The sequence below is a fragment of the Capsicum annuum genome, chromosome 10, assembly GCF_002878395.1.
Source record: "Capsicum annuum cultivar UCD-10X-F1 chromosome 10, UCD10Xv1.1, whole genome shotgun sequence".
In the NCBI taxonomy this organism is placed as follows: domain Eukaryota; kingdom Viridiplantae; phylum Streptophyta; class Magnoliopsida; order Solanales; family Solanaceae; genus Capsicum; species Capsicum annuum.
This window is the reverse complement of record NC_061120.1, coordinates 67356431-67428519: the sequence shown is the minus strand read 5'-3', so window position 1 is coordinate 67428519 and position 72089 is coordinate 67356431.

Genomic DNA, 72089 nt, shown 5'->3' with positions numbered 1-72089 from the left:
CCCTAGAAGCTCTAAATATGAATTGGAGTTGTGGGTCTAGGATACTTCTTAACCATAACAACTTTCTGAGGATCCACCATAATCCCTTCACTAGACACGACATGACCCAGAAAAGTTATGACATTCAACCAAAATTCACATTTAGAGAACTTAGCATACAACTGTTGATCTTTCAAAGTCTGTAACACAAGGCGGAGGTGATTGGCATGATACTCCTTATTCTTAGAGTACACTAAAATGTCATCAATAAAGACAATCACAAATAGATCTACAAACTGATGGAAGACCCTATTCATCAAATCCATGAATGCCACAAGTGCATTGGTCAGGACAAATAACATCGCCAAGAACTCGAAATGCCCATACCAGGTATGAAAAGTTGTCTTAGGGATTACACTTCCCTAATCTTTAACTGATGATACCCAAATAGAGGATCTACCTTAGAGATGAATTTGGCACCTTGAAACTGATAAAAGTGATAATCAATTCTCAGAAGAGGGTACTTATTCTTTACCATCACCTTATTTAATTGTCAGTAATCAATACACATCTGAAGAGAACCATCCTTCTTTTACACGAACAAGACAGGTACAGCCTATGGGGATATACTAGGAAGGATGAAACCCTTGTCTAAAAGATCTTTCAATTACTCCTTAAGCTCCTTCAATTCAGTTGGAGCCATTCTATATGGGAGAATAGAAGTTTGTTGAGTGTTCGAAACAAGATTAATACAAAAATCAATCTTCATATTATGAGGGACACCAAGAAGGTCATCGGGGAAGACCTCAGGAAATTCATTCACCACCGGGACAGAATGCAAAGAAGGACCCTTCGAGTTATATTCTTTAACCCAGACTAGATGATAGAGACACCCCTTAAAGATTAATCTTTGATCTCTAAGATACTAAATAAACTTATCTTTAGGAGCTAGGGAACCACCTTTTCGCTCGACCATTAGCTCATTAAGAAATTTAAACAAGACCTTACGGTTCTGTCAATCTAAGAAAGCATGGCACGAGTGCAACCAGTCCATTCCCAGAATAACATCAAAATCATTAATGTCTAACTCTATTAAGTCCACCAGAGTTTCTCTATTTCCAACAGCTACCACACACACCCTATAAACTCTTCTGACAACCACAGAGTCTCCTATCGGGGTAGAAATAGAAAAAGGGTCCGACAGACACTCATGACAAAAATCAAAATGCACAACCACAAATGGGGTCACATAAGATAGAGGGGACCTCAAATTAAGTAAAAAGTACACATCATGGGAAAGGATTTTTAACATACCAGTAGCAACATCTGGAGATGCCTCGAACACCTGACGTGTAGTGAGAGAATAAAGATGGTTCTGACCAGTACCAGAGCAAAAAATGGCACCCTTTGGTATAGGAGCGAAAGAAGAGGCAATATGAACCTTATTTTCCTAGAAACAACTCTAGAAGGACAATCTCCCTGCATATGCCCAATTTGACCACACATAAAATATTGGTTACTCCTCTTCTCACACTGAGCACGATAATGCTGACCATAAAATCTGTAAGGAGGGTAGGACGGTGTTGATTGGGCCCTACTGGCCTGAGATTGGGCACTCTATGCCGTCGAAGTATCACCACTATAAAAACATCTATCTCTCGATAGCTTCGGGTAAGGAGTACTAGCCGTCAAATAAGAGTTAGGACTCCCCCAACTCTTTTTATCACACCACTTTCCACTCTGCTATTGGCCCTACTCTGCTCTAAAAATCAAGATCTCTTACTTTACCTCTCACCAATTTTAGCCTGCTTCTTTTTCTCCTCTTCGACTTGCTGTATATACATAACTAATCTAGAGATGTACATGTCCTTGATTAACAAGGAAACCTTTCTCTCCAGAATCAAATCACAAGAAAATCATAAAGAAAACTTTCTCATCCGCTCTCTCATATTAGATGCCAATTTCAAAGCATACTGTGACAATTAATGAAATTTCAAAGCATACTCCTTGACTACCATCCTTTTTTGCTTTAAGTGAACAAATTATTTTGCCTTAGCTTTCCTCAACTTCTGAGGAAAGAAGCGATATAGAAATGTACTAGAGAAACTATCCCATAAGGCAGAACCAGCATCTTTACCTATCGATTATTCCCACTCTTTATACCATTGGTACGCCACATCTTTCAATTGGTAGGCAACAGACTCCCCATCTTCAACCTTCAAAGCATGCATAACCTATAATATCTTCTCCATATCATCAATGAATCTTTGAGAATCCTCCTCAACCTTTGTACTAGTAAACATTGGAGGATGCAACCTCATAAATTGGCAAACTCTAGTGGCCTCAAATGAAACCATAGCAGTAGTGGAAGAACCCAATGTTGGGATTGATTTGTAAGAAACTTAATAGGGTAATAGAGCGATGGAACTCAGTATTAGTAACCTCTCCGGAAGGCGACTGAGTATTAGTATTACCCTCAGGAGTAGGATCATCAGGGACATATTGGACCCCACAAGGATAGCAGAAATAGAGACCCTTGACCAAGTCTGGACCCCAGATATTGGAGGATCTCCGTCCATATTATCTCCAGATGGGATAGAAGAGTTTATATAAATGTTAGATCTTCTTGGAGGCATGATCTAAAAGACAAACAAATGCAAATCAGAAACCTTAGACTCTATAGCTAGAAATTAATACTATAAGAAAGAGAAAAATTCCCAAATGTCTCATGGCTTCTCTCTTATAAGTGTGGCATGTTACAAACTCGTAAAAGAGACTCTACTTGACACAAATTTTCCAGACACCTAATGTCACCAAAGGTAGGCTCTAATACCAACTTTGTAATGACCCAAACCAGGGCTTGGACGTGATAGGCATCCCAAGTCCCACGTGGATCAAAGATCACCCCCTCTACCTAACCTAGCTAATAAGACAACCTCGAAGTCGAATGAATTCCAAATGCATAAAATGATATGAATCAAGTTATATAAATACATCAAAGTATAAGCATAACAAGTACTATCGGGTATCGATGTTAATGCCGATACCAATATCAAATTTGATACCACTACCGACACCACCCATATCAATAGTAATCTGATAAAGCCTCTAATTAAATCCAAAGAGTATTTGGTCGGGACATGCCCCCGACCATAGACAAAACTAAGTAAATAAAGTCTAAAACATAGAATATAAAGACTATGAAATGAGGCATTCCAAAGTATGGAAGCTCACCACTTTAATGTCAACTCATGAACCAACTCAAATATTTAACTACTGTGCAAGAAAGGAAGAAGAAGCTCTGGCCTCTGTATCTCATAGAGATACAACATCTAAAGACGATTAGTGGTTGGAATACTAGCATGTAACTTAGGGATAGAGGAATAAAATAATACAAATCATTTAAAACCAAGTCATATCATCATATGCAATCACATGTATACATATATATAGTGTCGGGATAGTGAACAATGCTTAGTATGAACTTTTAAAACCTTAAACTTGGCTATGTAGCATAAACGTCATATAACAAGGCACCCATGGGCTATATGGGCCCAGCTCTCCCATAGCTGGAAGGGCCCCAGTACGTGTAGTCTCATGAACTAGAGAATATCAATTACTTTATATGCCATTACGAGGGACTCAAACCTTCTAACATAATCAAAGTCACTTAAGCACCAATGTATATAATATGGGGGACTCAAACCTCCCATTCATATATCCATTCTGGGGACTCAAACGTCTCGTTCATATACATACCCTCATCAACTAACGCAATTTCTAGTGTTAGTCCTTCAGGCTCTACTTTCACGACCCGGCTAAAAATCCCACTTTAAAGACCAATTTAAAACATTCATACACACATACATTACCATTAATCCAATTACTTTCACATTGGAATCATTATACCAACCCACTGGCAAACGTACAATATGCCATAACCATTTTAACCAACTTTGGGTCTTAAACCCATTGTCTAAACCAAAACACCAATTTAATTCAACATTTAGGGACTCAAACCCATTTAGCCAATTAAATCACCAAGGTTATAATTTAAATTAATTTATGGTCATCAAGACCTTCATAAACCATTTACCTATCATAAACATTCATAGGCCAATGCCATAGCTTAAAACACAATTCGTATGTGACAAAATTCTTCTCATTGACATTTTCAGAAATAGGTTAAGGGAATACCGAAATCAAATCATTATTCATGAAAAAAACTATTAAGTTAGGGTTAACCATGACCCCTTAGTTTAAATCACAATTTCCACGCACCTATATGTGCAAAACCATTATTAAAACATGCATAAACACAAGTTAAATCATGAGAGAACAATACTCAAAAATATGCACTCAAACCTTAACCATATATTGCAAAACCACCAGTAATAAAACATGAACTATGTTTAAAACATATGATTTTTATGAACAAACAATGAAGGAAGAGGCACATACCTTAGTTTTTAGATGACAACCTTGATGAAACCGTATTCCAATATTCTTGAGAGGTTTTTAGAGAGTTTTGATCTTCTAAAGTAAGAAATAAAAGGCCAAAAAGTGCTATAAGATGTGAGGTCTTAAGGGGTTGGAGTGGAAAATATTTAAAATACCCTCAGCTAGGAGACTCGCAAGAGGGTACCATTGGACCCCTTCGCTCATACCCACATCATACGAGTGGTACCTTATACTCGTATCTTGATCAAAAAGTTGGAAACCATGTTTTGTCAAACTTATAACTCCCTCACCTAACTCATACCATCAACATAAAACTAGTAACCTTTAAGTCGTACCCTAAGCAGAAACATCTAGGATAGACACTAGACAATATACGGTTGGAACCCTACTTCTCATATCAAGTACATACAACTCATATGAATTCTTTTCATACTAAGAGTTAAACTTGGCCAAAGTGACACTGACCAATATATGACTAGGGTCCTAGACCTGTAACCATATCATATGAGTGGTATGGTGTAAGTCATATAATGCATAGAAGGTTTAAGACTCAGGAAATTTTCCGAAAGCTAAAGTTTGGGGTGTTTCACAAGTTCAAATCGGTGAAACCCTAGCTTGATTTATTTGAGTGGATTTAGAGAGAGTGTGTAATCTGTTAAAGTATTGAATGAATGCCCAAAAAGTGTTTTATGGATGTGGGTATAAAGGGTTATAAGTGGAAAATGTCTAAAGTGCCCCCAACTATAAAAGCTGGAAAAGGATTGCCTTTGGTTATGAGTCAACCTCTTGACTCGTATCCATACTTTACTACTCGTGGTGTCATAACAAGGATAGTCTCTAGGACCCCCAACACTGTTGTCCTTGTGACTCAACCCACCAATTTATTACATGACCCTACACTCGTAGGGTTCTACTCATGAGCAACAAAGAACCAAAAGAATTTAATACCGGACATTTTATGATTTGAACCTATGACTAGTGACATATCCTTACGGCTCATAGTGAGACACTCGCACTCAGAGAAGAATCAACTCTCAAACTCTATGGTTTGGTTACCACTCAACCCAATGAGTCGTTAGGACACCCTATGACTTCGCGGGTCCAATCGTAACCAAAGCAGTTAGCCTAAAGCTCAAGAAATTTTCAAGGGACAAAATCTTGGGGTGATTCAATTCTCCCTAACTTGGATCATTCATCCTCGAATGACAGGACAAGTCAATTTCTAGCACGATTTGACTCTATATTCCCCTACTCTTACCTTTAACAAACTCAAAAAATAAAGATGTTAAGGAAATCAATCTTTCCTTTAAAAAGGTCATAAAACAAAGATGTTAAGATTAACACATACCTTATACACAGTTATCTGGAGCGGAAAACAAAAATGGATACTTGGACTTCATGTCCTCTCCAGCTTCCCAAGTAGTCTCTTCAATCTTGTGGTTCCTCTGTAGAACCTTTACCAAAGCTACATCTTTCGTCCGCAACCGACGAACTTGCCGATATAAAATTTCAATCATGACTTTCTCATACGATAAGGATTCCAAAATACCAATATCCTTCATAGGCACAGTCAACGATGGATCTCCTACATACTTTCTAAACATTGACACGTGGACTTAGATGAATGGAGCTCAAACTAGGAGGCAACTCCAATTCATACGCAATATTACCAACCCTCTTCAAAAACAAGTACGAGATAATATAACAGGGACTAAGCTTGCCCTTCTTCCTAAACAACATTAATCCCTACATGGGAGATACCTTCAATAACACCAATCGCTAACTTCAAACTCTAACTCCCTACGCCTCACATCTGCATAGGACTTTTGGCAAGTTTGGGCTGCTTTAAGTCTATCGCGAATAACCTTCACCTTCTCCATTACTTGGTGAACCAAATTCAGGCCAAATATCTCAACCTCACCAACGTCGAACTATCCAATAGGAGTCCTCCACCTCCTACCATACAATGCCTCAAACAGAGACACCCCAATACTATAGTGGTAGCTATTATTATACATAAACTCTATAAGATGCAAATGATACCCAACTACCACATAGTCAATCATATAAGCCCAAAGAATATCTTCCAATATCTTAATAGTCCTTTTTGCTTGTCCATCTGACTACGGGTGGAAAGCAGTATTAAGGCTCACCTTGGTTCCCAAACCTCTCTAAAACAAATTCTAAAAATGCGATGAGAATTGAGCACCACGATCTGATATAATAAAAACAGCTGCCCCATACAACTTCATGATCTCTTGTAGGAAAACTTCTCAGAATCCTTTGCTGAATAATTAGTCCTCACTGGTAAGAAATGAACAGACTTGGTCATCCTATCCATGATGACCCATATCAAATCAAACTAATTCTGAGATAGAGGAAGACTTGTAAAGAAATTGATATTAATCACTTCTCACTTCCATATAAGCAACTCAATCTCTTGGGTTAACCCACGAGCCTCAAGTGTTTAATCTTCACTTGTTGACACACCATGCATTTAGCCACAATATTAGCCATATCTCGCTTCATATTGTTCTACCAATAAATCTCCTTAAGATCATGATATGTCTTCATCGAACTGAGATAAATAACAAAACACAACTCATGAGCCTTATCCAAAATCCTCTCTCTAAACCTATTTACATCGAGAACACATAATCTGCCTTGGTACCTCAAGATACCATCACCACTGCTCTCAAATGCTACAACCTTTTACTGACCCACATCTCCCTTAATCTTTATTAAGACTGAATCTAGTACTTGCTTCTCCTTTATTTCAGCAACAAAAGACGACTTTGCCACCTCTTACACAAATGTACCACATAAAATAGACTTACCGTGCATAACCTGCTAAGAGTATCTTGAACAACATTAGCTTTGCCTAGGTGATAGTGGAGACTCATATCGTAGTCTTTCAGCAACTCAAGCCACCTCCTCTTCCTGAGATTCAACTCCTTCTAGGTAAACACATATTGCAGACTCATATGATCGAAAAAGGCATCTGCATAGAATCCATGCAAATAGTGACGCCAGATCTTCAATGCAAACACCACATCCAAGAACTCTAAGTCATGAGTCAGGTAATTCTTCTCATAAGCTTTTAACTGCCTAGAAGCATAGGCCACCACCCTACTATGTTGCATTAACACACAACCAAACCACACCCGAAGCATATCATAATAAATAAAAAAACCATCTGTACCTTTAGGTAGAGTCAAAACTGGAGCTGAAGTCAATTTATCTTTCAATTTCTCAAAGATACCCTCACAGGTATCAAACTATAAGAACTTCACCTTATTCTGGGTCAACTTAGTCAATGGGGCAGCTATAGTAAAGAAACTCACCACAAACCTCCTATATTGATTGGCTAAAGCCAAGAAGCTCCGAATATCAGTTGGATTCGTGGGCCTAGACCACATCTTAACCACTATAACTTTTTGTGAATCCACCATGATCCCTTTACTAGAAATGATATGACCCAAAAAAGTAACAGCTTCCAACCAAAATTCATACTTCAAAAATTTAGCATACAAATGTTAATCTCTCAAGGTTTACAATACAATACAGAGGTGATCCATATGATCCACCTCACTCTTGGAATACACCAAAATATTATCTATAAACATAATGATGAATAAATCCAAAAACTAATTTATGACACTCTTCATCAAGTCTATGAATATCATCGGGGCATTATTCAAACGAAAAGACATGACTAAGAACTCATGATGACCATACACACCCAGAAGGTACTCTCAGGGATATCCACTTTCCTAATCTTTAGTTGATGATAACCTAAATGCACAGCCACAAATGAGGTTACAAAAAGAAGAGTAGACCCTAGATTAAGCAAGAAACACGCATCATAAGAAAAGAGTCATTACATACCAGTAACAAAACTAAGAGATGATTTAAAGTCCTGGTGGGTAGCTAGGGCATACAAGCGATTTCGGCTAGTACTGGTACTAGAAGTAGAAGCAGCACCCTTTGGTGCAGAAGCTGATAAGTGGTAACTGGAATCTTAATTTCCCTCGAAGAAACCTTAGAAGGACAATCCCTCTGTAAGTTGCCACCTGACTATATTTGAAACACTTGTTCCTCTCTTCTTCACAAAACCCATAGTGCACCTGCCCGCAAAATCTACAAAGAGGATATGATGGAGTGGACTGAGCCCCACCAACCTGAAATTAGGCACCCTAAATCTATGATCATGCTGAGAACGATGGTGACCCAGTGGCTTCGGATAAAGAGAACTAGCCGTAGAGTAGGAATCACAACTCCCCCACTTCTTCTATGACCACTTTCTACCATCTCTACCACTCTGTTGCTGACTTCTATCATGATCATAAAATCTAAACTTCTTATTCTGCCTCTTCCCAATTTTAGCCTATTTTTTCTTCTCTTCATCAACTCGCTGCATATACATAACCAAACTGGAGATGCCAATGTTATTGTTCAAGAAGGTAGCCTTGCTTTCTAGAATCAAGTCATCGGATAGCCTAGAAATGAAATTCCTTATACTAGCCCTTATGCTTGACACTAACTCGGGAGCATATCGAGATAACTGATGGAATTTCAAGGAATACTTCTTGGCCGTCATTCTGCCTTGCTTTAGATTATCAAACTCTTCCACTTTTACCTCTCTCAACTCTTGAGGAAAGAAGCGGTCCAGAAAGGCAGTAGAGAAATTATCCCATAATATGGATTCGGCATCATCACACCTCGACTATTCCCATTCCTCATACCATTTGTATGCTACATCCTTTAGTTGATAGGTAGTGAATTCTACACCTTCCATATAAGTAGCATGCATAATGTGGAAGATCATCTCTATCTCATCAATAAAACCTTGAGGATCCTCCTAAACCTTAACACTAGCGAACACAAAAGGGCTTAACTTATAAACTAGCCAACCTCTGTAGCCTCAAGAGATAGAGTAACAGAAGTTACATGCTCAGACTCTAAAGCTACCAACTGAGCCAACATATGAATAGACTAACAAAATTCTGCATTCGACATATTAGTCTGTGGAGATCGGGAGGACTAAAAGGGATCGGTGAAACTCCAAGAAGGCAATCAGGACCTGGACCCCTATATTGGGTCTATACCCCATAAGTAGGATGTGTCATATTAGCATTGTCCTCAAGTAGGATAGAGGATTTTCCATGAGCTTTAGATCGTCTGAGAGGCATGATCTAAAAAGTGAACAAACAAAAATAAGAGAGACTCAAGACCTTAGACTCTATGGCTTGAAATAGAACAACAAGAAAGGAAAACATTCCTAAATGTCCCGTAGACTCTCCCTTATAAGTGTGGCGCACTACACATCCATAAGAACACCTCATGACACCAAACCTAGGCTTTGATACCACCATTGTCACGACCGAACAAGGGCCTAGCCGTGATGGGTATCTTAAGTCCCACGTGGATCGAAGATCACCCCCTTCACCTAATCAAACTAAACACACTACATCCTAAGGTAAGCTAAATTTTGAACATATAACAAGATACGATAATATTAATTTAAAGACATTCAAATACGCCTACAACCAAAACCAACTAATACCGATATTAATGCCAATATCAATACCAATAACAACATTGATAACAATACCAATACCAATACCGCTCATGTCAATGATAGTCTAACAAACCCTCTAATCAAAACCAAAAAGTATCCAGTCAGGACATACCTCTGATCATAGCCAAATACCAAATCTAAGGAATAGTCAAACTGTAAATGAAACCATGAATATGAAATGGGGTCTTCAAAAGTATGAAAGCTCACCACTTCAATTTGTCTCACTAGTTAATCCCAAATCCAAGTAGGATGAGTAGAAGTATGACTAGTTTTTACATTGCATGGGGATACAACATCCGAAGTCGGCTAGCCGGGTGAATGCTAGCATATAACTCAGGGATAAGGATAACATAATGCTATGATCAATAGTTTAAAATATTCAAAGCTAGTGCACATAATCAAATGCATAAACATATTTATATATGGCATATCGGGATAGAGAACAAGGCTTAACCTTTTTTTAAAAATTTTAGCCTGGATTGTGTAGCTCAACAGTCATATAGAATACCCATGGTCTATACGGGCCCCAGCTCTCACCCCATGGTTGGGCCCCAGTGCATATAGCCATACGAACAGAAGAATAATTGCATATATATGCACATGGGGAACTCGAACCCTCTAACATATATCAAAAGTAACTTAAGCACCCGATCATATAATAATTTATAGGGGAATGAAACCTCCTAAATAATGAAATAATAATAAGGGGGACTCGAACCTCCCTGGTCACTTTGACCATTGTATCAGCAAATGCGGTTTCCAGTATTGATCGCTCGGACCTCCACTTTCATGGCTCAGCTACACAACCCTTATTAAAGCCCAATTAAAATAATTTTCACACATTTATATTCATTTTTATACATTCCACATCAAGGAATACAATGTTGGTATTGTCATACCAACTACACTTGCAAACTAACACATCACACCAAAATAGTTTCCATTAACTTGGGGAAAACAACTCCCTTTGTTCATTAATATACATTGGGGAAATACCGACTCCCTTTGTTCATTAAATTATTCCTTTGTATTCCAAATACTTTTAATGTCATGCAATAGTTCAAGACTAATTCAATTTTACAAATTCCCATAGTTCTCATAACTAAAACCAATTTCACATCATATGGTTGGGGTTATAACCACTTTAAAGCCACAAGTTTGGGAAAATTACAATTTCCTAGTTCATTCACCATACTCATTCACCCACAAGTTCAAAACCATATTAAAAGCATGAAAATCATATGTATAAACCACTAGAAATATTATTCAATTCATAACATTCAACTACCCCAACCTTTGTTTCCAAAACCAAACAATAATCTTAGGAACAATACTTTAAATCACTCTTCTTGGAAAAATTTAACAATGAGGAAAAAGTAACATAACTGAAACATGAAGATTTACCGAGAGAAATCGACCCTTGAGCCCTTAGATAACCAAATTGGTGAAACCCTCGTTTGATTTTTTTTAGAGGATTTAGATAAAGTTTTTAATCTGTTAAAGTGTTGAACGAATACCCCAAAAGTATTTTATGGACTTGGGGTTTAAAGGGTTTTAAGTGGGAAATGTCTAAAGTACCCCCAACTTAAAAGCTGAAAAAGCATCGCCTTTGGTTACGAGTCAACCCCTTAACTCATAACCACACCTTACGACTTGTGACCACGAGTCATAACTAGGACATTCTCCAGGACCCCCAACACTATTGTCCTTACAACTCAATCCACCAATTCATAATTAGCCCCTACGACTCATAGGGTTTTACTCGTAAGCAACACAGAACCCAAATAAATTGAACACTGGATATTCTATAATTTGAACCTATGACTCGTGACATACCATTACGACTCATAGTGAGTGACTCATACTCAAAGCAGAATCAACCCTTAAACTCACTAGTTTGGGTACGACTCAACCCAATGAGTCATCAGGACACCCTACGACTTTGGGGGTCCAGTCGTAACCAATTCAGTAAGTCCAAAGCTCAAGAAATTTTTAAGTGCCAAAATTTGGGGTGTTTCAATTCTTCAGTAGATCATGTTTTATCCTATTCATACATGGAGGCTGTGTCTCAAGTCATTCCTTTATTTGTTTAGTAATCTTGTATTAATTTGGACTTGAAATGGGTGAGTTGTTTAGTAGAATTCTGCAATGTACTTTGTGTTTAATTTATTTTGAATAGAAAATTTGTTTAATTATTAAAATTGAGGCTATTTCAAATGTCTTCTACAATGGTTGAAGGGTTGGGTGGAAAGGGTTATCCTATCGAAGATAGAGTTGGGTAGGTGTCCACATGATCCATAAGTTGGATCGTGACATTATTACACTCAAAGGTGACCTATCTCCTTCATTCACTGTGGGATCAACCCCAACTCTATATTTGAGTAAATGTATTTCATAATGGCCGCGTACAATTCATTTTAGAGTATATTTGAGTGTTATCATTCAACTATTCATAGTGGGTAAGTCTGTGCGTTAAGACTTGAAAGAAATAGATTTTCACCAAGGACTACCTAAAAAGTCAAATTCAAAATCTAAAGTCACCTAATTCATGTTGAATATGATCATATTATAATTTTACATTTTTTGCTTATCTATAATCTATAATCTATAACAGATTAAAAGTGTGAAGACCCTTAGAAAAGTGATTTGAACTTTTTTTCCTTTATTAAAAGATTCCACAATAGACAAAATCGTCTTTTAACTATTTCGCTCAAATTATTGTTTACTTGGTGGGGGTATTATTCTTGTTATGATACCTTGTTTCATGCTTTAGTACGAATCTGTTTATTTTTCTCTGTTTTCTATTACTTGTGGGTGTCGTATTTATGTTATGCCATCTTGTTCCATGCTTTACTATGTATTTGTGTAGTATTCCATTTCTCGAGCCGGGGGTCTATCGGAAACAGCCTTTCTACTTCTTTAGAGGTAGAGGTATGGACTGCGTACATCTTACCCTCCCCAGACCTCACTATGTGGGAATACACTGAGTTTGTTGTTGTTGTTGTTATTGCTCAAATTATTGTTTATTTATTTAAATAATATTAACAAAAATATTGAATCACAAAATAAGAAAAAAATAAGAGTCCTAAAATATATGGTAACAAACAAATATTATGGTAAGAAGAATTAGAAAAAACATCTACTAAACTCCTAAGTTTTAGGAACCATACTTGGGTATGGTTTTTAATTATTTTTTTTAAATAAGACAATGAAACCTATTTTGTATGAAACAAAAAGCAAGACAAAAGTTTAAAAGAACTATAAAAAAAACGTACTGTAAATGTCTATTGTTTATTGTTTTTGGGTTAATTTTAACAAGACAATGTTATTTTTAACTTTTGATTTCCTGTCTTTTTTCAATGAAACGTCATCCTTAAAAAAAAAAAAATTGACAACTAATTATTATTTAACTATTATTTAATATTTAGGATCTTAGAGTTTTACTATAAATATACCACTTTAATACATACCCCAAATACTTTAGGACTTGACTTGGTAATCTTTTCCTGCTAGACTACGTTAGTTGGGAAAACTTCACAATCCTAATTGCTACGGACGTGTAGACACTCTGAGGTAATTTAATACTTTAGGATGACTAAATAGTTAATTGGAGTTGAATACAACATTCAATCCACAATTAGTTTAAAGGATATAAATTTCAATTAAAATATATCGTCTGATTCACTATTTTGTCCTTCGTTAAAGACTTTGATTTAGATAAAATTATTTTTTCAACTTTATTTTTTTTTTGCAATTTTTAGTGTTTACCTTTGTCATGTCAGAGGGCATTAAATATGATCCTGGTGGTGTTGAAAGATCGATTAAAAAAAAGGTGAAGGTTGAGTGCAACAAAAATGACACCATTCATCACTTGGAGATGTTATTTGCTGCATAGACTTGAATAGGCAATAGATAATTTTTGGATTCTTATAATTTTTGTTGCAATTTGAGGTTTCTTTTTGTTGTTAATTAGTGAGTTTGATGTGATTGGTTGATTTCATAATGTTGTGTCAGAGTTTAAAAAATCAATATTGAATTTATTTTGGATGCTTTAGTTACATTGGAATTGAATGATTAATTTGTATATGTCCTCAATTCACTTCATGTGGGTATATATGTTGGCCAGTGGGAACTCGTGTTCCTCGAAAGAATGTTAAGACTTCGGAGAAGACTATCGAAGCATTCTGGGAATGGTTAAAATATTGAAGAGGGGTGATAGTTGATAGGGATTAGCTTGAGTTGTTTCTTTAGGGATGTGTTTTTTCTAACTATAAAATAAACAAATCAATCATTTACTATTTTTTTCTCAAATAATTATCCTTAGTGTGACATAAAATATGTTTTACTATTTTTTATATGAATTCTTTACTATTATATTTGTTTTATACACTTTTTTGATATGTTTTATTTAAGTGTGGAAAGTCTATTAAAAATAATATTTCCATCTTTATAAGATAAGAGTAAAATTTTGTACACACCACCCTTATCACATATTGAGATAAAAGTATTTAATTATGCTCCTAACCGCATTAATTTTTGATTGTTTTTTGTAAACTATGTAACATTGTCTCTAGGAAGAAAATTTTATCATCACTATTGACATGACTGCAGTTTGTCAGTTTTTACATCAATTGAAACATTTCATAGTTATCACAGGAAGAAGAAAACAAACATAAAATTTAATGAAATCGGAGATGCTTTAAAGACTAGCTGGATCTGCAGGAATTGTTACCCTACTCTCATAACACAACTTACTGTTTCTCTTTCGCATTATTTTGTTGTTGTTATTATTTTCATTTTGTATTTCTTTTCTCAAACTACTTTGAAGATTTTTTTTTTCTAAGCCGAGGATGTATTGGAAGCAGGGGCGGACCCATATAGGTTCAAGTGGGGTCATATGAACCCACTTTGTCAAAAAATTACACTGTATATACTCTTATATATAAGCAGTTTTTATAAATTTAAAACCCACTATAATCAAGAGAGGTGCCTAGCTTGGTGGTTGTTGGTTCAATTGTTAACACATATGTCCTATCTCCGAGCCCCGGTAGGAGCATCTTTTTTTTTTTAATTATTTTATGCAGCAGTTTTGAACCCACTTAGTGAAAAGTCTGGGTCCGCCACTGAATTTGAAAGCATTCTCTTTACACGGGATAGTAAGGATTTCATACAATCTATTCTTCCCAAAATTCACTTGTGAAATTGCACTAGGGAAGTTTGTTATTGCATCGTTGCACTTCTATGAATTCACATTAGCAGCGGATTTGTACTACTATGAAACTGTGATAACAAATTGACTTGTTATACAGGGATGTTCTAGCAATCATGAATTCATAAAGGGGGAGATGCTACTTGATTTTACCAAGTCTTGTGACGCCAATGCGGGGATCCAAGTAAACAGGGATGCGGGCTACTTAACATGGTATTTTCCATTGATTTTGCAAAGAAGTTGACTAAGAAGATAGACAAACTTCACTTTGAAATCATGCATTTTAAAAGCCAAATCGGCATGTGAAGATGGTAGAAAAAGAATGGGTTGATGTCATACCCTCCTCACCCAACTCATATGAGTTTCATTCTTTAATTCATAGTTGCTTGAATACTTATCCTCCTAGCAAGGTTTGTCTGGTAGACATTACTGTATATAGTAATTTAATCTGATTGATTACAATGTTGCTATGCTACAGTTGTATATTCAATGAAACTCGAAAAAAAGAGAGAACGATAAACTACCTAATCAATTAATTACTATATTTCAAGATAATAAAATTACGTACAATATTTACTTTTGTAAGCAATAAATTTGGTTTAACTTTAAGATCATTAGTCCTTTACAATATACATTTTTGTCTTCATCTTAGTAGTTGTTTGGCCATGAAAACTAAAATTTTTCGGAGTTGGAGTTGAAATTGGAGTTGAAGTTATGTTTGACCATGTCTTTTTTGAAATTATTTTTTTGACTTTTGAACAAAAAAAATTTAAATATGATTTTATGCTCTAACTTTTACAAACTATCAGAATCACCCAACTAAAATTTACCTACTAATGGAAAAAAGAACACAATTAGCCACTATTATAAAAATAATTACATATACATGGTCATATTTAATGAATTTCAATTATTACATATATAATATTTACATTAATAGCCGTTTTCTCATATTTGAAAATTTTAAATATGGATGTTATATTAACAGATCACTACTTCCTGTTTTTTAGGTAACAAATATTATCTTTCAAATAAATTTATTTTTTTAGGAATTTATTTAATTTATTTCCTTCATTTTCGGTTCCTAAAAAATAGGAAATGATGAGTTGTTATTAAATTTTAGGGTGCCGCTAATTTATTTCTTTAATTTTCTTATACATGAAAGAATTTACTGTGTGTGAATAAATTATTTCTATGTACAACATGCTTTGCATATTTATGGTATATTATATCATATACCATAAGTATATAAATATGCTTAGTATGTTTCTTTATACTTTGTATTTTTTATATGTGTGTGTATATGGTATTACATGGTATAAACTTCATATATAACATACTTTGTACATTTATATTATAAATATGCTTAGTATGCTTCTTAATACTTTGTATATTTATATATGTGTGTATATGGTATATACATGGTATAAACTTTATATATAACATACTTTGTATATTTTTATTATAAATATAATGCTTTATATATTTATGGGTATAAATATAATACTTTATATATTTATGGGTATAAATATAAATTAGCAGTAAAATAATATCTTAAATAAGGGAGAAAATTAAATAAGGGATAAAAATAATGATGAGAAAGAAAAAGAGATATATATTAGTTAGGATAGCATTAAGTTTGAAATTATAATTATCTTATTCTTTAAAACTGCTATATACGTAATATTGAAAAAGTAATGTTATAAGGAGAGTTTTATGTAAAAATTTAAAAGATTGGGGTTATATGTAATAATAATAAAAGTTGGAATTAGAGTTGGAAAATTGTGAAAACAACAAAAACCTGTTTTCCTTTTTAGAAAAAAATTTTGGAATTATTTTCAGAATTTTCATGGCCAAACACCACAATTTTCAACTCCGAAAAAAATTTTCGAAAAAAAGAAAAAAATTTCCATGGTCAAACGGACCCTTAATTTTTACAGCAACATAAGTATAATATCATAAGTAGGGTTTAAAGAGGATAAATTTGTGTAGACTAAAAGGATCCGAGGAGGGTGAAATGTACGTAACTAAAGTTACGGATCTTAGATTTTATTTATCTTAGATTTTATTTATTTATAAGATGTAAGAAGAATTAAAGACCGCATATTTGAATGAAGATTACCGCCACCCCGAAATAGGAGCATTCCTATAAATGGCCTACAGTCCAATACATAGTAACCTAAAAATCATGACACATAATGTATGCATGCTCATTTTTTCTTCTTTAAAATTTTAAAATATCTAACTTGAGAAAATTGAAGGAAAGGTGCCAATTAATCCTTGAATGAAGGATTGGTGATATTGACCAACTTAAAGGGTCAAATATAATTAGGAAACTTGATTAAATCAATTGTGGAATTGATTAATATTTTTAAAACCTTTTAATCTTTTCAAAAATAGAAATTAACCCACACCCCTCTCTTCTCTAAATCAATCATCTCTTCTCCCTCTCTCTCGACAGTTTCTCCCAACAAACAGTTCTATAAATTTCTCCTTTCAATCCCCGACAACTTCAACCTTCGATGATAAATAGTGGGCTATGAGTTCCTTTTCGATTTTCAACCATCAATCGATGTAATAGCTTTGCTCTCCGACCACAACAACTTTGAGTTCTTCATCATCCCTTTTCTTCTTTCACAGGTAAAAAATTATGGTCTTTTTAGTTTTGAAGAAAAAAAGGAACTTCAGCCATCTTCTCTTCTAGTATTGGTGAGCAATTTTAATATTTGTTGCATTGATTTGAAATGCGGTCTGAATAAAATTCTAATATTTGATATTTCTTCTCTTTTTTGTTTGGAGTGAAATATGATTTACTATTGTTTGTTGAATTTTTTTAAGTTTGATTTTTGCTGTTTGTGTTTGTATAAACAAAACAACGATGTTGGTGTTTTTGGTGTTGTGCCCGTTGCTGGGTTAATTGTTCTTGTTCTTGGTAAAAATGGTGATATTGTTGTTGTTCTATTGAACAAAATCGTGCTACTATTTTTTTTTGCAAGCAATAAATTAACTTTCAAATGCAACAGATTAACTTTCGGATGCAACAGGTTATCCATCTGATGCAATAGATTTACTATCTAATGAAATATATTAACTATCTGATATAGCATATTTACCGTATGATGCAATAGAGGAACTATTAGAAAAAAATCTGATACAATAGATTAAACATTGGATAAAAAATTTGATATAACAGATTAACCATATGATGCAACAGATTTAACATCAGATGCAACAGAGGAACCATACGATTAAAAATTAGATGCAACAGATTAACCGTCTGATGCAATAGATTTACCATCCGATGCGATGGATAAACCAACATATTAAAAATCTAATGTAATAGATTAACCATCTGATGCAATAGATGAACCTTCTGTTGGATAAAATCTTATCAATTATTCCAACAGGGCATGCCCAAGATTTGATTTTCCAATTGATCATTCATCTGTCATGATAGGTGACCTTTCTATTGGAAGAAATCTAAACAATATTGACCGTTGATAACTGTTCCAACAGGTTACTCATATGTTGCAACATATGTGTGATCTGTTGCACGGACCACTCATCTATTTTAATAGATGAGTGAACTATTTTTATTGTTGCAATAGATTACTCATCTATTGCAACAGGTTACTTAACTGTTGAAATAAATCACTCATATGTTGCAACAGATGTGTGATCTGTTGCATAGACCATTCATTTATTTCAAAAAATAAGTGATCTATTTTTATTATTGCAACAGATTACTCATCTGTTGTAATAGGTTAGTTAACTGTTCCAACAGATCACTCATATGTTGCAATAGATGTGTGATCTGTTGCACAGACTAGTAATTTGTTTCAACAGATAATTGATCTATTTTTATTGTTGCAACAGATTACTCATTCATTTTAATAGGTTAGTTATATATTACAATAGATAACCTACCTAGTGCAACAGATGTGTGATCTATTGGAACTGTTATTTTACTATTGTGCATGTTAGATTTACCATTATCCTCTTTTAATGATGCATTAATCAATTATAATCTATTTTATGTTCTTTCTAATTTTAGGTAATATGGCTCCTAAAAGAAAAGAAACCAAATCAAGTCCAAGTAAGAGAACTAGTGAAGTAACTAGGCTACATCCACTATTCTATGAGCTTGCTTTAAAAGCGCTATCTCAATCAGGAGCAGAAGATGATGAACATGGGGAGGAGGAATATTTCAAAAGAGATAATCCAAATGTTAATATCCCTTTCACCAAAGATTTGGTCAAAATCTTCAGCATTGATAGTTATCTTGTGAGAATGTAGTGCAATGGTGCCACAGATTTAACGGGTGATTTCGTGGTTAAGTCAGCCATGGACAAATCTTTTGATGCCTTTAGAAAAATACTTCGAGAATAAAATTTGGATGCTTATTTCAGGGATAGTTTCTTTAGGCAATATCTTGATTTGTTGGAGGACAACAATGCTCGTTTCCAAATAAAAATAGTATATAATCTTCTAAAGCGTAGGTTTATGTATGAAAATAAAGATAAGTGGATTTGGTGTGGATAAATTTTTGTGGCATGTCTGTTTGTTTTGGTTGGAAGGATTTTGCCATAGTTACTAGATTAAAATATTATCCTCCCTCTTCTTCTTAAGTTATACCTATTTTAACTTAAAAAAGCACCCGTACACACAAAAAGACAAAGGCAAGTTGAGTGGCCGTGATGACCTGGTGTCCTTGTTGGTCCAAGCTTCAAAAATAAAAATTTGATAGAAGGGTTAATGGTAAAAGACTTTCAAAGAAGCACAAGCAATCATTGTGCTTAGTTTGGTTTGTACATAATATTCTTTGGGCGAGAGACATTATCAACAACATACCACTTGGTTTAATAAGGCTCCCCGAGGATCTTGAGGCATTTAACAGCTATCCTTGGGGTTATGAAAGCTTAAAAATGACTGTCAAATATTTGTTGACTCTATTATTGCCAAAGAAAGTCAACTTATATGGCTTTCCATGGGCTTTCATGGTAAATATTTCTTTTATTATGATATGATTTATTTTTTTATTCAAGAATGCTTTTGATTTATTGACGTTATTTTATAAGCTTGGGCGTTTGAATCCATTCCTTTTCTGAGACAACAAGTGAACTACTAGGAAGAAGTTTTCTGTCCAAGAATCTTGAGATGATTGTTGGCCAAAATTGATAAAAATGCAAAATTTCTTGATCTTTTCAACCCCCGAAGGATGCAGTAAGTATAATTCTAATTAAGATTTTGTTTTAATTAATGATATTTTTGAATGACCTAATCATCATTCTAATATATGTACTGCTTTATATTAGATTATGTATCTGTCATTTGTTCCGACCAATCGAGAGTTGAACATGCCATTTTTTCTTACTTTATGATCTCTGCAAATTTTATCGGACCCTAAGGTCATTGACAGAATAAAAATAGAATTTTTTGGAGCAACAACCATCACAAAAAAAATAATTTTAGAGAGTGGGCTTGATGTTGTTGATGGTGGTAGTAGTAGTGGAGCTGTTGGTGGTGGTAGTTGTGCTGCTGTTGGAGCTAATGATACTTCTCTTATAGTTTTTAAAACAAAGTATTATGAGTATGATCATATTGGTTATAAAGATTTTGCCCCTCCTAATGAATGTTCTTTATATAAATGTCAAGACTACAAGGCAAAACATAATGTACTGATTAACGCTATTAATGCATTAACTACTTCTGTAAAGGAATTGACATCTAAGAGGGGTATTATTCCATCAAAGAGGATTAGATATCCATCTACTCCATTAGAGATTAAGGCTAAGATGAGAAGGAAAGTAATTTCCAATGCATTACCAAGCATCCACAAAAGCGAAATTACAACTTTGTTGTATTTGTGTTGCACTATTGAGCAATGTACAAGGCCCACATAAGACCAACATCAGCTGAGATGATCCATATATTTCACTATTCAAGACTTCCTACTATTTCAAACACCTAAAATAGACATCAAATGTGTCAGTTTCACACTTTTTGCCCTGTTAGCGGCTTGCGTGTAGTTCACGCAGCCAAGGCATGTTGAACCCCTATTTTGCTGACTTGGCATCTGAGTTGGCCCCCAACGGTCATTTTTCCCCCATTGTCTTATATATTTATCTTCTTTCTAAAATTTAATCGTAAATTCTCAAATATTTTTATTCATCATCTTTTTCTCTATCCAAATTCTTTAAATTATTTGTATTTGGTTTTTCTTCATTTTTTTTATTTTTCCAGCTAAGCTTGACAATGTCGAGCTCATCTTACACTATTTTATGTGATAAATATTTTTGATATTGTAAGTTTGGTCATGAAGCTCTATTGAAGACTTCTTAGACTCAATAAAATTCAGGTCGTAGGTTTTTTACTTGTAAGATTTCAAAGGTAATATTTTTTATATTTAATTAGTTGATTAATTATTGACTTGTAATTGTGTTGTAATTGTGGTCTTGTTTTTATAGAAATTGGGTGAATATCATTACTTTGATTGGTATGAAGAACGACACCCTTCACAAGAAAATTATGTGATCTGGGGTTTGTTGAAGAAAGTCAAGACTTTTGAAGAGAAACAAAATCGGGCAAGAAAATACTACATTGTTGGCATTATTGCTACTGGTTTGGTGTTGTTGGACACATGAATATTCAATCCTAATTTTTGAAATTTTCATGATGGTGTATTTGCTACAGGTTTGGTGTTGTTGAGAACATTGATATTCAAGCTTAATTGATAAACTTTTAATGGTTTAATTGCTACTGGTGTGATGTACCAAAATTATTAGTTTTCATGATGGTTTAATTGTACTATTTTGATGATGGTTTATTTTATTTTGTCTATGAATTTTATTTTATCCTTATATTTGAACTTATTAATTGAAATGGAATACTAAATTCAAATATTGCAATAGATAAGGTATATGTTGCAACAGACAAAATATTTGTTAGAAAATATCAAATAAATTTAGACATATGTTACAACATGTAGGTCATATGTTGGAAATTATCAAATAGTTCTTCCCACTATTGCAATAGATAAACTATCTTTCAGAACAGATAGAATATCTGTTACAATAAATAGACAATCTGTTGCATTATAAAAAATTCAACTTTCATCAGACAAAAAATATTGTGAATACATGTAAAGTGAAGTGACTTGAAATAAAAAATTATTATGGTGTTTGTGTTTCTATATCTTATTCTTTATACACAAGCTCCTGTAACACCCCGGGAATATACCCTGGACACCACATGATGCTTACAGTCTAGAGAGACCACAAGCCAACCCATGAGTTGGTACCTGTTGTGAGCATTGAATAGTATACTGATAATGAACATGTGCTGAAATAACAAAATATGCCATAAGGTTTCAATATTAAAAACAATACAACTGAAATCTACAAGTTTGAAATATAAGCAAAAATGCTAAAAACTGACTGATAATACTGAAAACTAACTGATTGTCTGAAATGTCTGAAAGCCTCTAAGACTGACTGAATGAGAGTAGATGGGATAGGCCCCAACTAACTGCAACTGACTACTGGACTGAAATACTAAAATAACATAAACGGTTCTCAAAATATGAGGACTCACCACTGCTACTATTACTGATGCTCTGGGAGATGTAGGTGCAGTCAGGAACCTGAGCATTTGAACCTATGATATGATATATCATATCACAAGAAATAAGTATTCGGTCAATACTTTGAATGTACTGGTATGCTAGATGGGGTCAGACTGATATGTATGGGCTCATGTACATGAATAATAACTAAATGAATAAATAGCATAAGATAATTGATACATGGTATACATGAAAGCTTTAGAATCTGAGGATGCATAACCAAGAATATAACATAATGCTGAAATTGCCTGTAAACTAAAGTAATAAAATACTGATACTAAATGACTGATAATTATTCTCTATGGTCGAACAAGCCTGAAATTGAGCTCTGTACTGAATACTGAACTGAGACTGTGTGAGCTAGCTATAACCGACATGCCCCATTGTAATATCAGGGTCCAACCTGTAACCCTAGTTTGAAGGGTGCCATTACCATGCCATGGGTACTAATAATGGCTATGTGAATCCACTAATCTAATATCCCGAAGGACGAGGATGTCATGCCTAACTAATGGGGGACCCCTCTAAGTCTACCTTGGTGCCAGAGGTGTAGAACATAGGGACTGCTACTAACATTTTATTTCTACTGAAAGGGAAGAAAAATGCCTCAGGCCTACTGAAGGGGGAGGTGTCATCCCTACATTCACTCGGTGCTACGTTTATACTACCAGTTGAAGGACACTGATTACTGGACTAAACTAAGTTTGACTGATATGATAACTGACTGAATTGATGATACTATAATATATATAAAACCATTTTGAAAATATTGATACTAAGTAAACAACTAAGTTTTTGGGTATTCATAACCCCCAGGACCTGATAATATTACCAGTAGAAACATACTAAAGTTTCAAAAGCATGATAAGTAGTCATTGTTCAAAATTCATCTCTTAGGCATTTCATCAAACACATGGGGGTCATAAAGTTAAAGAATGGAAATAGTTAAATAATGACATAATAACATAATTTCAATACAAAAAATCATGGATTAAGGATTTAACATGCAAATATCATCCTTCAAATGGGTCAAAGTCTAATTCCAACATAAACACATGTAAACATGATAGAAAAATCGAAATTCATGGAAGTTCATGGATAAAATTCATGAAAACATGTAGAGGTCATGATTTTAAACTTTAAAATGGATTCTTGGAATCCATGGGTGAAAAGGACCCATTAATGAACATCTAACATACCTTAACTGGTGAATTTTCATGAGTTCTTGGTGATTTATTGAAGCTTGAACTTGGATTTGAAGAAGCTAGGGTTTTGTTCTTGAGAGAGTTTGTGAAAAGATGAGTGATTTTGCCCTTATGGGACCTTAATCTCATGTTATGGGTGAGGCAAGGTAAGGGAAAAATAACTCAAATACCCCACATACCCGAAATTAATTAAACTGAATTTGCCCAGTGACGCGGTAAGCATCACATTGCATTACTCAGTCGACGAGTCAGATGATACACCTTGTTGAACCTTACCAATGCGATAAGCGACACACCATGGCCATATCGCACTGACTCGCTAGTTTGAACATCCAAACAAGCCTCAAAACTTATCTGAAAAATTTAAAACTTATCTGAGACATGCTATCGACCATCCCAATCGTGAATCAACTTAAAAAAATTAACATTCTAATTCCAAGAAGGTCGGAGTTAAAATCATCAAAGTTTAAGAGGTTTTGGAAATGACTAAGTCTTAACACTTAGTGAAATTTTCTACGTCTTGGACCCCTTTGGCATGAAAGAGTGAGCTGAAATGAGTTAGGATCTTATGGTATCTTACAACTCCAAGCGTCCAGTTAGTACCCTATAAGCCGAGACCTCTTGTATGTTTGCCACAACATTGTTGCATAGAAGGGTCATTGACTCAGATATTTTTGTGTCGGTCAACAAATATTCGGTATGTGCAAGTGTGTACGATCCGCGCGCAACACCAGTTTAATTTTTTGGAAGGTCTATGTCTTTGTTTTGACCATCAAAATACCATATTTCCTTCCTCAATACTTCCACTGGAAAATCATCCATCAGTTTATTCTGCCTCAATAAGTTGGGGAACAAATCCAACAGTGGCTGCGTGTGGCTAAAAAAATCAATTTTGTTGAGGGCAGGTAAGTTGCAGTCATAAACCTTGATCTTTCCCTCCTCGAGTAGTATCTCAACAGCCAGATAATATATGACGTACATGTTAATGATTGCAAGAATTTTCTTTGCCTTGGTCCATCTCTAGCCATATGGATATGGCCTCTCCCCATAATATATTTAATCATTTCTTTATCCCATTGGAACCCACAAACTAACGAATCAAATCCTGGGCCATCGGGAGTTGATTCTAGCTTAGTGAGATAATCGTACCTATCCTTGAAATTCTTGTCGAAGTTGAGGTCTATTATCCTATCGACAACATCATAAGTTTTCGGGTATGCTGATTGCCTGCCACCTACGAGGCAGAGAATTTCTTCAACATATTATGATATAAAAAGTCAATTTTTAAATAGGTTAGTAATTATAAAGAAGGAAAACATAATGGAAAAGTGTAACAGATAGTCCATCTATTGTAGAGGGTTCTCTGAGTCTATTCACATATTACCCATCTAACATAACTTATGCAACAGATAGGTAATATTTTACAATAGAACCACCACTAGTTGCACCAGAAAACCCAGTTGTTGAAATAGATGAAACATATGTTATGTAGCTTCTTCTTTATGGAGTATATTCGACGGCTAGGTTAGGAAAAGTAAACTTACCTTGTCCACATACTGCATATGCATATCTTTCATCTGTCACACTCTTGAAGTCTTGGGCGGAAAAGGTATGCATGGGGTAATATTGTGCGACTTTCTTGGCATTCTTGGCCCGTTGCAGATCCCTCTTCTCTTTGGTGCCAAGTTTCACGTATATATCCACCTTCTTCAATGATCCCTAAATTTTAACAACTTTTTGAGAAGAAGGAGTTATAATTTGTTTTATTTCTGATTGGAAAGTACTTAGATAATTTCTCTTTTTTTCCTCCTAATCGGCATTATAGGAGTGTATGGCTCCCTCACTTTCTTGGATGATATGACACCCTTCTTCGATTTAAATTCCTCGACAACATTAGTGATAGACTCTAATTTTTCAAAGAGTTTATCCTATCTGTCCTTGCACACTTTGCATTTTCAACGAGAACATGAGGGTGAAGAGGGGTGAGAGGGACTACTGTAACAGTGGGAGGGACCTGTGTAAGGGTAAAAAGGACCTGTGAAAGGGGTGTTTTCAAACATATTTAATTTTCCTTAAGCATCAACATGCTCATCATCATGACTTGTAGCAGCATCAGCATCAGCCTACCTACCACCAACATAAACAACTCCACCAGAAACACCCCCAGAAGAAGCACGTAGATCTGTTGCAGTAGGTTGGTCATGAAGAGCCTCAACATTAGGCTAACCTTGCCTAACTGCTCTTCTTATGGATGTGGCTCCAGCCAATTCCTTCTTTATTAACTCCACCATTGGGTCTGCTATTGAATCAATAAGACCTAGAGTAATAAAAGAAGTCATCCCTAACTCCTTCTCAGTAGACACGATCCATGGATTCACAACCTATAAAAAAAGACAGATACGTTTAAATCAGTAATAATTTGCAGTCAGTTGGGTTATATGTTAACAAAAATAACTTATGCAATAGATGATCGTTCTGTTACAACTGCTGATCTGTTTGTCGCAATAGATTAACAATATGTTCCATCAGATCACCCATCTGTTGTATAATTTGCAGTAGATGGGTAATCTATTGAGTCAGGTTCAGAGAACCAAAGTAACAGGTGGATAATCTGATGTGAAATATAAATCATCTGTCACAATAGATTTCAGAGAACCAAAGTAATAGGTGGATAATCTGATGTGAAATATAAATTATCTGTCGCAATAGATTACCCATCTATTACACCAATTGCAGTAGACGGGTAATTTGTTACAATAGAAGACCCATCTGCCGCAATAGATGGCACATCTATTTCAATAACTTTATCTGAGTCAAATTATTTTACTTAAAAGACGACGTACTACATCATCTGGAGGGTTAAAGATATCAGACTCCTTAATTCTTTTGCTGCTCTTTGCAGCCAACCTCCTATGGATCCTTAGATGAGAAACCTCATCCGGGTAATCCTTGACCTGCTTTCGGAGGGGGGGAATGTTTTCAAATACCCAAGCCTAAAATATGTAACTAGGAAGCAAGAAAAAATAAGTCATAATAATTATTCAATATAAATTAAAGGATGAGCAAACAAATAGTGATTAAATTTACCATGAAAGACCAAGGAAAGTCGTATAATGTGATCGTCTTTATGGATAACTTTCTCAGTAAATATTTGATAGTCAAGTTGTAACTGTCATATACCCTGGAATAATTGTTGAATTTCTCAAAATCCTCAGCAAGCACCAACAAATTATCTTCTATGACTTTGTTGACATCTCTTGGCAATATAATGGAATAGACAAACCAAACAAAGCACAATTTCTTTCTCTACTGCTTTGGTATGGTTTTATCATTGAGAACTTCTATCAAATCTGTCGTTTTGTAGCTACGTCCCTTAATGTCGAACAACCCATCTATTTTTTCTTGTATTTGTTGGGTGTTAGATTAGACAATGCCATTCCTTTATTTGATAGTGGTGGTTTAGCTGTCCTGCTTGCCTTGGACTTTTTGTGGGGTGTTTCCTTGATGAGAGATTCTTTTAGATGATCGCATCTCAAGACTATCACTATGGCAAACTCTTTCATGCCAAAACAAACCGGCATACCATAGTATTTGATCCAGATTTTATCTATATTTTTTTCCCATGTCCATCAAATATTTATCATCCCCCATATACTTGATCATGCGCATGAGAAGACCATATACCATGTTCATTACGAAACAGGAAGTTTGGTCCTCAGGCAGCTTAAGAAAGCATCAAAAGTAACTCTTCTTAAAAAGTTCATCTATGTTTTCATTCTTCATAATATTCCTAAATTCATCAAAAAGTTTCCTCAACTGACATTTAAGTACAAGATCACCAATTAGTTCTGCAGCGTCATCTATTGCCATATAAACTTGAAATCTATCAATACTAATAGATTTAATAGGAACATATTGTGATTTCGATCTTAATTCACGCCCCATTGGTGATGTATTATCATCATGAAGGCCATCATCCTCTTTTTCACTTTCTACTTCTTTTTCTTCTTGTTTATCGTCATGTTGATCAGCATCCTCTTTCTCACTTTCTACTTCTTTCTCTTTTGTTTATCTTCTTCTCACTCTTCACTTTTATTTTCCTCACCAGAATCTATATACCCTTCTCCACCCCTTTTTCATAACTTTTCTCCACTTCATTTTTCCCTGACTGAAATTGTTCAGGATGTTCATCTGAATCCATCTGTACTCTAGCCTTTTTTGTTAGGTGGTCAAAAGTTGATCCACTTTCAGTTTCATTTCTTTTAGGAGAAATCTTTTAAAAACAAACAATAGAAAAAATAAAAAAATACATTACATTTGATGTATACAAAATTTTTAAAAAAAGGTAAGACAAATTTTTATAAACTATTGTATCCCATATTACAAAAAAATATTCCAATGAATAATCCATCAGTTAGTAAAGATGGAGAATCTGGTTGATGACCTATTTAATATCTCCCAACAAATGTTACACCTTTTGCAACAAATAGACCACCACCAACACTACCAAGACCACCACCAATGCCATAAAAACTACCAGCAATGCCACCAATACCACCAATACCACCAATACCACCACCAAGAGCACCAAGACCACCACCACCAAGACCACCAATACCACCACCAATGCCACCAGTAACCGCACCAAGACCACCAAGACTGCTAACATCACCACCAATGCCACCAATACCAATACCAAGACCTCCAATACCATCACCAAGATCACCAATACCGACACCAACAACAATACCACAAATACCATCCAATAATACCACGAGACTTAACGCAACACCGCGACAAAACTAAGATTTTCTCAAGTTCTTCCGGCATTTTTTAGCATCAAAACTCAAAATTATTAACCACTTCTCAAAAGTAATACAACTAAAAGTATTCTTTTTCATCATTAACTAAAAAGCCCTAATTTTTAGAATAAAGAACAAATGTAGAACTCTTCTCAAACTTAGCTACCTGAGAAGTTAGAGGAAATGACAGATACAAGTAAGAATGAAGTCAAAAATAACACCTATGTGATTGGAAATGGGAAGAAAATCGATTTATTTTGAAGGGTTAAACAAAATGTTGAGTAGTTGTTGTTTGTATTGTTGAGAGAGAAAGAAAAAAATGATAACTCAAGATTTGAAATAATAAAATATTTTTTCCGCAAATGGATGATTTGTATTTTTGGAAAAGAATGACAAGTTTGAAATTGTTAATTTGGTCCGAATAGATCTTAATTATTTTATAAAATTTTAAAAGACATAATTTTTAAAAATATCATCATAATAAGTTTATTAAGTGGGACACAGATGAAATTTAGGCATTAGCTTAGTGGTAAGTTAATAAGAATCGTTTCAACTCAAAGTGATTGATTGATGACTCGGGTCAGGAGGAACACAATACTAACATCATATAATTGCAAAGACTCAATTGAAGTTATAGTTTACCCTATCAACTTATCCCTAGTTCTATCTAAATAAATTTAGGTATTATCTTAATAATATGTTTATAAGAATGATTTCAACTCAGAGTAATCGATTGATGACTCGGGTGAGAGGAATCTAATACAACATCCTGCAATTGCAAAGACTCAATTATTCTTATAGTTGAACCTATTAACTCATACCTAGTTTTAGATAAATCAATTTAGGTATTAGCTTAGTAATACTTTAATAAGAATCATTTTGACTTAGAGTGATCGACTGATGACTCGGGTCGGGAGGAAAGTAATACCAATATCATGTAATTGTAAAGACTCAATTGAAGTTGTAGTCAACCCTATCAACTCATCCGTAGTTCTAGATAAATCAATTTAGGTATTATCTTAGTAATAAGTTAATAAGAATTATTTCAACTCAGAGTATTTGATTGACGACTCGGGCAAGAGGAACGCAATACCAATATTATGTAATTGCAAAGACTCAATTAAAGTTGTAGTTGACCTTATCAACTCACCCCTAGTTCTACATAAATCAATTAAGGTATTAGCTTAATATAAGTTAATAAGAATTATTTCAACTCAGAGTGATTGATTGATGACTCGGGTTAGGAGAAACACAATACCAATATTATGCAATTGGAAAGACTCAATTGAAGTTTTAGTTGACCTTATAAACTCTTCCCTAGTTCTAGCTAAATTAATTTATGTATTAGCTTAATAATAGGTCAATAAGAATCATTTCAACTCTGTGATTGATTGATGACTTAGGTCGGGAGGAACGCAATACCAACGCAAACCAAACCAAGCATAATTGCTCCCCATACTGCTTTAGTATGGTTTTATCCTTGAGATCTTATATCAAATCCGCTGCTTTGTAGATGTGTCCCTTAATTTCAAACAACCCATCTATTTTTTCTTGTGTTTGTTGGGTGGACGCTTGGACAATGCCATCCCTTTATTTGATGGTGGCGGTTTGGTTGTCCTATTTGCCTTGGACCTTTTTGCGGGGTGTTTCCTTGATGAAAGGTTCTTTTGGACGATCACATCTCAATCCTGTCACTATCAAACACTCTTTCATGTCAAAACAAATCAGCATAGCACAGTAGTTGATATAGATTTCATCCATCTTTTGCCCCCATCTGTCGAATCTTTTCCATCCTCCACATACTTGATCCTGTGCTTGAGAAGACCATATCCTATTCTCATTTAGAAACGGACAGTTTGGTCCTCAAGCAGCTCAAAAAAGCATCCAAATCAACTTTTATTAAAAAGTTCATCTATGGTTTCATTCTTCATAATATTCCTAAATTCATCAAAAAGTTTCCCCAACTGACATTTAAGTACAAGATCAGCTGTTAGTTCTGCAGGGTCATCTATCGCCATAGAAACTGGAAACCTATGGATACTAATAGATTTGGTAGGAACATGCTGGGATTTCGATATTAATTCATGCCCCATTGGTGATGGATTATCATTATGATGGTCATCATCCTTTTTTTCACTTTCTACTTCTTTCTCTTCTTGTTTATCATCATGTTGATCAACATCCTCTTTCTCACTTTCTACTTCTTCCTCTTCTTGTTTATCTTCTTACTCCTCCTTACTTTTATTTTCCTCACCAGCCTCCATATACCCTTCTGTACCTCTCTTTTCATAACTTTCCTCAGCTTCAGTTTTCCTTAATTGAGATTGTTCAAGAAGTTCCTCCGAATCCATCTGTACTCTAACCTTTTTTGTTAGGTGGTCAGAAGTTGATCCACTTTCAGTTTTTTTTTTATTTTGGGAGAAATATTTTAACTATAAATAACAAAAAAATAAAAAATATATTACATTTGATGTATGCATAATTTTTTAAAAAAGGTAAGACAAATTTTAACAAATTGTTATACGCCATATTACGAAAAAATTCCAATGGATAACCCATCAGTTGGAAAAGATAGGGAATCTGGTTAAAGACCTATTTAATATCTCCTAATAGATGTTCCACCTGTTGAAACAGATAGACCACCAATACCACCACCAAGACCACTACCAATTGCACCAAGATCACCACCAATGCCACCAAAACTACCAACAATGCCACCAATACCACCACCAAGATGACCAATACCACCAATACCACCACCACCAACACCACCACCAATGCCACCAATACCAATACCAAGACCACCAAGACCGCCAACACCACTACTAATGTCACCAACACCAACACCAAGACCACCGACACGACCACCAAGACCACCAATACCGATGCTAACAACAACACCACAAACACCATCAAATAATACCACGATAGGCAATGAACTACTATGATAAAAACTAGGGTTTTCTCGAGTTCTTCCTATGTTTTTAGTATCAAAACTCAAAATTGTTAACCCATTCTCGAAGGTAATACAACTAAAAGTCTTCTTTTTCATCATTAACTAAAAACCCTTATTTTTAGAATAAAGAACAAATGTAGAACTCTTCTCAAACTTTGTTACCTATGAAGACAGAGAAAACAATGGATACAAGAGAAAATGAAGTAAAAAATAACAACTATGTGTTTGAAAATGGGAAGAAAATTGATCTATTTTAAGGGTTGAGCAAAATGTTGAGTAGTTATTATCTTTATTGTTTAGAAAAAAAAAAGAAATGAGCGAGAATGCGAGATTTGAAATGGTTAAATGGTTTTCCCACAAATGGATGATTTGTATTATTGGAAAAGAATGACAAATTTTGAAATATCAACTCATCCCTAGTTTTATATTAATCAATTTAGGTATTAGATTAATAATGAGTTAATAAGAATCATTCGAACTCAGAATGATTGATTAACAAATCGGGTCGGGAGAAACGCAATACCAACATCATGCAATTGTAAAGACTCAACCGAAGTAGTAGTTGACCCTATAAAATTATACCTAGTTCAAGATAAATCAATTTAGGTATTATCTTAAGAATAAGTTATTAAGAATCATTTCAACTTAGAGTGATTGATTGATGACTTGAGTCAGGAGAAATGCAATACCAACATCATACAATTGCAAAGACTCAATTAAAGTTGTAGTTGACCCTATTAACTCATACCTAGTTATAGCTAAATTAATTTAGGTATTAGCTTGATGATAACTTAATAGGAATCATTTCAACTCTGAGTGATAGATTTATAACTCTGGTCTGGACGAACGTAATATCGACATCATGCAATTACAAACACTAAATTAAAGTGATACTTGACCCTATCAACTCATCCCTAATTATAGCTAAATCAATTTAGGTATCAGGTTAATAATAAGTTAATAAGAATTATTTCAACTCAGAGTGATTGACGACTCGGGTAGGGAAGAATGCAATACAACATCCTACAATTGCAAAGACTCAATTGTAGTTATAGTTGACCCTATTAACTCATCCCTAGTTCTAACTAAATTAATTAGTTATTAGCTTAATAATAAGTTAATAATAATTGTTTCAACTCAGAGTGATTGATTGTCGACTCGAGTTGGGAAGAACGCAATACCAACATCATGCAATTACAAAGACTCAATTGAAGTTGTAGTTTATCCTATCAACTCATACCTAGTTGTAGCTAAATTAATTTAGGTATTAGATTAATAATAAGTTAATAAGAATCGTTTCAAATCAGTGTGATCAATTAATGACTCGAGTTGGGAGAAACACAATACCAACATCATGCAATATAGTTGACCCTGTTAACTCATCCATAGTTCTAGCTAAATCAATTTAGGTATTAGCTTAATAATAAGTTAATAAGAATCATTTTAACTAAGAGTGATCGATTGACGACTTGGGTCGGGAGAAACACAATACCAACACCATGCAATATAGTTGACCTATCCAATCATCCCTAGTTGTAGCTAAACCAATTGAGGCATTTCAAATAATAATCTAGAATGAATTGTTTCAACTTTGATTAATCGATTTATGACTCAGGTTAGGAGAAGTGCAGTACCAATATCAAGAAATATTGTTGACCCTGTAAACTCATCCCTAGTTATAGCTAAATCAATTAAGGAATTTTAAATAATAAGATAATATAAATTGTTTCAACTCTGACTGATCAATTAATGACTTGAGTTAAGAAGAGCACAGTACCAACATTATGCAATATAGTTGACCATGTAAAATCATCCCTAGTTGTAGCTAAATCAATTAAGGCATTTCAAATAACAAGCTAATATGAATTATTTCAAATCTAACTGATCGATTGATGACTCAGGTCAAGAGGAGCATTATGCAATATAGTTGACCCTATCAACTCATCCCTAGTTGTATCTAAATCTATTGAACTTATAGTTGAACATTTGAACTCAATTGAAATTGTATTAAAAACAAATATTCAACATGTTGAAACAGATGACTTATCTGTTGGAATTTACCAAATAGATTAATGAATTTGTTGCAATAGATTACCTATCCATTATAAATTATCAAATAAAAATTGCTATCTGTTGCAAAATATGATTAGTCATTGGAAATTTCAGATAGATATTCACATCTATTACCACAGATGACTTATATGTTTTAAGATTTTTTTTTATTTTAAAGCAATTTCCTATCTGAGATAAAAATAATAAATACTAATACGGTTAAAACTATTACTTGGATAACTCAAAAATCTCTTCCTTGAGTAGTCCTATTTTGTCTTTTCAATGTCATATCATGTCACCATCTCCTCGTGCCCTTACAGCTATTAATGAATATTTAAAACCCATCTCTAGCTTCTTCTCTCCTTCATCCATAAATTAACTTGACTCATCTCTCTTCTTTCTTTTAGAATTGTCTTTCTCTCCTCTTTAGGGTTATCACAACCATCTCCTTTTTTCCTCTCTTTTCTCTCTTTTTTTGCATAAAGGTCCTTTCGGATCTTAACTGATCCATATATTTTCTTGATCAAAATGGGGTTTCTGATACCCTTGCTTTTTTGACATTACAGGTATGGTTTACTATTGCTCTTTTCTTCTGGTCTTCTTCTTTGTATGTTATTTAAATTAGATATGTATATCTATTGTTTTTATTGATTTGCCCATTTACTAGTATCCTATTTATTGAGAAAATGAAGGAAAGGTGACTTTTAAGTCTTGAATGAACAAACTGTTATTTATATCAAAATATATGAAAAAAAGTCATCTATTGGGAGAACATAAAAATCCTTGTTGTCAGTATCGTATTTTGTATATCTTTCGTTTGTTACTTTGTTGGTGGTCCTGTTGTTGGGGGTGTTGGTGTTGTTGGATCATGTGGTGTTTGTATTGTTGATGGTGTTGGAATATATGGTGTTGTTTCTTTATTTTTGATGCCACTATTAGTGTTGTTTGTGGTAGTGCAATAGTTTCCTCAACTGTTATAACTAATGAATCAACTGTTGGAATAGACGAAGCAATTGTTAGAAGCAATCTGTAATACCCTAAAAATCCAAACCTATGTTAGATCCATTTTTCAAGCTCATGCAAAGTTAATTGTAGTTCTTTGGAAGTTTTATGAGTGAGTTTGATGTATATTAAGGCCTCAAATAACTCCCATCTATTAGAAAAAATAAAATATTCCTTACCGATTGAGTTTTCGGGAAGTTTGTTGCAATAGTCAACTTAAAGCGAGTATCTTTTTCTCTACTCAGAATTTTCCTGCTTAAGACCCACCAAATTATAGGAAATTGAATTACCTTTCAAACAATAATAATTTCATCAAAATCTAATACTCGGGTGAGAAGTTATGACACTTTTAGTGAAGAATAGTAGACCAATAAGATAAGGTCACATCGTGGTGCTGGCCAAAACCACATTCGCCCTTTTTCAGTGGAGCACCGTGATAATGCCACATCACTCTAAGGGTCAAATTCACGTTCAGTGGGGTACCACGATGGCACCATGTCGTGCTAAGTTTCCAGTTTGGAATTGTCCATTTCCAATGGCGCAATACGATTGCACCGCATCAAGCTGTTGGACAAAATAGGGATTGTCCTTTTACCAGTGGCCCGATGCGATTGCACCACATCGCGATGGAGGCTAAAACTGGGATTTTCAGTCCATTATTTAATTTTCCAGGGACCGTTTGGTCTTTTCCCAAAGCTCCAAATCCATCCAAAACTCATAATTACAACCCTAAAGGGGAATTATGTGCCCTATTACTCACAAATTCTCTTTAAGAAATTAATCATCTCTCAAGAACAAAACCCTAGCCTTCCAGATTCAAGATCAAATCTCAAGAAAAACCCCAAGAAATCGCACAAATTCATCAACCTAGGTTTGTTAAATGTTCATCCATGGGTCCCTTCCACCCATGGAGTTCAAGCATCCAAGTTTAAATTCAAAGTTGTGATCTTCACAAGAAATTGTGATTTTAACCATGAATTCCCATAAATTGAAATTCTATACTATGTTTACATGAAATTAATGTTGTTATTGAACCCCACATGTTCAAATAGTGTTATTTGCTGATTTAAACCATAAGTAGTGATATTGATGTTGAAATCATATTATTCCTACAAGCTTTAAACTATTCACATGCTTAGCTTAAACTATGAACATCAAGTGTTTGATGAAGTTCCTACAAGAATAAATTTTGAATAAATGCTTTCACATTATGTTCCCAAAGCTTTAGTAGTATTTTGCTATTATTTCTATCGAGCCCTGGAGGTTGTGAATACCCAAAAATATATTTTTTTCACTTAGTATCTTCAAAATAGTTTCAAAAATATGTTATGAGCATTATTAGATCAGTCAGTTATCATAATCAGTTAAACTTAGAATAGTTCAGTATTTTGAGTTAGTTCAGTTGGGAGCATGATTTAACACCGAGCGAGTGTAGGGATAACGACTTCCCCGTCAAATAGGCATAGTCATTAGTAGTAATATCTGTACTCCAAAACTATGTAGCGAGTGTAGGATTTAGGGAGTCACCCATCATTTCAGGCTTGACTACCTCCTAGGGGTCACCCGTCAGTTTAGGATTGACACCCTTAGTCCTTTGGGATAATACATCAGTGGATCTATACAGCCAGTGTTAGTACCCATGGTACGGTACTGAGACCCTTCCAATTGGGGTCACAGGTTGGACCCCAACTTGCTCAGTGGGGCATATTGGTTAGATGATAGCTCCCACAGTCTTAGTCCAGTAATCAACCGAGTAATTCAGTTTCTATTTTGCTGGACCATAGCATACAGAAATCAGTTATTCAGTTATTAGATTTTAGTATTTTAGTTTACAGATTATATTCAAAATATATTTTATGTTTGGTCATGCATTCTCAGTATTTACAGATTTCATGCATTCCATTCAGTACTTAATGCTATTCATTCAGTCAGTTATTACTCCTGTACATGAAATCATGCATATCAGCCTACCTCATTCAGCATACCAGTACATTCAAAGTACTAATCACATACTCGTTTCTTGAGTTATAATGTATCATATCATTGGTTCGGATGATCAATTCCCAGATCACGCATAAACATATTAGACTATCAATTGTAGCAGTAGTGAGTCCTCAAACATCGAGGAAATGGGTCATTCACCTCAAATTATTCATTTATTTTTAGTATTTCCTATTCAGTCGAAGTTAGTTGGGGATTTATCCCACTAGTTCTACATTCAGTCAATAGAGGCTTTTAAGACTAGTACAGACAGTCAATCAGTTTTATTAGTATTTTATTAGTTCCAAACATATTGTCTCCAGTAGTTACTTTCCAGATTCATGATCTAGTCCTTTTTTAAGTTGCTAAAACCTTACGGCTTATCAGTTGTTCTTCTGCATATATTATTATATTATTCAGTGCTCACAACAGGTACTAGCTCATGGATTACTTCGTGGTCTCTCGGGACCACAGGCACCGTGTGGCACCCAGGGTGTACTCTCGAGCCGTTACAAACTTTGTATTAGAGCCTAAGGTTTTAAAGTGTACTAGGAAGACTGAAAGCCACATCGAGTATTGTGCATGGATGTGAAGCACGCCACACTTATGGACAAGAGGCTATAAGGAATTTTAAGAAAAGTTTCCCTTCTTTCAGTGTTCATATTGTGCATCTGAGCATGAGCTCATGTTAAACTCCTGGTCTAATCTATTCTTCTTTCTATTTTACAGAACATACCTCCCAGAAAGACAAATGAAAGAATAAATGTGAACCAGCCAGCAGCTCCGCCTATCTAGGAAGATCCCTTGAATGAGCACGTTTCTCATGAAGAGTTCAAAGCTACATTCACTACTATAGATCACTCTATAGCGACTTAGAATGTTTAGCTATCCGCTATTTCGGCTAACCCAGTGGCCAATACTACCGCAACTAGGATTCAGGACTTTAACCGAATGAATTCTCCTTTGTTTTTGGGATCCAAATCTGAAGACGATCTACAGGAATTCTTAGACATGGTCCAAAAAATAATAGACATTATGGGGTGACTTCTAGTGTGAGTGATAAATTAGCTGCTTACCAGTTACAGGATATAGCCCATACCTTATTTAAGCAGTGAAAGGTAGATAGAGGTGCAGACGCAGGGCCTATAGAATAGGAGGAGTTTGCTACAGCCTTTTTAGATAGATTCTTTCCGTTGGAACTGAGAAAAGACAAAGTGTTAGAGTTTATCAACTTGAGGTAAGGAAACATGAGTTTGATAGAGTATTCCCTTAAGTTTACTCATCTAGCTAGGTATGCTCCTCACGTGGTGGCTGATAGAAGGTCTAGGATGAGCAAGTTCGTTTTTAGGGTAGTTGACAGTGTGGTCAAGGAGTGCAGGACCGTGATGTTAATTAAGGAGATGGATATATCTAGGCTTATGGTCTATGTTTAATAGATTGGGGAGTAGGAGAATAAGGAGAATGAGAGAGAAAGAGAAAGTAGGCTAGAATAGGTATCTTTAATTTTACTCAGCCAAAGTCAGAAGGTGGTAACTATCCTTAATTCTATTAGAAATCTTCAGTCCTAGATCCATCTTCATCAAGTTCCCCAATACATAAATTCAATAATAATAATAGAGATTAAGCGCTAGGATCTAAGTCCCAAGGCAGTGTAAATAGTGGTTGTACAATTCCTCTTTGCCAGAAGTGTGGTAGAAACCATAAGGTGAGTGTAGAGCTAGAAGTGATATATGTTTTGGGTGTGGCAATACAGGCCACCATATTTGGGAGTTTTAGGTAGTTTATTAGAAAGGTAGGGATTTGTACCAACAGTTCCAGTCCTATCAGTCATCAGTTCCAGCCAGCCACCCGACTCAGCAAGGTGCCGCTTCCAGTGCTATCAGTGGTCAGCATCCAAATAGATTATATGCCCTTCAGTCCTGACAGTATCAAGAAAATTCTCCTAATGTGGTCACTGGTATATTGCAAGTCTTTCATTTACATGTTTATGCTTTATTAAACCCTGGAGCTTCTCTTTCATTTGTAACTCCTAACATAGCTGTCAACTTTGGAGCCAGTCCTAAAATCTTAGCAGAGCCTTTTTCAGTTTCTACTCCAGTAGGTGTTTCTATTGTAGCTAGGTGGGCATACAGGAACTATCCAGTCACAATATCTCAGAAAGTAACTTCAGTTGATCTTGTGGAGTTAGAGATAATGGATTTTGATTTCATTCTTAACATAGATTGGCTCCACTCAAACTATGCTTTAGTTGATTGCAGAAATAGAATAGTTTATTTTCAGTTCCCAAATGAACCAATCCTTGAATGGAGGGGTAGTACTACACCACTTAGGGTTCAACTTGTTTTGTACCTTAGAGCGAGGAAAATGATATCCAAGGGGTGTATTTATCATCTTGTTTGAGTTAAAGAATCTAATTCTAAGACTCCAAATCTTGAGTCTGTTTTAGTAGTGACGAAATTTCCAGATGTGTTCCCTGAAGATCTTTTCAGAATTCCTCCCAAAAGGGAAATCGACTTTAGAATAGACCTTTTTCTAGATACCCAACTTATCTCTATTCCACCATACAGAATGGCTCTAACCAAACTCAAAGAGTTAAAATAACAGTTGAAAGATCTCCTAGATAAGGGATTCATTAGGCCTAGCATCTTCCTATAGAGTGCACCAGTCCTATTCATGCATAAGAAATACGGCTCTCTTAGAATGTGTATTGACTACCATCAGTTGAACAAAGTCATAATCAAGAACAAATATCCACTTCCCAAAATTGATGATTTGTTCGACCAACTTCAGGGTGCCAGTTACTTTTCTAAGATAGACCTCAGATCCGGCTATCATCAGCTCAGAGTTAAAGAATGTGACATTTCGAAAATACTTTCAGAACTAGGTATGGTCACTTCGAGTTTCTAGTCAAGTCTTTTGGTCTCACAAATGCCTCAGAAGCCTTCATGAACTTGATGAATCCAGTGTTCAAGTAGTACTTGGAAATGTTTATTATAGTCTTTATTGATGACATTTTTATCTGTTCCCATAACAAAAATGGTCATACAGACCACCTCAAAATAGTATTGCAGACTCTTAGAGCCTACCAGTTGTTCGCTAAGTTTAGTAAGCATGAATTTTGGCTAAGATTAGTAGCTTTAATTGCCATACTATTTCCAGTGATAGCATTAGAGTTGATCCTCAAAAGACAAAAGCAGTAAAAAAACTGGCCTAGATCTATCTCTCTATTATATATTAGGAGTTTTTTGGGTTTGGATGGCTATTATCTATGTTTTATTAAATAGTTTTCATCTATTATATCTCTCATGTCCAGATTGACTCGAAGAAAGTTGAGTTTCAGTGGTCCGATTCTTGTGAGAAGAGTTTTTAGGAGTTGAAGACTCGACTTACCACAACCCCAATTTTGACATTACCAGATAGTTCAAATAGGTTTGTCATGTACTGTGATGCTTTTAGAGTTGGTTTGGGTATGTTTTGATGCAAAGAGGTAAGTTTGTGGTCTATGCCTATAGAAAACTTAAGCCCCATGAGAAGAATTAGCCTACCCATGAGCTTGAGTTAGCAGTTGTTATTTTTGCCTTGAAAAATTTTGAGGCATCATCTGTATGGTGTGCATGTTGATATGTTCATAGATCACAAAAGCTTGCAGTATGTGTTTTTGCAAAAGTATTTGAATATGCATTACAGGAGATGGTTAGAATTGTTGAAAGATTATGATATGAATATTATCTATCATTTAGGCAAGGCCAATGTAGTGGAAGATGCCCTAAGTAGATTGTCTATGGGTAGTGTTGCTCATGTTGAGAATGGTAAGCAGAAGTTAGTTCAGGAAGTTCACCAGTTTGCCAGATTAGGTGTTCATTTGGTCGATTCAGCTGAAAGTAGTGTATGGGTGCAGAGTAGTTCAAAATAATTTTTAGTTTCTGAGGTAAAAGAAAAGCAAGACAGCGATACCAGTTTAGTTAAATTGAAAGAGTCAGTCAAAGATCAGAAAGTAGAGGTTTTATCCTAAGGGGGAGATGGCGTGTTGCGTTGTCAGGGTAGACTATATGTGTTGTGTGTTGATGAGTTGAGATAGTGAATTCTTGCAAAAGCGCATGTTGCGTGTTACTCTAATTATCTAGGGGACTTGAAGGTATACCACTATCTACGAGAAATCTATTTATGGAGTAGGATGAAGAGGGATATTGCAGAGTTTGTGGCTAAGTGCTCTACTTATCAGCAGGTGAAGATTGAGCATCAGAAGCCTAGTGGGTCTATACAGGAGTTCAATATTCCCACTTGGAAGTAGGAAGTAGTGAACATGGATTTTATGATAGGTTTGCCTTGTACTCGTCAACATCATGATTCGATTTGGGTCAATGTAGAAAGAATGACAAAATCAGCCCATTTCTTACCAGTCCATACTTCCTTTTCAATTGAGGACTATGCCAAGCTCTATATTAGAGAGTTGTTTAGTTTGCATGGTGTTCCACTGTCTATCATCTCAGATTGAGGTACTCAGTTTACCTCTTACTTTTGGAAATCTTTTCAAAAGGGTCTTGGTACCCAAGTTTACCTCAGTATAGCCTTCTACCCTCAGATAGATGGTTAGGGAGAAAAGACCATTCAAACCCTTGAGGACATATTGAGAGCATATGTTGTTGTTTTTAAGGGAAGTAAGGATGACCACTTACCTTTGATTGAGTGATGTATGAGCAGATGCTAACACATTTAAGGCTTTTAACTGAGAATAATTGCAAAGTCTTAAGCAACTTTTGTCATTTTTGAGTGTTTTATCTTTGATTTTGCAGTAGAAACTAAGATGCTAGAGAACCAACAAGGATGGAAGCAAAAGAGTTGAAATCTAAAGCAAAAAGAATAAAAGTGTGGTTGACGATATTCCTGATAAGTTGTCAGCCCTATGATAAGTTATTAGCTTCATTTTTAGCCTTTGACAGAGAATGGACCTCAGCTAAAAGTTGTGATGATATTTTGTGATAAGCCATCAAGGAGTTGATAGGATGTCAAAATTGTCGTCAGTCTAAGGCAGAACATGGGAGCTGAGGTAGATAAGTGACAAAATTCATGATAAGTCGTCAGAGATATAATAGGCCATCACAGTTTGTCATCAGCCTAAGGCAGTGAATGTCAAAATCAAAGAGGAGCTGACGACATTTGTGATAAGTCGTCAGCCTCATGATAAGGCATCACGAATGGCGTCACCTGTTCGAGAAATTGTTGCACTCTATGATTTTGTTTTCATAATTAGAGTGAACTATTTAAAGCATTTTTTAGGGTTTTCTACGGTGTTTCGAATATCTTTTGGTAGACACGTATTTTGTTACTTTTCTCTCTAGTTTCTTGGCTTGAAAAACAATTAACTTTGAAGAGATTTCCATCAATACTTTGGGGATTTTCATTGTGATTGAATTGGAGAATCACTAGTTATTATTCATCTTGTGGTAAGTTTATCTATCAAATCATGAATGCAACTAGTTGTTTTTATTTTTGCATTATGAGTGGCTAAATCTCCTTAACCCGAATTATGGGATCTAGGGGTAAGTCTTGATAAGATTCTAAGTGTTCAATATTCGAAAGGTAATAGGACTCCTTGATAATTCCGAGGTTTTAATTATCGTCTATTGGTTGCAAATAATAGATAACACCTACTTTGATTTTCTTGGCATAAGAAATCAATTATTGTAGGAAGTGAACTATCAACAGAGACTTGGAAGCACTAAAAACTTCCATTTAATAATTGACGCTATAACAAGGTTGATTAACCTGAGGTAAAGTCTGGTCAGTGAATATAAATTCCCTAAGTCCGAGAGGATTAGGTAATTAAATGCTTAAGTAGGTCGGGAGACATTTAGGCATAAATTTGAGAAAGATAATCTATTGTCCTACCTACTGTGAGAATCTTGAATCACTATTTGCATCTTTCAAGTATCAAAACCCCTAGTGAACATAATTCTGGTTTTTTCATAAACTGTTGATTACAAACACCGAAGCTAAAGTGACCAATATTTATTGGCTAATCTCCAAAACCCCCATTTTATCTTTTCGTATCATCTGTTTGAATTTAACTTGTAGCTATAGTTTCAAATTAGTTTAATCGCCACTCACATTGTTCCCTATGGATTCGACCCCAACTACAAAAGTTGGGTAAATATATTGACGACGACCGCCTTGCACTAAATTGATGTGTAAGTTGAGCATTATAAAAAATGGCATCGTTGCCGAGGAACAATTTAGCATATTGAGTTGGTTTGGAATTTTAGTTTACTTGATTGAATTCAAACTTGTAAATATTTGTTTAGTTTATTTTTTTTTCTTTTATTTTTATCACACCTTTCCTGAGATGTCAGCCTGGATAGATAGTTTTTTGAGTGATGGCGATTCTTATGATGATTCTTGTTATTATTGAGGGGGACCATATTTTGAGGCTTACTATCCAGATTTACCTGAAAGTGCATGGACTGAACCTTCACAATATGATGTGGATACTGTCTACTTACTCTAACTTGGTGTTTGGCTTGTGGTCAAAGTGATCATATTGAAGATATGTGTGTTGTCACGATTTAAGCGAACAAATTGATGAAATGAGTTTTAGAGAATCAAGAACAGTTATGGCAAAGCTAAAGAAGTTACCACTCCCACCATGTTTACAATGGCTAAACAAAGAAGAATATAAGGAGGACATCAGCCAATTTGAGAAGAAAACTCACGAATTGCAACCACTCGATTGTCATCTTGATCTTGAGAATGACATTGAGAAGGTGAATAAAAGTGAGTGTGTAGTAGATAGTGTAAATTTTGAAGTAGAATTAGTTAGGCCTTACTCAAAGAATTTTTCCACATTATGTTTAGATGATATCTTGTCTGTGGAATCATCTAAAATAATAGAAGAGTGTGAAGATGAGGAACAAGAATCCTATATACTTTATTTTAAACTTGATAAGCAACATAAAAACACACCTCACTTTAAGGCCAAGTGGTTTACCATACTCTATCCATTACTCGACCTCTTAATTTTTGTACCACCCCCTATGATCGAGGCAAGAAGATAAACTCTAAGTTTGGGGTGAAATTTATATCCTCAAGGTGGAGGAAAAAGTTGAGTTGGGTCATGCCGTGACACTAAATTAGGCGCTTCTTGGGAGGCAACCCAAGGTATTTTGTTATTTGTATTCTTATTATGTGATTCACATTAGATCTTTGCACCCATGTTGCCACAGGTATGTTTCTAACTCTCTTGTTTTGGTTTGACGCATTAGGGACATTGCATTATTTTAAGTTGAGGGTGGGACTACTTGTGGGTGTTGATGTTCTCTTGGGGTTTTTGTTTTCATGCCTCTTTTCCTCGGAGTCTTGTTCCTAGTAGAGCTGTCATGTTTAGGCGTATTGTGATCTGTTGTAAAATGTTGTAGTTGACTAAAAGAAATACAAGTACCTTCGGCAGTTAATATATTTTTGTTGATTTTTTTAACACTTCTCTAATGGTCTATTTATAACTGTGTGATATACATTTATGTGTGACCACTGTGCATCTTGTTATGGCATTAGTACTAGTGACACGATAATCACTGCTAACAATTGCGTGAATCAAATGGTAGTAGCTTGCTATGTACCTTTGTGCCATGTGTGTGTGAGATTTTACTTAGTTCCCTCTGTATGCTGAAGCCAGAACTTGCCCGGTTAGTCTTACCTAGGTTGAAGGATAGGGGTTAGGAAAGGATCATAGGCCATTTTGATATGAGCTCACTTTAGACTAAATGACCTTCCCTATGTACCTTATCCCTTGATCCCTATTTTGAGCCTAAATAGCCTATTTCTTTTTATGATACCTATCACCGTCCCATTTTTATATCATAATGAACCTATTTTAGACCTGGTGCTCCTTGGACACTGTACATCTTGACTTAGGAAAATGACCTAATTTGAGGGTGGCTATCATAGGGGTGTGTGATATAAAATGAGTATGAAGAAAGGTAGCATAAAAAAAGAATAAAGAAAGCTGGGTTCGGAGGAAAAGAGCAAGAAAGAAAAATTGTGAAAAAGAATAAGTGATTGTGGAAAAGACCACACCCAGCCTAAATAAGTGTGATCAATAAAAGAGAATAACTTTTTTATTCTTTTTTTTTACTCTACCTTTCTTCGTACTCATTTTACATCATGCACCCCTATGATAGCTATGGAGAAATTGCCTTGGTATGCTGATTTTGCAACTTATGTTGTGAGTAAGGTCATCCCAGAAAATCTTTCCTTCCATCAAAGAAAGAAATTCCTGCATAATGTGGCACATTACTTCTAGAATGAGCCATATCTCTTTTGGTGATGTGCAGAAAATATTATAAGGAGATGTGTGCCGGAAGTGGATGTATTGTGCATATTGGAAGCATGTCATGCTTCCCCAGTTGGAGGTAACCATGTAGGAAACTGAACAACTAAAGAGGTGTTGTAGAGTGGTTACTATTGGCCAACATTGTTCAAGGATGCCTACGAGTTTGTGCTGAAATGTGACCAATGTCAGAGGCAGAGGTCAATCTCCAAAAGACATGAGATGCCTTTGACTAAGATGCTTGAAGTGGAATTATTTGATATTTGGGGCATCGATTTTATGGGTCCTTTTGTAAGCTCGTATAGGATGAAGTATATTTTAGTTGTTGTTGACTATGTCTCAAAATGGGGTCGAAGCTGTTGCCTTATCTGATAATGAAGGAAAGAGAGTTGTTGCTTTTCTCAAAAAGAATGTCTTCTCTCGCTTTGGAGCACCACGCACTATTATAAGCAATAGAGGATCTTATTTTTACAACAAAGTGTTTCGAGCAGCTTTAGCAAAATATGGGGTAAAATAGCATAGAGTAGCCACTCCATATCACCCACAAAATAGTGGGCAAGTAGAGATGTCAAATCAAGAGATTAAAGCCATCCTAGCTAAAATGGTGAATGCTAGTAGAAAAGATTGGTATCAAAAGCTCGATGATGCCTTGTGGGCATATCAGACTGCTTTTAAAACACCTATTGGCATGTCACCATCTCAGCTGGTCTATGTAAAAGCTTTCCACTTACTAATAGAGATAAAGCACAAGGCCTTATAGCACTCAAAAGGCTGAATTTGAGTTAAAAGGAGGCAGCAGAGCTGAGACTGGGACAACTAAATGAGATGGATGAATTCCGTCTCAAGGCATATGAATGAGCAAACCTATATAAAGAAAAGATGAAAAAATACCATGATTGGAGGATAAAGAAACTAGACTTCCAAAAGGGTGACTTGGTGCTTCTGTTCAATTCCAGACTCAAACTATTCCCAGGTAAGTTTAAATCTAAGTGGTCAGACTCTTTTAGAGTTAGTTAAGTATACTCATCTAGAGTAGTCGAACTTGAAAATAAAGATGACAGTACCTTCAAAGTAAATGGGCAACGAGTCAAACTTTATATTGGTCCAAAAGAATCAATGAAAAGTGTCATTACTATCTGTCTTGATGAAGTCTGAAGTAATCAAGATACCGGAGTCATGCCGCAACATTAAATCAGGCGCTACATGGGAGGCAACCCATGACCCCCGGGATTGATCTATTCCAGGTATACTCTAATCCTAAGTTTAGATTTTCTTTGATTTTAAGTTGAGGGTGTAGGGTCAATTGTTGATATAAAATTTTGTAGCCGACTAGGAGAAATACTTGTACTTGAGGCAGTTGAATTGTTTTGTGATTTTTGTACACCTCTTCAAGTGGTCTACTTCTTTAACTGTGTGATTTGCATTTAATTGTGACCACTGTGCATCTTTATATGGCATTAGTTATAGTAACAAAATAATTATTGCTAAACAGCTGCATGAACTAAATGAGTAGTAGATTGCGATATACCTGTGTACCAAGTGTGTGTGAGATGTTACTTAGTTCCCTCTGTATGCTGAAGCCAAAATTTGCCCGATTAGTCTTACTTAGGCTGAAGAATAGGGGTTAGGAAAGGATCATAGGCCATTTTAAATGAGCTTACTTTATCCTAAATGACCTTCCCTATGTGCATAATATCCCTTGATCCCTATTTTGAGCCTGATTAGCCGATTTCTTTTTATGACACCTGTCACCTTCCCATTTAGATCACAATGAACCTGTTTTAGCCCTGGTCTTCCTTGGATACGGTGCACCTTGACTTAGGAAAATGGCCTACGTTGAGGGTGGCTATCATAGGGGTGCGTGATACAAAATGAGTATAAAGAAAGGTAGCATAAAAGAAAAGAATAAAAAAAGCTGGGTGCGGAGGAAAAGAGCAAGAAAAAGAAAAATTATGAAAAAGAATAAGTGATTGTGGAAAAGACCGTACGCAGCCTAAATAAGAGTGATCAATAAAAGAGAAGAGTGGAAAAGGCTAATGAGTGAAACCCCAAAAATCTAGTGTAGTATCAAGGAGGCTTAGTCACTTTAAATACCATCGAGTATCATACTAGCCCCTAACCTATATCACAAGCCTAAGAGAAGACTTATAGAGATCCTAGGTGACCTATCTGAAGATCTGGGTAATGAAAATAAGGGCAAGTCTATGGTACTTGGCATACATTGGTTGGAACTTCGTTCTGAGAGTGAATGTTTTGATTGTACCCATGGTTACGTATAGGATTACTAATATGAGATGAGGGGGATTTCTTTGTTGTGAGGGCACACCAGATATGTTTCTAGTTGCTAACTTGTTTGGAGAGTGTAATACTGGTATATGCATGGTTAATGTAGCTGAATTAATATCGTATATTATTTTTTGTGTGTTGCATTAGTGTTCTTCATAGTTCTTGAATTGATTGACCTTGGAGAGGGTGAAAGTGTTTTGAGATAATATGGATGATTGATTGCCAAATGTACTTTGTATTCTCTTAGTTGTGTTGAGTTGCTTGAGGATAAGCAATTGTTTTAAGTTGAGGGTGTTGATGTGTGAGCTAATGCTAACACATTTGAGGCTTTTAACTAAGAATAATTGCAAAGTCTTAAGCAACTTTTGTCATTTTTATTGTTTTATGTTTGATTTTGTAGTAGAAGCTATGATGCAAGAGAAGCAACAAGGATGGAAGCAAAGGAGTTAAAATCTGAAGTGATTCGAAGAGAAGTGTGGATGAAGACGTTTTTGATAAGTCGTCAGCCCTGTGATAAATTATCAGCTTCATCACCAGCCTCAGACAGAGAATGGACCTGAGTTGAGAGTTGTGATGACATTTTGTGATAAGCCTTCAAGGAGCTGATAGGTCATCAAAGTTGTTATCAGCTTAAGGTAGAACATGAGGGCTGAGGTAGAGACTTGACGACATTTGTGATAAGTCATCAAGGATTTGATAGGACGTCACCGATTGTCGTCAGCTTTAGGCAGCGAGTATCAAAAGCAAAGACGAGCTGATGACATTTGTGATAAATCGTCATCCTCCTGATAGGTTATCACGAATGGCATCACCTAATTCGAGGAATTTCTGAACTTTATTATTTTGTTTCCATAATTAGGGTGAACTATTTAAAGCATTGTTGAGGTTTTTCTTGGGGGAATTAAAAAACTTGAGTATTGAGACACGTATTTTGATATTTTCTCCCTCTAGTCTCTTGACTTAAACAAACAATTATTTTGAAGAGATTATCATCATTATTTTGGGATTACTATTGTGATCTAATCTGAGAATCTCTAGTTTCTATTCATCTTGTGGTAAGTTTATCTTTCAAATCATGAATATAACTAGTTATTTCGATTATTACATCATGAGTGGCTAAATTCCTTTAACCTGAATTATGGGATCTAGGGTTAAGTCTTGATAAGGCGCTGAGTGTTCAAGATTCAAAAAATGGTAGGACTCCTTGATAATTTTGAGGTTTTAATTATCCTCTATTGGTTTCAAACGATAGATAAAACCTTCTTGATTTGCTTGAGAAAGAAATCAAGTATCGTGGGAAGTGAATTATCAACACGGACTTGGAAGCACTAAAAACTTCCATTTAATAATTGACGCTGTAACAAGGTTGATTATCCTGAGGTAAAATCTTCTCATGAATATAAATTCCCTAAGTCCGAGAGGATTGAGTAATTAAATACTTAAGTAGGTCGAGAGACATTTAGGCATAACTTCGACAAAGATAACTTGTTGTCCTAGCTACTATGAGAATCTTGAACCACCATTAGCATCTGTCAAGTACCAAAGCCCCTAGTGAACATAATTCTGATTTTTCCATAAACTCTTGATTACGATCACTGTAACTAAAGTGACCAACAATTACTTGCTAAACTAAAAACCCCTATTTTAGGAAACATTCAGCTATTAGTTGATTAAATTGCAAATGACTTAAGTTCACACCATATTTCATGTGGGATTCGACCCCAACCTAGTTGGGCTTTATAGTGACAACGATCACTTACATTCTCATTGGAGAGGTGTAGTTTGAGCGTTATCATTGAGTTTGTGTATAATAATAACTATCATTCCAATATTCAGATGGCTTCGTTTGAGGCTCTTTATGGAAGGATATGTAGATCTCTGATTGGTTGGTTTTACATAGGTGAAACCACTTTGATAGGGCCCGACTTAGTGTTTGATGCTTTAGAGAAAGTTCAGCTAATCCGGGAAAGGCTTAAGGCATCCTAAAGCCGACAGAAATCTTATACAGATATGAGGAGAAAGGATCTTAAGTTTAAGATTGGTGACTTTGTATATCTAAAGATCTCTCCCATGAATGGATTAAAGAGGTTTGGTAAGAAGGGGAATCTTAGTCCCCGATATGTTGACCCTCAAAGAATTTTGAGCCATTTTAGAAAGGTGGCTTATGAGCTTGAGTTGCCTGCAGACTTAGAATCATTGCACCATGTATTCCATATCTCTTTGTTGAAGAACTATATTGGTGACCCAATTATAGTAGTTCCCTTAAAAAGAGTACATGTTCAGAACAACCTTTCTTACAAGAAATTCCAGTCGAGATCCTTGATCAACGAATTTGTAGACTAAGTAACAGAGAAGTTCCCCTAGTCAAAGTTCTTTGGTGGAATTAGTCCATTGAGGGAGCCACTTGGGAAGCAGAAGAAGATATGCAGACCAAGTATCCTTTTCTTTTCTCCGTAAACTCAGATTCAACTTAAGGTAACATTCTTCTTAGAATTCCTCTTTTCCATACTCAGTTTTAGCTACATATTATTCTCATATTAGTCATGCATTCACAGAACCAGTTCAGTCATGTTTCATGTTTAGACTCAGTCATGTAATCACATTTTCATCATGTATATGCAGCATGTAATCTCATTTCCTCAGTGTTTTCAGCTTAATCAGTCGCATTTGAGGTGAATGTTCCCAAGGAGGAGAAATTGTAATACCCCAAAAATCCAAACCTATGTTAGAGATATGTTTCAAGCTCATGCAAAGTACATTGTAGTTCTTTGGTAGTTTTATGAGTGAGTTTGAAGTATATTAAGGCCTCAAATAAATCCTAACTATTAGACGAATCAAAATATCCCTTATCAATTGAGTTTTCGGGAAATATGTTGTAATAGTCAACTTCAAATGAGCATATATTTTTATCTACTCATAATTTTCCAGCTCAAAACCCACCAAACTATAGAAAATTGAATTATCTTTCCAGTGATACCAATTTCTCTAAAATTCGATACTCGAATGAGAATTTATGGGCTTTTAGTGAAAAATAGTAGACCAACGTGATAAGGCCATATCGTGGTGCTGGCCAAAACCACGTTCATCCTTTTCTCGTGGAGAACCATGATAACATCACGTTGTGCGAAGGGTCAAATTCACGTTAATTGGGGTACTACAATGGCACCGCATCGCACCAAGTTTCCAGTTTGGAATTGTCCGTTTGTAGTAGCGCAACGTGATAGCACCGCGTCGCGCCGTTGGACAAAATATGTATTGTCATTTTTTTAGTGGACCAATGCAATTGCACCGCGTCACGAAGAAGGCCAAAATTAGGATTTCCAGTCTGCGATTTAATTTTCCAGGGACTGTTTAGTCTTTTCCCAAAGCCCCAAATCCATCCAAAACTCGTAATTAAAACCCTAAAGGGGCATTATATGCCCCATTATTCACAAATTCTCTTTAAGAAATTAATCATCTCTCAATAACAAAACCTTAGACTTCCAAATTCAAGATCAAATCTCAAGAAAAACCCTAAGAACTCTCCCGATTTCATTAACCCAAGTATGTTAAATGCTCATCCATGGGTCCTTTATACCCATGGAGTTCAAGTATCCAATTTTAAATTCAAAGTTGTGATTTTTACAAGAAATTGTGATTTTTAATTGTGACTTTAACCATGAATTCCCATGAATTGAAATTCTATACTATGTTTGCATGAAATTATTGTTGTTATTGAACCCCACATGTTAAAATAGTGTTATTCGCTGATTTAAATCATAATTAGTGATATTGATGTTGAAATGATATTATTCCTACAAGCTTTAAATTATTCCCATGCTTATCTTAAACTATGAATATCAAGTGTTTGATGAAATGCCTATAAGAACGAATATTGAATAAATTCTTTCACATTATGTTTCGAAAGCTTTAGTACCATTTTGCTATTATTGCTATCGACTCCTTGGGGTTGTGAATACCTAAAAACATAGTTGTTTACTTAGTCCCAGTATCTTTAGAATAGTATTAGAAATATATTATGAGCATTATCAGTTCAGTCAGTTATCATAATTAGTTAAACTTTGAACAATCCAGTATTGTGAGTTAGTTAGTTGGGAGTATGATTTAGCACAGAGCGAGTACAGGGATAGCGGCTTCCCCATCAAATAAGCATAGTTGTTAATAGCAGTATCTGTACCCCAGAACTATGTAACTAGTATTGAATTTGAGGAGTCATACGTTAGTTCAGGCTTGACTACCTCTAAGGTGTCACCTATCAGTTTAGACTTAACACCCTTAGTCCTTCAGGATAATACATCAGTGGATCCACAAAGCCAGTGTTAGTACTCGTGGCATGGTATTGATACTCTTTTAACTGGGGTCACAGGTTAGACCCCAATTTGATCATTAGTGCATGTCGGTTAGATAATAGCTCTAACAGTCTCAGTCCAGTAATCAGCCCAATAATTCAATTTCAGTTTTGCTTGACCATAACAAATAAAATCAGTTATTCAGTTATCAGATTTTAGTATTCCAGTTTACAAATTATATTCAGAACATATTTTATGCTTGGTCATGCATTCTCAGTATTTACATATTTCATGCATTCTATTTAGTACTTCATGCTATTCATTCAATCAGTTATTACTCCTGCACATTAAATCATACATATCAGCCTACCTCATTTAGCATGCCATTACATTCAAAGTACTGATCTCATACTCATTTCTTGCGCTATAATATATCATATCATATTTTTGGATGCTCAGTTCTTGGATCGTTCATAGACATATCAGACTATCAGCAGTAGCAGTGTTGAGGCCTCATACTTTGAGGACATAATTCATTCACCTCAGATTATTCATTCATTTTCAGCATTTCCTATTCAGTCGGAGTTAATTGCGGGTTTGTTCCATCAGCTCCATAGTCAGTCAGTAGAGCCTTTTCAGACTAGTACAGACTATCAGTTAGTTTTATTTTTATTTTATTAGTTCTAGACATATTATCTCCAACAGTTGCTTTCCAGATTCATAATCCAGTACTATTTTCAATTGCTAAATCCTTATGGCTTTTTAGTTGTTCTTTCATATATGTTATTATATTATTCAGTGCTTACAGCAGGTACCAGCTCATGGGTTAGCTTGTGATCTCTCGGGATCGTAGGTACCGTATGGCGCCCAGGGTGTATTTTCAGGGTGTTCCACAATCAAACCATTAGTAAGATTGGTTTGATTTATTCCAACATATGACCCATCTGTTGCAACATGTTAGCCATCTATTGACACAGATGCGTCGCATATTGCAACAGATGACTCATTAGTTGAACAGAAGGGGAATCTGTTGCACCTGATGGGTCAACTATTCCAACACCTATTGTAATGTGTTGTATTTATTCAATTTTGTGTTACCCTTTTGTAATGTTCTTTTCTTGTTTGACATCAAATGTTTTTCTCTTATTTGTAGATATAAGGAAGTAAAAGTGGATAAACTATTGTCCGACCAACAGTAAAGGCTAAAGTAAAGATGGGTTCGGAGGAATAAGCTGCTTGTAGATGGACCTACTTCATATGTGAGAGGTATGTATTACTGATCAATCTATCATGAAAACACACATCTAGTATAGTGATTTTGTGAATATGTGTTCTTTAACTATTAGGCGTTAATCTTTCAAACAAGATATGGTATTTTATAGTGAAGATTGTTAGGTTCGAACTGGTAAGATTGAGGGACCAAGTAGGTGGTGTCGATACCCTATTATGATTTAATGAAGATTTTGCTAATGTTTACGTGTCAAGTTTGGAGAAGGTTTCAAGTTTTTAGTGGTAGTGTAAACATTCAAATAGTGATTGGACTGATTTTAAGGGTTCAATGGACTTTTGAAAGGCCTCCGAAGCCTCGCACTGCTGCAAATAAGAATGGAAAACCAATAGTTATTGCCCTGGTCCAAATTTATATAGATGGATTGCTTGAGTAGACTATTATATAATAGAAGTTGATTGGGGGAATACCCATATGGGAAGGGGGAGGTAGAGAAGACCATATATCAACTCAGACCTTATTAAAGAAGAAACATAGTATAGAAAGGAATGTGGAGTGAATCTGGCTGATGAAATTGACATGAAAAATTTGACTGAACTGCAAATGTAAAAGTGCATCCATAAATGAAAATTCATTAGTCCATTTTAAAAAGAAAAATGTTGAAGTGGACTGGAGCTGTGCACTTTATTAAGGGACTGCAACTAGCTAGCGTGGCCTGGATGAAGACCCAAAAAATTACAGGTTCAGAACTCTAAGGTTGTAGCTTTGTCAGCACCGATGGTGGTAAGATTTTCAATCAGGAACAAAACCTGAAACAACAACTCCTGAAGTAAAAATAAGGGATTAAGCCAAGGTGGAAATTTTTGAAGTTAAACTTGCATCCCATGCCTCCTATTTATGGTTCTGGTCTGGTCAAAGGAAGTGGAAACAACAAGGAATGGGATTTCTGCCCAACTTTAGACCTTTTTGTTTCTACTGCCATTGACCTGATCAGAACCACAAACACAAGGCATGGAATACAAGTTAGACTTTAGAAATTGACGCCTTGGCTTCCCTTATTTTTACTTTTGGAGTTGTTGGTTTAGGTTTTATTCTTGATTGAAAATCTTACCAATCCTCTATGCTCACCAAGCTGCTTTCTTAGATTTATGGTCCTACATTTTGTTGGTCTTCATTTAGGACACGCTAGCTAGTCACAGTCCCTAGAAAAGTGTCCAGCTCCAGTCTTCTTTAGCATTTTTATTTTTCAAGAACGACTGACAAATTTTAATATTTTGATACACTTCCATATTTGCAACTCATTCAGTTTTTTCATCTTTCAAGTAAATTTCATTAGCCATATTGGCTAGAAGTTCCTTATTTTCTTCCCCGTCTTTTCTCTTAAACAAGGTTTGAGATGGAATATGGTCTTCTTCACCTCCCTTTTTCCATACAGGTATTCTTGCAAGCACTTTCGGTTGTATAATAGTCTCCCCGAGCAACCCATTCATATAAATTTGGACCAGGGCAATAACTATTAATTTTACATTCTCATTTGTAGTAGTGCGAGGCTTTGAAGGCCTTTTAAAATTTCATTGCACCATTAAAATTGGTCCAATCACTATTTAAATGTCTACAGTGCCATCAAATACCGGTCCCTTATCAGAACTTGATGCTTAAAGATGAGCAAATCCATTATTAAATTGTAATAGGGTATCGACACAACCTTCTTAGAACCCTTTGGCCTTATCAGTTCACACCTATCAAACTAAACTATAAAATACAGTATCTTTTTTGAAGAATAAATGTCTAATCAATAAAAAAGTGCATTCCCAAAGTCATTGTACTTTATGTGTGTCTGTCATGAAAGCTTGATCAATAATACATACTCCCACGTATGAAAGTGTATCTATTCATCTGCACATACCTTATTCTTTCTAATCCATTATTAAGTAGTGTAAAAGACTACAGAGTCTTAGAGGTAACCATCTTCAATGTCAGAGGACTACATGCCCGTCAAGAATTAACAAGTGCTACAAGTCGTGACTTTTTCACCTTTTTTGTTTTTAGATCTATTTTTTAATTTTATATAATAAAATAGTTACTAATTTTGATTAATTAAGGTATGTGATGACTATTAAAAAAGAGGTGAATAGTTATGACTCTTTATATAACACATTCAAAATAGTTGATGAATCAAACTCCCCATCTGTTGCAACTAATAAATCAACTAGAAGAAATCACAATATCTGCTCCAACAGATGGTCCGTCTTTCGCAATAAATAATTCATATATTGTAATAGATGTCTCATGTGTTGTACATACACACTATCTATTGCAATAGATGGCAAATTTGTTGCGATGGATGGACGATCTATTGTAACAGATCAATAATAACGATTGTTATTAAGAGAGAAACCATTTTAAAAAGGTAAGAAGTTTGAATGTAAAAGAAAACATTACAACGAAAAGTCAGCAGTTTGAAATGTCATTCCTTTTTACCTAACACATTCAGATTAATACTCTATAAATAGGTCGCTCCTTAATCTTCATTCTACTCTATTTTATTTATTTCTTGCATTTTTTCTTTTTTTGTTACATCTTCAACCACTTTTCTTCAAAGAGCATATTCCTTTCTCATTGAGGTAAGTTTTTTTTGTGTAAATCTACCAGTTGGTAGTATATGTTGTATTATATTCGAACTTTTTTCTTTACTTTTGTGTTTATGTTTTTAATCAATTCATGTGTGTTCTAGATATGACTGGTCCTGTTTGGTACATTGCTATTCTGCGCGCCCCATGCAAGAACTTTAGAGGTAGGTTAATAACTTGTAGAGGGAGTTGGTCGCCGTGAGAGCAAGGATGTTCAGAGAAATATAGAGCTGATGAGGACCCTACTGCTGCCGGTTGAGGATTGGCCAGCTGGCAATAATAATAATGATGATGATGATAATAATAATTAGAATTTTTTTTTCTTTTAACATATGTATTTTAATTTTTCTATATCGGATCTATACCTAATGTATTTTTTTATTTAATAAAAAATTTATTTATGGTCGACTTTGCCTTTTTAATTCTTATTTAATTTTCATTCTGTCCATTTTTTCTTCTCAACAAATATGTCGATGGTTAGAGGCAAGGAGCAATTTTAAATCCAGTAGCAGTAGCAAGAGTTTTGGGTTTTTTTAGAAGATGGACCATTTGTTGAAATAGATTGGTCATCGATTGGGTTTCTGTCAGCAGATTATTCATATGTTGTAACAGATTTGCCATTAGTTGGAGGAAAACATTCCATTTTGATGAACTGTATTATGTTCTTCCAGCTAATGTGCATCTGTTGCAATAGATGAGTAATCTGTTGAAAAAAATTTTGTGGTATGTTGTATTTAGTTCCTATTTTGCCTCTTTTTATTGATGTACAGGTTATTAAAAAGAATATTTTATATAATAAATGATAACATTTACATTCATAATAATGAGTTAAATATATAAAAGTCCATAACAAACAACAACACAAGTGTTTGTTGTTACAACAATAGTGGTGGATTACGATCCGGGCATCTAGTTTTTTTGTGACCAGTGTTCTTACATACGGAGCACTTGTTTCTTCTTGATGGAAATGATTCTCCAACTCCAGGCCTCCCTTTATATGGCCTTCTTCCCAGTTTGATAGTGCTTGGTTAATATATAGAGGAGGTATTAATCTCCCCAAAAGCTCTACAGGAACAACTCAAAATTCCTCGGGAGGCACCAGAGTAATATGCCCATTATATGTCATTGTATATTTTTCCACCGAATAATATAGACAGAAGTACTCATAAATGTTAGTTCCATATTTTTTACCGTATTGAGCTTAAAGCGCCGCCATAGAATATGAACAGGGTATTTTTTCCAAGTCAAAAACTTTGCACTTACATGATCTTATTTGAAGATCGACTGTGGCAACATCACCATGACCGTTGATACTGAACTTGTAATCTTCTATTTGATGAGACAGTAACCTATTCCCCATACTGATGTTCGTTGATATTATTTTTTTCACTTCTAGAATAAATTTGGTTTCTGCATTGTTAAACATCACATGCCTTTCGTGAAAAAATTTGCCATACTTCTCATTTATTGTATCAAACAGAGCCACGACGAGAAATTTTGTTTCATTGCTAAACAATGAATTCACTAATTCAGTTATCTTTGACGTCATAATATTGTACCCATATAAAAGAATCACTCAGTATGAGATCATACTAAACTTGTAACTCAAATAAGAAATTAAATTCATATGTACCTATTTGTCAAAAAAAAATGTTCGGCTCTATCTCTCGAAACCGACGCGTACGAGATATTCTACTTCCTTGGGATGCATATCAGCTATTTGATTGAAATGGTTTAAAAATTCCTCTCTAATATATGTTTTAGTTGCTCTATAAAAAAGGGTCACGACCCTTTGGTTGTGAATGTTGTTGCGAATGTTATCTCCAAGATGCTTCATGCAATAACCAAAGTAAGATGAAGTGTAAAAAATTGAACCCATCTTTGAAATACTTGGTTGCCTATCTGAAATAAAATACAACTCTTCGGTATCTTCGACGCAGCTTTCCATCTGTTCAAAAAACTATCTGTAAGAGGCATCATATTCCTTGTCCGCTACACAAAAAATGATAGGAAAGATGTGATTCTCCGCATCCTGCGCCACCGTTACTAGCAAAACTCCATTATACCTACTCCCCAAGAAGGTCCCGTCGACGGCTATGAATTTTCTCAAATATTGAAAACCTTGAATTCAAGAACCATAGAATACAAAAAAAAGTACTTGAACCTTCCGTTTTCATCAACGTGCAATGTTGTCTTACTTTTGGGATTTTTGGACTCAAGTATGTAACGGAAGGCATCGAGGAATGCATACCTGTGCTCTTGTACCCCTCTAACCAAGTCCTTGGAAATCCCCATGGCCGTATATATCTTCTAATAACTAACGATGACACCCAATTCCATAAGGATTTGATTGGACATATCCCTTGTAAAAGGGTCCTTGCCATCGGGGAATCTATTCTTGAAAAATTGACCGAGGACCTTTGCCGTGGCATGAGGACTTTGGCTCAAAATGTGCTCCAAACTATATGTGTGATACTTTTCATGTTTATGAATGAAAAATCTATCAGAACTTAAGTACTTTATAGCTCTCAACCACTACTTGCAGTTCAGATTAGCACATCTGAAGCGAAAGACTTTGCTCGATTTAATCACCTTCATTATTCTGAAATCTTTTTTCAAGCAAGCAATAAAAAAGAAGTAAATAGTTCATCCTTATCCTTGAATTACATTTCCTTGTAAAAGACGGTCTCGTCGTCTTGATGATTACCAGACTGTGTCGATTGAGAAGAACTGCCCACCGTATTACTCCCAGCAAAGGGCGTAGGTGTTTGATCATCATTTGGAGTATTCATGTCCAAATCATCAAACTTATCATTAAAGATGTATTGTTGTTCTTCTTCTACATTCTGGTTCTCATTCTCGCTCAGTTTTTCAACAACGTACACCCTTAACATCAGTTTAGCTGAATTACTAAGATAAACACGCAACCGAATATAATTGGTTATCTTGAAAGGTAGTACTCACTAATTTTCAAAGGAGCTGTGTACGTAGCTGATCACGAGTTCTTCCAGTTAACAATTCAGTCCACAGCTGATTAAGTTCATAAAATCATCATACGAAACATCACTTTGGACTGTCATAGCTATCATCTCTAACGTTTCACCCTTCTTCCAACGCCATACATATCTATTGCTTTTCTTGATCTATTGACTATGACAAACCACCCCTATTGTTATTAATCCCTCCATTAGTGGTATCTAAATAAAGTCATTTATTAAAAAAAGTTAATAATGATATCATAATAAAACTAATAGTGATTTCATATTGCCATAACATGAATCCCAATAGATATGTAACTTGTTGCAACAGGTGAAAAATATGTTGTAATAGGTAAGTGACCAGTTGTGACAGATTACTTACCTGTTGGATTTCATGTTATGCTCCTGAAGCTGATTTTAACAGATGAGTCATTTGTTGTAACAGGTGAATCATATGTTGCAACAAACTATATATCTGTTGCAAGAGATGAAGTGCCTGTTGGGATAGATATTATAGTACTAAAGAACCTTTGAAGCTGATTCCAATAGATGAGTGACATGTTGTAACAGATAATTAACTTGTTGCGATAAATGACTTACCTATTGCAACAGACAACGCGTCTTTTGGAATCGAGTTCAGGTTCTGTTGCAATAGGTGACTAATCTATTATAATAAATCATTACTCTGTTGCAATAGATAACCACTCTGTTGCAACAAGTAACTAGTCTGTTGCAACAGAGGGGTAATATATTGCAACGAATGATCCATCTATTCGATTTATGCTATGACACTATACAACCATAAACATGAATCCAACATATGAGTCTTCCGTTGCAACAAATAACTAGTCTATCGCAAGGATGAGTGATTTGTTTAAATAGATGACTCTTATGTTGCATTTATGTTCGCGTGTTATCTATTGTTGAAAAAACACAACACAATAGCTGTTACCTAGATGACTAATTCAACTAAAAATCATAATTTGACTTACCAAAGTCTCTTGTGAATTAATGCCAATGTGGAAAGTGATGTACAAAATAAAATTTGACCTAAGAAATTGGTCAAGTGGCAGCAGTAGCAGTAACAACAACAACAACAACAATAATGGTCAACAAGAAGAAGATGAAGATAATAATAAAGTAGAAGATGATGATAATGAAGCAGAAGATGATGAATAAATTAGCAGCAACAATGAGCAACAAAAATCACTAAGAGAGAAAATAATAATGGATGAGAAGAGAGAGAAACACGCCTTTTTTCCCCTCCGTTTCCTATTATATTAGGTTAACATTTGAATCTTAGTGTAAATTTAAAAACTTGTGGGTTATTCTCAAACTTTCCTAACTTTCTTAATCCATAATAAAGTAATTGTCATCTACACTCAATTATTAAGACTTGAGTCACCTACACCTCATTTTGAAACTCTTTTGTCACTTTTAACTCAATGTCTCATCTAACTTAATATTTAAGTATGAATTTCTCAAAGTTTGTATTAAAATGATACCATCAAATTAAAATAAATTAAGCTAAAATCATACTACTGCATAAAATTGTTAAAAACTAATAGTATTTGAAATTTTAGAGAAACACATATATATGTAGCATTATAACAATAATAAATTTATCATTTGTTTTCTATCAAAACATTCTACGTACTGCGAATTATTGAAATTTAAAATCGTGCATTGGCAATAGTCATTTAGATTCAGGGCTAATTTTTTTTTTTTTTTAGTTCGAAATGATCATAATATGAAAAAGGCAAAGACTTGGATGATCAATAAGTGATCAAAAAGTAAACTTTCTCGAGATCACTTCGATATATCAAAGTGATGCTTGATATTTGGCAATCAAACACCTCACAGGGAGCTCCAAAATCCTACATGATGGAATCAGGAAAAGAATTAGGAAAGAAGAATCAAAAGAATATTATAAAATTGTACTCACAATTTTGATAAATAAAATCATTTCTATTTATTTGTTTGTTGATTTGCATATTATATTTTGATAAAATTTATTTTTAATGTCTACATATATATCTGAATTTATATACATAAAAATTTATGTCAAATTTCTTATTTAATTGAATACGCAAAATACACATGCAACGCACGTATCCTAAACTAGTATGTATATATATATTATTAGAAAAATATAGAGGAACAAAAATGACAGAATATAAAGAAATAAAATCTAGCTAGAAGAGATAGGACAAACAACTTAGAATTTCTATAATGAACTCTCCAAAATACCATGTTTATTCTGATATTTTAGATTAACAGCAAACAAAATCATGCCACACAGCGATTTTGAGTGGAGAGGGGGAATCGACTCATTTTGCCTCGCAACTCAAAGCTTGTGAGAACGAGCCCAAACCCCTTTTCTTGTTCTATACTAGCCCTCTAGAATTAAGGAAAATTGTTAATTAATAAAATGAAAAAGAAAGTTTTTTCTAATCAATGGGGACACTCCACCTAATTCTTATATCATATATAAGTCAAAAAAATATATAAAATTAAACTTACTGAACCTATTAGTTCTTTATTAAATATATCTTCTAATTACCTTTTGTACGATTGAATCATGCAATCATGTAGAGATATTATCGCAAAGGCTTCTCGAAGCAATGATGATACATATCCAAGAACTTGGAGCCAACGTCAGTGAATGGCATCGAGATACAAACGACAAGCTATACAAATTAAACAAAAGAGTGATGGTACAAGTAGGCATATAGTAACTAATATGTCCAGAATAATTGTTTCACGATGAGACATGCTTGTGAAAGGATATGGCTTCTCTCCATTTCCATTCTATACAATTCCCCAAGGGCTTGCTTGGATTGAAGATGCTATAGTTTAAAATTAACGATTTAGATTTAATTAATTAAATCAAAGTTCTTATCATAATTATCTATTTTCATATATTTAGTTATATTTGAACCTTAAAAATCCATTATATCTTTTACTCAATATTTAAAAAAATTCTTTACTGCCATGATTATATATTAAAAATCTTTTCCTAAATATTTTTTTTTAAATTTGTAATATAATTAAAATTTCAATTTTCTTAATTGAGGATTCAAAAGAGCTACATAAATAAAATATTATGAATTTATTTGGCACAATCTTTATATTTGATTTGGCATCGATATAATGATTTTATTTGGCACAGAAAGAAAATAAAATTAAAAAAAATTCGATCCATAATCTTTAGTTTTTTATTTGAAAAACATCTGTTTCCAACATAATTTAATTCATGGAAAATAATCTTCAACCACAAATAAAAATATGAAGAAATAATAATTTTATTGATAAAGGAGGTGGTTACAAATCTGTACCTCCCTTGATTCTTCTCTCGATTTTCTCCATAATTCGAGGACTGTTAGTGGCGTATTTCTCGAACATAGGATGATCTCTTTTGAATATCCCATGATTTTGTGGGATATTGGAGATCCCGATCTTTTTATGAATACCCATCAGTTTATGGGATATTCAAGATACCTATTTCAGGGAATATGTTACCCTTTAAAGCATCCCACAAAGTTTAGATGTCTACAACATTACTTAAAAAAAATAGCAAAAATTAGCAAAGAAAAAAAAAGTAAAAACCCAGGAGAAAATTGCTCATGGATAGAAAGAAGATAGTTTAATATATTTAACAAAGATATAATAAATTGTTAAAAATATTTAAGCAATAAACATAACCTAATATATGAAAGTAGATAATTATGGTTGGCACTTTGATTTAAATAATTAAATTTTAATCATTAATTTTAAATCATAATATGTGTCTTCAATCCAAATAAGAATTTGGAGAAATTGGTGAGAAGGAAAATGGTGAGGAGCAAGTCCTTGTGAAAACTCGAAAAGTTGTCAATTTTATTTGTGAAAGGACTAGGGGTGGGCATATTTTGGTTTAAACCGAAAAATCAAACCGAAATTTATTTTTGGTTTTGATTTTTCGATTTTTTGGATCGAATTCAGTTTGTAATTTTAGAATTTCGGTTTTTTGGTTCGATTTTTGGTTTTAAAAAAAAATTGGTTTAAACCGAAAAACCTAAATTTTATAAATAAATAAATAATATATATATTTTATTATATATATGATATATATATATATATATATATATAATATTTAGTAATTCACATTCACAAGTAACATTTAATAGCAAATTCGCATACGCCGCAGGCTGTTTATGGATTGTTTTAGTGACTCAAATATTTTATGGACTATTTTGGTGACTTTGGACTGTTTTATGGACTATTTATGCAGAAAGTATGTTGTTTCATGGACTATTTTTACGAGTTTTGTGTTGTTTTGTAGACTATTTATGCAAGGTTATATTATATGTAATGATTAATGACGTTATGTATTATGTTAAGCTTATGATTACTTCATTTTGTTTCATCCATGTTGAGTTATTTATAATTATTTATATTTGGGAATGAAAAACAGGTTTGAAAAAAATAATTTTTCTAAAAAATTCCATCAATTTTAAATGGTCAGCTATGAAAAAGAGAGGCTAACTACTTTAATATTTCAAACCGAAATAAAAATTTGAAATAACCGAACCGAATTTGTAAAAATCGAACCAAACCGAATTTATTTTGATTTGGTTATGGATGTCATTTTTGTCAATTCGAAAATCGATAAACTGAACTAATATTAAATAATCAGATCAAACCGATCGAACGCCCACCCATAGAAATGACAACGCAACTAGAGAGAGATAGTCATTTAATAACTAGATTTCCTAAAATAGGTGTGCCCTTGCCTTGGTCAATTTGTGTGTTATTGGCACTTCTACTTCTTGATAAACGATATAATTTACTTTGTTTTCCTTATTATTATGTGAATGCATGCTATTATATATCGTCATAGTATCTACTAAGTCGACATTATGTTTTAATATATTTCCTTTTTGACGTCAAACTATATATGGATATCTCCATATCAAAGGCGAATCCAGGATTTGAAGTTTATGGGTGCATAGTGTTGTCGAAGACACGCATAAGCCTCGAAGTAAGACTCAAAATGTGTTGAGCGCTCGCCTCACTTAATGTACAGCTTAGGTTCTAATTTCTGAAACACACTTTCCTTTGTCAATGAGGCTTTCTGAAGAGACGAACACTAAACAATTAATATTTCACTTTATAAAAAAAAAAAAAATTTGGTTCATACATTTATCATTCATGCTTATATTATTAGTCTTGGACTAGACATAAATATCTTTTCTACCTTTATGCCTTTTTTTGTTAAATCTCACTCTTTATCTACACTTTGTGCTTAACACAATAGACCTTGAAGATTTTTTATGTTTATTACTTTTGATAATATTGTGGAGCACCAATATTATCTTAAGAAGTTAGAAAAACTTTTGGTGTCGATTAAGGGATATTATCATATTCAATTGGTCGCCAAAGACATGAACAATACTGAAAAAATAAATATATTGAACAAATAAGAGTTTTAAACTAATAACTTTACTTTCTAATATGAAGTTTACTTTTAACATTTTTGAACAATTAATTGTGGTAGCTCAATGGTCAATAAGGATTTACCTTACGGACTAGTTGTGGGTTTGAATCCCCAGTCCAGCAATTTTATTGTTTAAATTTAGTAATATGCCTTTTGAATTTGAAGTTTTGAAAATTAAAACTAAGGCGTTGTGCGACCAAGGGATCAATCCCTGGTCGCGTGGACGGAAACGCAAGCTTCAACCAACTCTCCAAGGTGCCCCATCATTTATCTTTGGGTGAACTATTTTTTGTATCCCAATTTTTTAAGGTATATACATAATTTTTTTCGATGTTAACGGGTGCACGTGCACACCACCTATGCATGTGGGTCCGCCCCTGCTCCATACATCAACATATCAAGACATGATTCTTTTTTAATTCAATAATGCTTTTGATTTATTAGTGTTATTATATAGTATTGGGCATTTGAAGTCATTCCTTTATTGGCACAACAAGTGAACTACCAGAAAGAATCTCTTGTCCAATAATCCTGAGATGGTTATCGGCCAAAACTGATAAAAATGCTAAATTTCTTGATCTCTTCAACCCCCGCATGAAGTAGTAAGTCTAATTCTAATTAAGTTTTTATTTTAATTAATGATTTTTTTAAAATAATTTCATCACCATTCTAATATATGTGCTGATTTATTTTAGATTCTCTATCTGTGGCATGTTCTGACCAATCAAGAGTTGAAGATGCTTGTTTTTCTTACTTATGGTCTGTGCTAACTTTATCGAACCCTAAGGTCATTGATAGAATAAATGAGGAATTTTTTGGAGGAACAGTCACTACAAGAAAATAATTTTGGAGGGTGGGCTTGTTGTTGTTGATGATGGTAGTGGTAGTGGTGCTCCTCTTATAGTTTTTTTAAAAATAAACCATTATGATTATGATCATACTAGTTATACAGATTTTGTCACTTCTAGCAAATGTTCTGCATACAAATGTTAAGACTGTAAGGTGAAACATGATGGAGTGATTAATGCCATTAATGCATTAACTGCTACTGTAAAGAAAATGACATCTAAGAGGGGTGTCATTCCATCAAAAAGAATTTCATATCCATACACTCCACTAGAGATCAAGGTGGCTAAGAAGAGAAGGAAAAAATTTTCCAAGGCGTCATCAAGTATCATAAAAAGAAAAATTACAACTCCTCTATCTTTGTCTTGAGCCTTTGATCAATGTACAATGGCCACAGAAGAGCAGTATGAGCTGAAAAGGTGAATGTATATCATCTGTTCTAACAAAAAAACAGACACGTCTATTTTAATAGATTATACATCTACTAAAAATTATCAAACAAATATATACATCTGTTGCAACTGTCGTATAACTTGTTTTATTAGACGTGTTATCTATTGCAACATATATCCGTCTGTTTCTGCAAAACAAATAGGTTTTAGTTTTATTTTAATTTATACCAACAGATGAGTCATATATTACAACAGATGGGTCGTCTGTTCAAAATTATCGTACAACTCTATTTTACCTGTTTGAGTTTGTCCCAACAGATGATCCATTTGATGCAGTAGATAGAAAATCTGTTGTATATCTGTGATTAGCATTGATAATTTTAGCTTTTCAGGTAGATTTCATAGTAGAAGCTACTGTTGAACAACATAATATCATAGTTGATAATCCATCAACTGCTTCCAAAGAAGAAGAAAAAGTAGAGCCTATCAGTTCGGGAAAACAAAAGAATTGCCCATTTGAAGGGTTCAACATCTCGGACTAGGCTAAAAAAACTAACAAAGTTGATCAACAAATATTCAGAATGGATTGTCGATAGGGTGTTAAAGCATCACGCCGGAAGGTACATAAATCTTTTTTAAGGATATTGATTTATACAATTCTTATTATAAAAACATGACATTAACCCATATAAATCATGTAAAAAATAAAATGACGAATACTACAAAGTGAATGAATCGAGTCTTGGTTTTGATATGTTCAAATTTTTTGTTGCACATCTCATAATGAAGGATTAGTTCTATTTGAGTCACAACCTCAAAATTGCTGGAATAATGAGATTTAAATGTCATATATATTACTATTAATTAATACTTTATTTAATTACGTCTGTGTATTAATTTTACTGTCACGTAATCTGAAATGTTTGATAATATGTGCAACACATCGATGTAATTTTTTACTACCTTCAAAAGAAGGCCAAGTTCCAAACGCAAGAATAATACAGATACATGACAAACAATTTTTTGTACAAAGTTTACATTAATAATGCCTATGATAGATTTTGTCAACAACAGCCGAAAGTTTCCCAAAATGAGAAATGCTTAATCAACATCATCAAAGGTTTTAGAATTTTAACTGACTTACCTTGGTATTTGGTCGACGAAGTGTATATCCCAATTAATTGTGATGACAAACTCCATTGGGTGTTGGCTGTCATCATTTTAAAAGAGAGACGCATCCGAGTTTATTACTCGATGTCATAAAGGAGATGTTCCAGGCCGTCGTCTAAGTTATAAAAGCTGGCCAAAATATTGCCTACTTATCTTGATATGAGTGTCTTTTTAGATCAAAAGGTTTGTACTGATTGGTTGACGATTGAAGCATACCGGGATAAAATAGGTAATCCATTTGATGTAGAATATGTTGAAGGAATTGCTCAATGACCCATTGGTAGCCTGTAAGTATCATGATTTAGTTTCATTTCATTAATTTCACAACGCTTACATGAACTACAGGATATGGATTATCTATTTTTTTAAATGCAGGGATTGTTGTCTTTTTATTATTGCTTACATCGAGTATTTGAGTGATGGATTACAAGTACCAAATGATGCACTTGATGTCAGAGTACTCCACAAAAGATATATTGCTCTTTTATAGAAATACGGAAAAATTAAAGCTCAGAAACCGTATGCAAGCGATATTAAAGATCCACGACGATCAAAGACAAATTTCATAGCACCGGATGAAGAACAACTTATTCATATTGAGTAGATCTTTATAGCTTGAGTTTGTCAAAGTAATAACCTCTCCTTGGTAATTTTTGGCACCAAAGGTTAAATTGTTGATTTATTTGTAGAGTAGATCATTTGTACCCATAATATTTTTTTACATTTCATTTATTTATTGATTTATTTTATGTAATTTTTGAAAGCTTTGATTTATTTTATGTTGTCTATGAATATAATTTAATCCTTAGTTTTGAACTTATTAATTGAAATGGAATACTAGATTCAAATTTCACAATAGATAATATATCTGTTGCAATAGATGGCATATCTGTTGGAAATTATCAAACAGATATAGACATATGTTGCAACATATAGGTCATCTGTTGGAAATTATCAAATGGGTCTTTCTACTTTTTTGATTTGTTATAATAGATTACCTATCAGTTGCAACAGATAGACTATATAATGCAACACATTTTATATCTGTTGCGACATAGACTGAGACATCTATATAATGAAACAGAGGACCAACATTTTGCAATAGATAATCAATCTATTACAATAGATAATTAATCTATTACAATAGATAGACAATTTATTGTATAAGAAAAAAATCAACTTTTATCAAACATAAAAAATTGTTATAGTGTATGTCTTTTTACATCTTCTTCTTTATATACATGCTCCAAGCATTTAGTAGTACCCCATAAGCCCAGACCTCTTGCTTTCTTTCCATAGTGGTGTCGTACAGACCAGATATTTTTGTGCCGGTCAGCAAGCATTCGATGTATGCAAGCGAGTACGGCCCGCATGCGACATCGAATTTATTTTTTTGAAGCTGCATGCCCTTGTTTCAACCTTCAAAATCCATGCTTTCTTCTTTAAGACTTCCGCTAGCAAATAATCCTTTAGTTTACTCTGCCTCAACAAGCTGGGTAGCAACAACAACAGTGGATGCATGTGGATATAAAAAGCGCCATCATCGAAGATAGGTAAATTGCAGTCATAAATCTTAATCTTTCCCTCCTCGAGAAGTAACTCGACAATGAGAAAATGTTTGACTTCTACTTTTATGACTGCAAGAATTCTCTTTGTCTTGGTCCAACTCTTCCCATGTGGATATGGCCTCTTCCTCTAACATAGTTAATTATATCTTCCTCCCATTTGTACGTAGAAACTAATGAATCAAATCCTGAGCCACCAAGAGTTTTAGCTATATCCTTGAGTTTCAGCATCTAGATACGCTAATTTCCTTCCCCTTATGAGGCAGAGAATTTCATCAATATACTGTGATATAAGAAGATAATTTTTAAATAGGTTAGTAATTGTAAAGAAGAAAAACATAGTAGAAAGATGCAATGGATGGTCCATCTGTTGCAGAGGGTTCTTTAAATCTATTTACAAATTACCCAGCTAATACAACTTATACAACAGATGTTTAATCTGTTGCAATAGAACAATCACCAGTTGCGTTATAATATCCAGGTGTTGCAACAGATGACATATCTGTTGCATAGATTCTTCTTCATGGAGTAGATTAGAAGGCTAGGTTAGGAAAAGTAAACTTACCTTATCCACATACCACTTACACATAGTTGTCATACTCCTGAAGTCTTGGGTGTCAAACATATGCATGGCGCATTCTTTTGTTGATTTCTTCTTCTTGGGATTCTTGGCATTTCGTAGTTCCATCCTCTGTTGGTTGCCAAGTGTCGAATATATGTCCACCTTCTTCCGTGGCTCTGAAACTTCAACAACTTTTGGAGAGGGAGGAGTTGTAATCTATTTTGTTTTTAGGCTAGAAAGTAATTAGCTAATTTTTATTTTCTTTCTCCTAACCTCCACTGTAGGAGTGTATGGCTTCCTCACCTTCTTGGATGGTATGATACCCTCTTCAATTTTAATTTCTTGAAAACTTTAGTGATATCCTCTAGTTTTTAAAAAGTTTATCCTATCTATCCTTACATACATTACATTTGTAATAAGAACATGAGGGTGAAGAGGGGTGAGAGGGACCAGTATATGGATGAGAGGTACCTGTGTAAGGGGTGCTTTCAAACGTATTTATTTTTTCTTAAGCATCAACATGCTCATAATCATGACTAGAAGTAGCATCAGTATCAGGATGGCTACCACCACATCAACAACTCCACCAGTAACACCTCAAAAAAGAAGCACCCTGATCTATTGCAGTAGGTTGGTCATAAAAAGCTTCAACTTTAGGCTGACCTTGCCTAACTGCTCTTCTTATGGTTTTTTCTCCAAGTAATTCCTTCTTTATTAACTCCATCATTGGGTCTACTATTGTATCAATAAAACCTAGAGTAATAAAAGAAGTCATCCCCAACTTCTGCTCTGTAGGCACGATCCAAGGATGCACAACCTATAAAAAAGATAGATATATTTAAATCATATAATAATAATTTGCAGTCAGTTAGGTTACATGTTAACACAGTCAACTTATGCAACAGATGATCTATCTATCGTAATAGTTGATCTGTATATCACAACAAATTAATAATATTTGAATCAGATTACTCATCTTTTGCATAATTTATAGTAAATGGGTAATCTATTGAGTCAGGTTCAGAGAACTAAAGCAACAGATGGTTGATATATTGTGAAATATGGATCATCTATCACAACAGATTACCCATCTATTGCACCACTTGTAGTAGATGAGTAATCTGTTGTAACAAATGACCCATCTGTCGTAACAAATGGCACATCTATTTTAATATCTTTCTTTAAATCAAATTATTTTCCTCGAAAAAAGATGTACTGCATCATCCAGAGGGTTAAAGAGATCAACCTCCTTAATTTTTGTGCTGCACTTCACAGCCAATAACCTAAGGATTCTTGGATAGAAAACCTCATTCGGGTAACCCTTGACCTGCTTTCAAAGGGAAGAAATGACTTCAAATTCCCAAGCCTACAATATGTAAACAGGAAGTAAGCAAAAAAAGTCATAATAATTATTCAATATAAATTAATGGATGAGTTAAAAAATAGTGATTAATTTTACCATGAAAGACCAAGGAAAGTCATATAATGTGATCGTCTTTGGGGATAGCGTTGTCAGTAAATATTTGGCAGTCAAGCAGTAGTTGTCATATTCCTAGGGATAATTGTTGGATTTCTCAAAATCATCAGCAAACTTCAATAAATCATCTTCTATGACTTTGTTGATGTCTCTTGCAAATATAACGGAATGGGAAAATCAAACTTAGCACAATTGCTCCCTGTAATGCTTTGGTATGGTTTTATCCTTGAGATCTTCTATTAAATCCGCCACTTTGTAGCTACATCCAGCAATGTCCAACAACCCATTTATTTTTTTCCTTATGTCTGTTTGATTTGGTTGGTGGTTTATTAGACAACGCCTTTCGTCTATTTTAATGGTAGTGGTTTGGCTGTCCAGCTTGCCTTGGACCTTTCAAGGGTGTTTCCCTGATAAGAGGTTCTTCTGGACGATCGTATCTAAATCCCGTCACTATGGCAAAATCTTTCAAGTCAAAACAAACCGACATGCCATAGTAGTTGATCCAGATTTCATCCATATTTTTTTGTCCTCCTTTGATTCTTTATCATTCCCCACGTACTTTATCCTGCTCTTGAGAAAACCATATACCATGCTCATTTAAAAACAGTTAGTGTGGTCGTCAGGCAGCTCAAAAAAGTGTCCAAAGTAGCTTTTCTTAAAAAGTTCGTCTATGTTTTCATTCTTCATAATATTTCTAAATTCATCAAAAGGTTTTCCAAACTAACATTTAAGTAAAAGATCACCAGTTAGTTTTGCAGGGTCATCTATCAACATCGCAACTTAAAACCTGTCAATACTAATAGTTTTGACAGCCTCATGCTGGGATTTTGATCTTATTTCACACCCCATTAGTGAGGCATTATCATCTTGTTTATGTTCTTCTTCTTTCTTACTTTTATTTTCCTTACCAACCTCTATATATCCTTCTCCACCACCCTTTTCATAACTTTCCTCAGCCTCATTTTTCCTGACTGAGATTGTTCGAGAAGTTCCTCCGAATTCATTTGTAATCTAACCTTTTTTGTTGGGTGGTCAAAAGTTGATCCGCTTTTAGTTTCTTTTCTTTTCAGAAATATCTTTTAACTACAAACAATAGAAAAATAAAAAATACATTACATTTGATGTTTGCATAATTTTTTAAAAAAAAGCTAAGACAAATTTCAATAAATTATTATATGCTACATTACAAATAAATACTCCAACGGATAACCCATTAGTTGGAACAGATGGAAAATCTATTTGAACACCTATTTAATATCTCCCAATAGATGTTCCACCTATTGCAACAAATGGACTACCAAGATAACTACCAATGCCACTAGTTCCACCAATACCCGTACCAAGGCCGCCAAAACCACAAACAACACCACCAAGATCACCTATACCACCACCAAGACCACTAATACCGACACCACCAACAACAACCAACAATGACACCACAAACACCATCCAAAAATACCATGACATTCAACAAAAAACTGCGACAAAAACTAGGGTTTTCTCGAGTTCTTCTTACATTTTTAGCATCAAAACTCAAAATTATTAACCCATTCTCAAAGATAATACAACTAAAACTCTTATTTTGCATCATTAAATAAAAACCCCTAATTTTTAGAAAAAATAAAAAATATAGAACTCTTCTTGAACTCTGTTACCTATGAAGATAGAGAAAACGACGAATACAAGCAAGAATGGTGTCAAAAATAACATCTATGTGGTCGAAAATAAAAAAAATCAATTTATTATGAAGGGTTAAGAAATTTTTTGAGTAGTTATTTTCTGTATTGTTTAGAGAGAGAATAGAGCGAGAAAATTGAGATTTGAAATTATGAAACGTTTTTCCCCCAAATGGATGATTTGTATGGGCTGATTTGTATTTTGGAAAAGAATGACAAGTTTTGAAAATGTTAATTTAGTCCAAATTGATCATAATTATTTTTTAAAATTTTAAAAGATATGAAACGCTTCAACTTAGAGAGATCGATCAACGACTCAGGTCGGGAGGAACGCAAT